Below are 72,089 nucleotides of genomic sequence, written 5' to 3'. Positions count from 1 at the left end.
CCCCAACAGACAAGAAAAAATTTTGGGGACACTAACTTGGTCGGTTGGGTGAAGATGAAGGTCTGAGATAGACGGGAAAGGTGATGCCGCTGTCACTGACGCCGATGCGGCGGTGAAGGTGGAGAGGCCAGCTGGAGTCGAAAAGCTCGAGAATGGTGGTTGCGACGATTGGAGGTTGATGGCGCTCTCTTTGGGCAGAGAGGAAAGACGAGGACGGCGGCGTGGAGCAAGTTTGTCTTTAGGGGAGCCCTGGGAATTAACGAGGTGGGGTCCGTTGGCTGTGCTCGGTGGTTGTGCTCCGTAGCTGTGCTCGGTGGCTGTGCTCACTTTCTCTTTCTGCCCATCAGCTTCAGCGGCATGTACAGCCCCTCATCCTCCGTCTCTTGCCTCGCATTTTCTGCCAAACAACCATCTTCTCGGCCTCCTTGCTCCGCTCCCTGCAAATTCCCCATCCCGTCATCCAAATTTATACAAACAAAAAATAATAAAAAAATATATATGGTGGAACACTGCACCATGATAAAAGAAAAAAATAAAATAAAATAAAATAATAAAAATGCATGGTGCGTCGGGCACCATATGAAAAAAAGGGGGAAGGGTGCATCTGGCACCATAATTAAAGGCAAAATATATATATATATATATATATATATATATAATAAAAAAATAATAATAATAAAATAAAATTAAAAAAAAATAATAATAATAATAAGTTTTTGATCTTTGGTGCGTCTGGCACCATGTGAAGAAAATGGGTGCACCATGATTAAAGAAAAAAACAATTTATATATATATACACACACATAAAAAATGAAATAAGGCTCATCTATTGATTTCTTTGAAAATTTACAAAAAAATGTACATTTTACATCAGTAAAAAAAAAAAAAAAAGTCAAATCAAATTTACAGGAGGGGATCTTCAAGGATGATCAGGTGGCGCCTTATCACTCGGCGAAACTCCAGGAAGAAGAGGAGCCGGAGGTTGATCATCTGGAGCTTCATTACGCGGTACAGCCCCAGAAGACGAAGGCAAATGCTGCTGGAACAAACCCACAAATCTCTGATAATCAAGTAAAATCTGACCATCAGATTCCTGCATCTGGTCAATCTTCCTCTTCATGTTTGTCGCATAGCTATGTGCGAGCTTATGCAACTGTTTATTCTCCTGCTTGAGCCCTCTAATCTCCTGTTTAAGACTCGTCACTTCCGCCGCCAATGATTCAACTTGACGGGTTCGAGCAAATAGGCGTTGGGCCATATTAGACACAGAACCTGCACACTGCACACTGAGAGCCAGAGAATCCTTAACAGCCAACTCATCAGACCATTTGGAAAGTAGTCTGTTATCTCTGGGAGTGACAAGGTTTCGGGCCACCACAGCAGCGGTCATATCATTCTTCACCACCGAATCCCCAACGGTAAGAGGACCAGTAGGGGATATGAAGGATGGGCGCCATATGTTGTCTGGAGAAGGCGGGATTGCCTCTTCACCAAGGTTCAAGTCAAAACGACGGTCGGAGGGTCCAGACATTTTCAAAGTGTTAAAGAAAGAAGAGATCGGACAAATCAAGATCTTAGAAGTGCAAGAAGGGAGTTTTCACAAGCGAAAATTCAAGTGTGCTTTGAAACGAACTGCATGCCTCTATAAAAAATCAGCACTTGACAAGCTCAAAATTCGAAGAGGCCATTCAAAAATCTAAGAGGCAAGCTCGGAAATCGGAGAAGCATCTTGCTTTTCCAGACCCGTCGGCACCCGTCACACGCAAACTCAGCTTTGCGGAAATCACGGGTAATTTGTCGAAGCGCCGATCCCAGATATCGAAGAGGCGCCAGTCTTTTTCAGCCGCGTTATCACCTGTCATATGCACACTCAACTTTGCGCAAATCACGGGCAATTTGTCGAAGATTTTCGGTGAAGGAGAAAGCACGTGAAAGTTTACTGTTCAATCACGCGTTAGTTGCCGACACAAGTGAAAGAATAGTACCTCTACAGGTATTAAGGGACCGCCTATAACTGTCCACCTTCACCTTCCATAGCAAGGCAGACATACAGAGCCTTTCTTCATCTCCAAAAATGCTTTCCCAACGAAACCTCTCGAGTTATTCAGTGTTCCTTATTCCTTGGGGTACCTCTGCAAGCCAATGACTCCAAAGAAAAAGTATCTCATATCACTAGGGTAGAAAGAAAGAGTATCTCATATCATGCGTTCTTCCTGTCCTTTCCTTTGTCCTTATTCATACCTGCAAAGACAAGGATAAAGAAAGCAATATGCCGGAACCTCCACTCAAACTCGGGTAAGGAACCGACTGCTTGGAACCCTTCCCTGATTGCCTACCTAGCACTGCTCTCGAGTACTCGTCTTCCACTGCTGCTGTACTTTCAAAGAAGCTGCCACATCTGCCTGGAGAACAAATAAGGCAAGTGAAAATGATACCTTGCAGCATGTGGAGACAAGGTGCAGAAGGAACAAGCAGAGAAGAATGCGGTCTGCACAGTCAACTCAGCAGAAGGAGTCCGAGCTGAAGAACTCGAGAAGCTGCCACATCTGCCTGAAGAAACAAACAGAGAAGAATGCAGTCTGCACAGTCAACTCAGCAGAAGGAGTCCGAGCTGAAGAACTCGAGAAGCTGCCACATCTGCCTGAAGAAACAAGCAGAGAAGAATGCAGCATGCACAGTCAACTCGGCAGAAAGAGTCTGAGATGAAGAACTCGATTTGACCCTCAAATTCTTGGGTCGACTTACTAGGCGTTGTGGGCTGCACGTGCCGATTCACCACCCTTGAATCAAATCCTTAAAGATCAAGTCACCAACTAGAAGAAGAGTTCATCAATCTTGAAGATCATACCGTTGACCAAACTGCTTATGTGTGAATTAGAAAGATTGAACAAAGAAATAGGTCGTCACCTTCACCTCGTGCCTGCTTGCCATATGTTCGAGTCAACCTTCAAGAATCAAGCCTCAACGGCCCTTGAAGAAGTTTCCAGCCAAATTCAAGATCAAGCCTCGACGGCCCTTGAGGAAATCACAAGTCCGATTCAAGATTAAGTGTCTACCACCCTTGAATCAAAACCTAGTTCAAGAATAAGCTGTGGAAAATCAACAATTGGAGGAAAATCCTCCAACCCAGTTCAAGATCAAAGCTGTGGAAAGTCAACAAGCGCAACAAAATACGTGCCGATTCACCCACTACCAAAGCCAAAGATCATCTACCACATGAAGCTCCTTGTGGTCCAATTTCAACCTTCGAGATCAAGCCTCAACGGCCCTTGAAGAAATTTCAAACAAAAGTTCAAAAACAAGCCTCAACGGCCCTAGAAGAAATCTCAAGCCCAATTCAAGATCAAGCCTCAACGGCCCTTGAAGAAATCTCCAGCCTAATTCAAGATCAAGCCTCGACGGCCCTTGGATCGACGTCTACAGTAAGGGACTTCAAAACGCATCTTCTACACGAGACAAGCACATGTACACGACGCGACTTGAAGTGGGGGCATTTGTAGACATCGAAATTTCGGTAAATAAATGTTGACCAATAAATCAAAGTGTCAACGCTCATGTATTACATAAATTTTACACGTAGCGTGTGACTCAACGAAAATTGAAATGAGTTGGAAAAGTCATCAAATAGGAAACGTGTCAACACCTGACAGAAACGACTTATTTCATCTGGGATATTATATTCAAAATTAGGCCTTGGAAAATTCTATAAATACAAGCCCATTTCATTCATTTGATCAACCAATTCATATTATACCTTGAAGCTCTGAAGCTCTCAAGCATCCAGGTTCCCGAAGAATCAAGAAAGTGTTCTTCGTTCTTCGTTCATCGTTCTTCCAAGATCAAGCCCCAACGGCCCTTTGGATCAACAATCATCCACCAATTCAAGATCAAGCCCCGACGACCCTTGAAGAAAGTGTTCTTCGTTCTCCGTTCTTCGTTCATCGCTCTTTCAAGATCAAGCCCCGACGGCCCTTGAAGAAAGCACCATCATTCATCATCCGTTCATCCAAGATCAAGCCCCAACGGTCCTTTGGATCAACAAACGTCGACAAATCCACACATCCAACCGTTCTTCAAGATCAAGCCCAAAAGCCCTTGAAGATCCGCTCATCACCGTTATTCAAGATCAAGCCTCAAATGGCCCTTGAAGAAACATTCATCCTCAAGATCAAGCTCCAACGGCTCCTTGAAGATCCGCTCAAATCCACCTTCAAAGATCAAGCCCACGGCCCTTTGAAGAAACTTCCAACTGTTCATCCAAGATCAAGCCTCGACGGCCCTTGGATCAACGAAACACCCACAAATCAACACCTTACGGAGATCGAATCAGATGATCAAATTAGAGAGAGATTGTAACCCAAAATCATCAAATACAAATATTTGTTTGTGCACGTTGTTCTTGTCTCTTTCGTTTCAGGAATTTTCCGTGTTCACAAAAACATTAAGAGATTAGGTAACAAAACAAAAGTTTTCAACGGTTATAAACGAAAAATCACAATTTAACGGTTACTTTAGCTCCGATTTTGATGATTTTTTACAGCTACACTCCTCGACCCTATAAGAATGCATTGAACGAATTCGATCTTCAATTTAAAATATTTACACTAGTGGATAAATCTTATTTTATACTTAATGGAAGTATAACATTAACTCTAAATGTTTGTTTAATCTACCGTTTTGATGCGATACGCATTCTACGAAGCGTTTTTCAACGATCCAACCGTCAAACTTGTTTGTACACACTCCGAGATCGTATATGTAAAAAAATCACAAAAAACAAACATTAAGAGATTAGGTAACAAAAGAAAAGTTTTCAACAGTTATAAACGAAAAATCACAATTTAACGGTTACTTTAGCTCCGATTTTGATGATTTTTTACAGCAACACTCCTCGACCCTATAAGAATGCATTGAACAAATTCGATCTTCAATTTAAAATATTTACACTAGTGGATAAATCTTATTTTATACTTAATGGAAGTATAACATTAACTCTAAGTGTTTGTTTAATCTACCGTTTTGATGCGATACGCATTCTACGAAGCGTTTTTCAACGATCCAACCATCAAACTTGTTTGTACACACTCCGAGATCGCATACGTAAAAAATCACAAAAAACAAACATTAAGAGATTAGGTAACAAAACAAAAGTTTTCAACGGTTATAAACGAAAAATCACAATTTAACGGTTACTTTAGCTCCGATTTTGATGATTTTTTACAGCCACACTCCTCGACCCTATAAGAATGCATTGAACGAATTCGATCTTCAATTTAAAATATTTACACTAGTGGATAAATCTTATTTTATACTTAATGGAAGTATAACATTAACTCTAAGTGTTTGTTTAATCTACCATTTTGACGCAATACACATTCTACGAAACTTTTTTCAATGATCTATCCATCAAACTTGTTTGTAAACACTCCAAGATCACATACGTAAAAAATCACAAAAAGCAAACGTTCAGAGATTAGGTAACAAAACAAAAGTTTTCAACAGTTATAAAGGAAATATCACAATTTAACGGTTATTTTAGCTCCGATTTTGATGATTTTTTGCAGCTACACTCCTTGATCCTTTAAGAATGCAATGAATGAATTCAATCTTCAATTTAAAATATTCACACTAGTGGATAAATCTTATTTTATAAATAATGGAAGCATAACATTAACTCTTAAATGTTTGTTAAATCTATCAATTTGATAGGATATGCATTCGTCAAATATGTTCGTATATACTATGAGATAGCATGTGTAAAAAATCGCAAAAAATATAATATTTAAAACATGTGTTTATTTATTTTTAATCAATATAACATTTTAAAATAATAAAATTTTCATCTATGTCGGTTATAACCGTCAGAATACTAAAATAATAACCGCCATAAAGTAAAATAATAAAATAATCAATTTCTGTCGGTTATAACCGCCACTATTAAGGTAAAAACCGCCAGGATATGTAAAAAATATTAAAAAAAAAAGATTCAAAAATTCCGCCAGTAAATATCCGCCAGTAAATATCCGCCAGAAATTTATGTCGGATAGAACCGACAGTATTTTTCTAATATCCGCCAGTAATTAAATGATGTGTCGGATATAATTTATCCGACAGGATTTTTTAATATCCGCCACCATCATCCGCCACCTAAAGCTAATATTGTAGTAGTGTCATACTTGAAATCTCCCCCTCGCTCCCAATTTTAATACTTCCAGTCTCCCCGCTTTTTTGTTGCATTATTACGCTCCTCTTACCTCTACTTTCCCCCGACCTCAAAGCTTTATGATTAACAAGACGAATCAGGTTGCCTTGCAAGTTGGTCACCGTATCAAGATCCTTAAAAGTATAGTTGTCTTCCCCATTCATCCTGTTGCCTACCCCTACGCCAGCCCCTTCCATGTGATCTTTGCAAACCCTAGATAGGTGCCCTAGGAGACCATAAATTAGGCAGTAGTTTCGAAGACACTCATATTTAAAGTCCAACTAGATCATCCCCTCATAGGGAAATTGTACGAACGTTCATCGCATCAGTGGTTCCTTAACGTTAAAATGGACTTTGACCCTTAGAAATCTGCCAATGCACTCCTTACTCACATTTTTGTCCACTCTCAGAATCGTACCCAACAATCCTCCAATGGCTTGTGCGAGCACCCTGGTCACACTTAGAGGATGAATGTTATAAAGTTACACCAAAAAAGAACCAAGAGTGAGAGGCTTTCATCGATTCTTACCTATCTGAGTCATATCCGCCACCATGACTAGGTATTGATTTTAATGTATATTTCATAATAAAGAACCAGCTACAAGGACAACATATATATGAAAAGAAAACGGGCAGGAGAGTGGAGCTGGAAAGGAGGAGAATAATGGCAGCAATGGCAGCATCATTGTGACCTTCCTGGCAGCTAAACAAAGCATCATTGTGTCCTCCACTCTCTCTAACTTAAACTACTAATTAGCTTTACAAAGATGGTGGAATAACAACCAGCTAACATAGCACTAGGATGAGCTGTTATCTATCAAAGAACTTAAACAAATGGTTGCATTATCATTGAACCCTACGGACCCTTTGAACCCTACGGACCCTTCTTGCATTATTCTTCCAACATTGAACCCTACTTCCAATACTAGGTCTTTCTTGAACGTCCATGGTTGGTCAGCATCTATCACACAAACCATGTCTTGTTCAGTTTCAAACTGGGCATCCTTGATTGAGACCCCGCTCTTATCTCTCCATAGGGAGGTAAATCTATCAATAAACGCATCCTTATGCACCTCATTTTTTGTGAGAACCTCAGCGACAGCACAAAAATGAAAACCAATCAGAGCCTCTTCAAAATCCTTCCTTCCAATCCCCTTCCGCTCATTCTCTGACAGCTTTAGATTGGACCCTAACTTAATCCCTAGTTCCTCCATGTTACCAATCAAGTCTGGTTCACCCATATTTTCCGAGACACCGTTAAACATTAGAAGTCCTAAAGCCAGCCAATGCACGCAGAAGCCAAACCCAAAACCCTACTCACACTTGCTTTCTACCCCGTGCAATCGTCTTCTGTGCAAACCCAAACCCTAGAAGACGAAACGATGCATTGACTTTCCAAAACCCTAATCCCTCATTTCGAGGACTGAGATCTTTTATTTTTTTTCGTGCTATAACTGAAGAATAAGTATGTGGTATTATGAGTTCAAATTTCACTGACGATAATTTTTTTATAATAGAGATAGCCGTTCTGGACATCATGACTTATTCTTATTCAATTTTGTTCTATAATAAAACTAAGAGAAAAGACAATACTAAGCTTTGGCTAGTGAATTAGAGACAGTAACGGATCTACAGAGGGACCTAGAAGGTCCTAGGACCCCTCGACGACCCTAAATCGCTGCTAGAAATTTTTCGGGGACGTTTCGTACTCGAACACGAGGTCTATGATGTGCAGGTTGCAAGTTGCAGTGGCGTCTTCTTTTCGGAGAAGACAATCGCTCGAGGAGAAGAAAGAATATATGACCCTTTTTAACAATTGGCCTAAAACAAGGTATGTCGTTTGTCCATATTGTTTTAAATCCCAACCCACACCTATCCCCACAGTCCCACCATTCCCCGCTCATATGCTTCCCCCAATGCCCAACTTTAACATATTCACCCAAATTCCAATCCCCAGCTCCCCAGATTTCAAAACCCTAAAATTCTAAATTCCATCCAATCCCATATTATAATTTTATTACTCCAAAATCATACATTCACTTGTTTCAAATATCCAGGCCACCACCATTTGGTTCAAAAGTCAAGTAAATTGTTTAGTATTATGATCTAATCTTAATTAAATTATATTAGATATTGATCGAGACGTTTAGTCTATTATTGATATGATTGTTGATATGATTGTTGATATGATTGTTGATATGTTTGTTGATATGTTTGTATACTCATTTGATATGTTTGTTAATTGGTATATGGTTTGTGTTTTTTTTTTTTTTTGTTAAATGTGTAGTTTAGAAATAAAAAATATGAAGAGATTTTTCAAGCCAAAACCAATAGCACCATCTATTTGTTCATTGAGAAAGATGGTTGAGTGACAGCTTAGTTGTTTACATTGAGAAAGATGTTTTTCATGTATTGGTAATGAAGCTATCATAGAATATTTTTAGACTATAAAACCCTGTTGGGGACGCTTGAATTAGGATTTTATAGCTTGTAATATTGTTTTGCGTATGATTTTTGAATGAAATATATTATATTTAACTTTTCAATGTTAATTTTGTCTATAAATTTTTTGACCTTTATTAATGAGACCCCTCGAGTTTAAAATCCTGAATCCGTCACTGATTAGAGAAGTCTTAATTAGTTTTAGAGATGTCTTAATTAATTAAATAAACATAGCTCGGAAACATTTCACGTCAAATAAGACTTGAGTCTCACAATATGATTCAATTTCTGTGTGTGTAATGTATATATTGTTGACAATAATAACAGCTAGCAATGCCACATCAGCTTAGCTAATAGACTATTGGTGGTTATGTTGGTTAGAGCTGTTATAACTAACTGATATACTTACTGATGTAAGTAGTGCAAACTATATAAGATGTAATGGAATTACTGTAATCTTCAAGTCAGATCAATACATAAGTTTCTCTCTCTAGAACTCTTCTTTCTTCTCATTTTCTTGTTCGAGTATTCACTACATATTCGGATTTCAGTATACGTTAACATGGTATCATCGCCGTGTACGTTCCTTGGTGGCTATCATCTTCTGCTCATGGTGGTTGTTGCCGGAGATCTTTCTTGGTGACAGTCTCGAATTCGTGAGGCTTAATCAGTGTTGTGCGTTCAGTCGGAGGCTTGGTGTTTCTTGAAAGTACAGTATGTTTTCTGCACTCTATCTGTTTGTGAAAATGTCTCAAGGTTATTTCTTCTGGGTTTGTTGAATTTTGTGCGAAAGTAAACAAGGCTGATGCCATCTTTCTGCAATCTTGATTTGAGATATAAGGCCGAAGCCATTATCTCGGTGTAAACTGTTAGTTTCCTCCATAAGGCCGATAGCCGGAGTAACTTTCTTGCGAAGTTTGTTGTTTGTTGTTATTGGGTGCAACTCCATTAAGGCCGATTACCAGAGTGTAGTTCTTGTGCAATTCTGTTCTCTTTCTTCATTAAAGGCTGATTGCCTAAGAAAGGTGTATTTCTTGATTTCTGTGGTTATACAACTTGTTGTTTGAAATCTTGGGTTGTACTTTTGATAATCTTTAGTGTGTGAAGATGGCTGAATCTAATGTTAGAATTGTGAATATGTTAGGGATGTTGACAGTAAAGTTGCAAGATGATAATTTTGTGAAATGGAGTTATCAATTTTCATCTGTGTTGAGGGGGTATGATTTGTTTGATTTCTTCACTGGAGAAGCACCATGTCCACCTAAGTATGTGATTGATACAAAATCTGGGGTCACAAATGAAATTAATGCTGCTTACAAAGATTGGGTGAAAAAAATGATCTAGCTTTGTTAAGTTTGCTAATTGCAACTCTTTCGGATGATGCTATGAAACATGTGATTGGATGTAAAACATCTTATGAAGCTTGGAAATGTTTGCAAGAAAGATTTGCCTTTGTCTCAATGGTTCGTGTGAATCAACTTAAAACTGAATTGCATACTGCTCAGAAAGGTGGTGATTCGGTTGATAAATTCTTAATGAGACTAAAAAGGATAAGGGATCAATTGGTATCTGCAGGAGAAAAGGTTACTGATAATGATTTCATCATTGCTGTTCTTTCTGGTTTGCCTGCTAACTTTGAGATGATTAAGACAGTCATATTGGCAAGAGATTCTCCTATGTCTATCAAAGATTTTCGAGCACAATTGCTTGTAGCAGAAGGCAGTATTGAATCTAGAATGCATTCTTTATCTAGTTCTATGTCTGCCATGGTTGTTCAAGGTGAAGGATTAGGTTTAAAAGGCTTTCAAGGGTATGAACATGGTGAGAGTTCCAATTCTCAGAGGTCTCAGGTTAGTCTCAGTAATGATCAATTCGGTAACAACTTTCAGAGAGGAAATGGTTTTAATGATCAGTTTGGTAGCAATTTTCAAGGAGGAAATGGTTTTTCAGGAATTGGAAATGGTAATGGTAGTAGAGGTTTTCAGTCTCCACAGAGAGGAAATTTTAATAATAGAAAATTTGGAGGTGGGAATCACAATTCCAGGTTTTCATCCGGATCTAATAACAAAAATGGGAATAATGGTTACTCTGGAAGTGGTAAGAGTGTTGCATGATATGAATCTGCAAGTAATGGTTTCACCTCAACTAATTCATCTGCTGGCCATGGCAATTATAAGTCCAATTGGAATGGGAATACCAACTTTAAGTACTCAGTATCACCTGAATGCCAAATATGTTTGAGAAGGGGACACACTGCACCACACTGCTACTATAGAGCTGAGAGTGGAGGTTCACATTATTCTAGTTCTGTAATTTGTCAGATATGTGGAAAAATGGGGCATATAGCTCTTGAATGCTTTCACAGAAACAACTTTGCATATCAGGGAAATCCTCCACCACCACCATCGATTGCAGCTATGATAGCTCAAGCCAATGTAACTCAAACTGAAGGATCTAGTGTTGGTTTTACAGCTGAAGAAAACTGGATATTGGATTCAGGTGCAACTCATCACATGACTGCAAATTTAAATCATCTTAATCATGTTATTCCTTATATTGGTGATGGAACCATTACAATTGGGAATGGTACAGGATTAGAAGTAACACATATTGGTTCCACAAGCATCCCTATTTCTAAACAGTTTTTTATGTTAAAAAATGTGCTTTGTGTACCTAAAATCACTGTGAATTTACTTTCTGTTAAGAAGTTATGCAGAGATAATGGATGTTGGTTTATATGTGATGATATTGTCTTCTTCATACAGGACAAGGCAACAAGGAAGATACTGTACACAGGGACAAGTGATGATGGGGAGCTGTTTTCAATTTCAGTCAATGTCTTTGCAAAGTCTTTTGCTGCAAAGTTGAGCGTTATGCTGGCTTTATTGGAAAGAAGATTCAAGTGTCGAGGTGGCATAAGCGGTTAGGTCATCCGTCAGAAGAGGTGCTTGCTGCAATGCTGAAGAAGTTTAATAATAGTGTCAAAGTAGATAGTTGTGAGTCCATATGTTCTTCTTGTATGAGTGGTAAAATGAGAAGACAGTCGTTTCCAGTAAGACAAAATATTACTACATGTTTGTTTGAGAAAGTTCACACTGAGGTATGAGGGCCATCTCCAAAGGTGTCTGTATAGGGTTATAGATACTATGTGAGCTTTGTAGATGAATATTCAAGATTTTTGTGGATTTTTCTAATGAATAACAAGTCTGAAGTGTTTTCCATATTTGTTAAGTTTTGTGCTTTTATACAAACTCAATTCAGTGCTTCACTTAAGTGTTTACAATCTGATGGAGGGGGAGAGTATACAAGTAGAATGTTTGTTGATTTTTTGGATACAAAGGGTATAAAACACATGATTTCATGTCCTTATACCCCTCAGCAAAATGGACTTGCTAAGAGGAAACACAGACAAGTGGTTGAGACTGCAGTAACACTCATGAAAGAAGCAAAGTTACCAGCTCAGTTTTGGTTTCATGAATGTTCACATGCTGCATTTCTAATAAACAGAATGCCATGTAGAATATTGCATATGAAATCACCATATCAGGTGTTAATTGGACAAGAACCTGATGTTCAAAATTTGAAGATTTTTGGGCCTACAGTGTATCCATTCATGAGGCATTATAATGCAAATAAACTTGAACCAAGAACAACTCAATGTGTATTTTTGGGATATATGATGGGATATAAGGGAGTAATATGTTATAACATTGGTTCAGGGAAATTAATCCTTCCTAGACATGTTGTACATGATGAAGAGATATTTCCTTATTGGAATATACACGTGTCAAAGGTACAACAGTCTAGTTCTTCATCTTTCCAACATTCAAGGCCTATTACGATTCAATTACCAAGGGATACGATTACTCCATCTTCAGTGCACCAAGATAGAGGATCTGCACAAGCTATAGAAGTCCTTTCACATTCTCAAGGCTCAGATCCAGTAGCTTCAGGAAATTCTGATATGGCAATGTCTCAACCTTCAGAGTCTGCAGTAAGTCAGCATTCTGATACTTAGGTTTCATCTCATCACCATCATTACTCAAGTCCTACAGATTCAAGGTTATCTATGTTACCAGTTCACGATTCTTCACAACTGGAGGTAATTTTACCAATTTCTCAAGCAATTGTACCACATGATATTCAAGCACAAAATGGTAATGAACATTCAATGGTGACAAGGTTGAAGTTTGGTGCCATCCAAAAGAAAAATTATACAGCCTTAATTGCAACGTTCCCAGAGTTAAACACCTTGTAGATAACAAATGATGATCCTTTTGTGGGAGGTTTCTCTTTTATTTCAGAGATTGCAGATTCATTAGAACCTACATGTTTTAGACAAGCAACATCTATTTCACATTGGTAACAAGCAATGCAAGAGGAGTATGATTCACTTCGAATTCAAGGTACTTGGAATTTAGTACCTGCACCAGATCATAGATTAATAATAGGAAGCAAATGGGTGTATAAGGTGAAAAGAAATCCTGATGGTACTGTATCAAGGTATAAAGCAAGACTAGTTGCTCAAGGGTTTTCTCAAGAGCATGGTGTAGATTATTCAGATACTTTTGGTCCAGTTGTGAGACATACAACTGTAAGACTCATTCTTGCTTTGGCTGCAATGAATAAATGGGAATTGAAACAACTTGATGTCAAGAATGCATTTCTGCATGGTGAGCTACAAGAAGAAGTTTATGTGAAACAGCCACAAGGGTTTGTTGATTCAAGTCATCCCAATTATGCATGCAAACTCCTCAAGTCACTATATGGACTCAAACAAGCCCCAAGGGCTTGGAATTCAAAATTTACAAGCTACTTGGTGATAATGGGGTTTACTACATCAGTATCTGATACTAGTTTGTTTATCAAAACTGATAACAATGATATCATCATATTATTGCTCTATGTTGATGATATAATATTGACTAGATCATGTGTGACTAAAGTACAACTCATAGTTCAAGAGCTCTCTTTTGTGTTTGACTTGAAAGATTTGGGGAAGCTGACATATTTCCTTGTTTTATAGATTCAATATAAACCAAATGGAGACATTTTTGTAAATCAGTCGAAATACATAAAGGATTTACTTCATAAGGCATGTATGGATTCTTGCAAGCCTGCCAATACACCATATAGACCACATAATCAAATGATGGTGACAGAAGGAGTGTTACTTTCAGATCCTTGTTCATACAGAAGCATTGTTGGTTCCTTGCAGTATCATACGTTTACTAGACGGGATATTGTGTTTGCTGTGAATACAGTATGTCAACACATGCATTCACTAACTGAGGTTCATTTTGGTGCTGTAAAAAGGATTCTTAGATACCTTCATGGTACGATGCAACATGGTATAGTCTATTCTTCACAATCACAGATGCATCTCACGGCTTTCTCTGATTCTGATTGGGCTGCGGATCTTAATACCATAAGATCAGTGATTGGATATATTGTTTTTCTTGGAGAAAATCCTATTTCGTGGCAATTAAATAAACAAACTTCATTATCTAGAAGTTCTACAAAAGCTGAATACAAAGCCCTTGCTCATACAGCTGCTGATATAGCTTGGGTTAGACAAATTTTGATAGATTTGAAGTGTGTTTTACTTCAACCACCTGTTATTAATTGTGATACCATGTCAGCTATTGCATTAAGTTCGAATCCAGTGTTTCACTCAAGAATAAAACATTTGGATACCGATTATCATTTTGTAAGGGAGAAGGTATAAAAAGGAGATCTTGCAGTGGCCTATGTTCCTACTGACGAGCAAACTACCGATGTTCTAACAAAGGGTCTTCACAGTCCTGCATTCATCAGACATTGTTACAATCTGAAGCTTGTCACCCCAAGCTTAGATTGAGGGGGGATGTTGACAGTAATAACAGCTGGCAATGCCACATCAGCTTAGCTAATAGACTATTGGTGGTTATGTTGGTTAAAGGTGTTATAACTAACTGATATAGTTACTGATGTAAGTAGTGCAAACTATATAAGATGTAATGGAATTACTGTAATCTTCAAGTCAGATCAATACATAAGTTTCTCTCTCTAAACATTCAGTCTCTCTCTAGAACTCTTCTTTCTTCTCCTTTTCTTGTTTGAGTATTCACTACAGATTCGGATTTCAGTATACGTTAACATATATGTGGTTAGCACACACCAACACCGTAGCTGACAACTAAAACTTCAATTAAAATAGTCAACGTTCAAACTTCAAAGGCCTTATACACGCTTTTACTTGCATGCAAAAACTCCAATTTCTGTTCAAAATTGCGATTCAAGAAAATAGTGAAAAAACTCGACAAGAGTTGGTCAAAATACCTCTATACCATTAGTAATGTTAATAAAAAAAAATTGAACCAGGACAACTTAATTACAAAATATACAGTAAAACTTCTTTATCATAATACTCTATATAGGAATAACCTCCTTAATTGTGATAAAAATTTATGGTCCCAACTTGCACTCAGTTATATATGTAAAGAATAAACTCCGCATTATAATAAGATGATTTTTATAGGTCACGTATTAAGACCTCACCCCCATGTAGTAATAATTATTAATAAGTACAAAAATATGCAACGCTACAAATACAAGTTTAAGATGAACTAAAATATTTCTCTATAATTGTTTGAGACAATGTATTATTTTTTTAAAGTTTATATCATGCTTTTGAGCTTGCAAGTACGTAATATCTCGTCAAATGGACTGTTTCTAGCTTCTCAAGCATGTTTCCGATAAGCATTAAACTTAAAGAGAGTACTACATACAACATGCACTAGATTTTAAAGATTGAGTGTCTTTCTTTTTTCAATGTTACATCTTAGAAATTGACGTACTCCACTAATAATATTTTTTAGCTACACCTCTATTAAGTAATAACGTCCCTAAAGTTATAAAATTCTCTTGGTTCTAACATGATGACTATATAGAGGTTTTACTGTCTAGATTAATTAAGTAAACAAAGCTATAGCTCGTTTCCAAAAAAAAAAAAAACAAACAAGGCTATAGCTCAACTTAAGAGTAAAAAGAACGATTGTGTTTTATTAATTAGCCTTGATTTGTTATAGGCCCACAATATGGTGAAGCCATAAAACCAAAGCCCTTGCGGGTATGACGACCCATTCAATTCAAAGTTAAAACTAAAGCCCTTGCGGGTATGACGACCCATTCAATTCAAAAGTTAAAACCAAAGCCCTTGCGGGTATGACGACCCATTCAATTCCAAGTCAAAACAAACAAATAGATTTATAAAAATCAAAGTCAAATGAAAGTTGGTCTTAATTGATGCCTATAAAAGAGGCCCCCGTATTCCCCATCTATTCATTCCTTCAATTCATTCATTACTTCAATCCTTTCTATTTTTCAGACAGACAAAAGAAGCAAAATCTAGTTTCCAACAAACCTTTATCTTTATCTTCATTCATTCATTCCTTCTTCTTCCACAGAATAAAGAAGCAAAATAATCTTTGTCTGCCCAACAAAATGAAGTTTCTAAAAATGTTTTTGGTGGCAGTGTTTTTTGTGGTTTTTCTTATGAACATGCAATCGTCCGAAGCCTGCAGAGTGTTGCATGGAGAAGAAAAGTTTATGCATCAGATGAAGAATGATGTTTTGCATCAGATGGATCGTCCCTTCTTCCCTTTGATCAGGCAAATACTTAGGGGCACTGTCCCTCCCGGAGGTCCTAATCCAACTAAACCTTGAAGTAGTACCAATTCCAAAGACTCTGCAACCATCAACGAAAAGCACTAGCAGAATTAATTTTTAACCCCTTTTAAACATTTGATATATTTTCTTAGCAGTGAATAAGTACAGGAAAATGCCTGCAGTTTAGGGTTTTTTTTTTTTTTTCTTATATAAGATGTGTAAGAATGTAAAAAAAAAAGTGTATTAGGTTCCTAATGTGTATGAAATTGACTGAATAATACGAAGTACAGAGAAAATTATATATATTTATTAATTTCTTTTTGTGCCTGTGTGCATCTGTAGCTCTAGCATGGGTTTGTTACCTTTTAATTTAACAGTGAGTTTAAAATCAAACACCATTTTGTTGACCAGAAATTAAACTATAAAATTGCGAAAATATATTACCTGGTCTACAAACACCTCTGACAGTGTTTTGCATAGAGATATACATAAGTATTATACCACAAATGTGTGTGTTTGTGTTAGAGTGAAAGCTCTACATATCTGGTTTGAAATTAAGGCACCTTTTTTAGTCTAATTTTAAAGTGAGACGGTTTCGCCATCACTTAGTGTTATTTAGCATTCCACTCATTACAACATGAATGGATAGGTAATACCATGTGACGGTGTAACTGTTACACTGATAAAATAACTCGTGCCGGAGAAAAAAACCCTTTCAACTAAACAGTGCCATTCACAATTTGAAGCCAACACCAATCCTTTCAACTAAATATTTCAGTTCACAAAAAGTGCATGGTGTATGACAGTGTCTAACATTACATGATATCTGAAATTAGTATGCATTAATAACGTGAGTCATGCAATAACATATGAACGTTTTGTTTGTTTTACAATGTCATGCAATATCATGAACTATATGCCTGTGGACTGTGGAGCATCAAATTCAAAATATATATCAAACAGTTGGCGCGCGCTAGCTGTTAGTTGGATCCATGGTTTTGGTGTTAATTCATACGCTCCTCCCCGTTGAGTTTGATTTAAACTTATTAACGTTGTTTTGCATCATTTAAAAAATAATAATCATCAAGAAAATTTACATGCAAAAGGAAAACTAATGAAAAATGCTTGAAAACTTTGAGTTTTAACGATAAGGACAAAATAAAGGGTAAAGTAAATAGTATCAGGTTTGACTTTTTAGTGTAAAAATGTGATTTTTCTTTAAAATGAACAGTACCGTGGGCTTTTTGTTAAAACTCCCAAATATATATATATGGAATGTATTAAGTGACGCACGTCTTTTTTTGGGTTATAACATTAAGTGACAAATGTGATCACTTTGTGTATGCCACGTGTCACCATCCTATGAGGTGATTAGTTGGGATGGTTAATAGCAGTTAACTATAGATAATGCTAGGGACCAAATTTATACGCCACAGCACCATATCTACCATGGCTGATTGTCCATGGACATAAGAAGTCCGTTATAAAAAGTCCAATTTAATGACAGACGTTTGAAGTTCGTGGTAAATAAATTAGTTTAACAACAGGCGTAGAGTGATCAGTGACTGAAGGTGTTGAAGCAACATGTGTTTAAAGCCCATTGTGGTTTGGCTATATATTATCACGAGGCATGTCTGTGGTTACAAAAATTTTGACAACAGCGACATTTTAAATCTACCACAAACTGTAAGTACTGTCGTTATAATTATAATTTTTCATTTTTTTAATCAACCAGTATAAGAATACACACTCAAATTTCAGATCTCAATGAAACCTATTTACCGTTTTCATATCAGACACTGCCAACCACTAGGTCTCACCCCCTATTCTTATGTCGACAATTACTCCGACCCCAAACTACTCATTTCTTTGCCTTGTTCGTATACACTATTCGAACCCTAATTTTTTTTTCTATTTCTTTGGGCATGTCAGGTATTCCCAATCTATAGGATCTTCGTCTTCGTCTCCAACTAGAGAGCACGAGATCTCGCTGGTGTATATCTCGGTGGATTTCAGAGGCGGTGGCGGAATAGGAATCGATCTCTGAGATCGATTAAATTCTGGGCGGCGAATCTCCACCATTGATGAAATTGTGATTCTTTCTTTCTATGTTATAACTTCTTCAGGTGTGCGCTCGGTATATTTCTTTAATTTTGATTTCTCAAATTGCTATTGTTTATTAGATTTTGCTTCGATCTGATTCCAGTTGAGTTCGATTTCGAACTTGAATTTAAATTTGATTTTGATTTACATATGTCCAAATTTCGTTGAAGGTATTACTTCTTCGATTTTGATTTCAAGTTCTCCATTTTGGTGATTTTGATCTCAAGTTTTAAAATCGAAAGATTAGGGATCGGGGATTGGGCTAGGGTTTCAAAACCAGAGAGATGGAGTTGGATTTATGGCTTTCTCTATGAAAATGTGTGTTTTGGGGTTTCGAATGGTGAGCATTGAAGGGGTTAAGGAGTTTGAAAACTGAGAGACTGAGGGCTGCACTAGTTTTTTAATTGCATGCTTGTTTCTGCAATCCAATCAGAGTGCTTGGTTTTTTTTTTTTTTTCGTTGTTATCTGAATTTAATGATATTATTTAGACAATTTTGACTCCCAACTCCTTAAGTGTGATTCTGATTATACTCTTTTTGGAATTGTGTTTCTTGAATTCCATCCCAAATTGTGATTCTAATTTCCCCTTCTTGGTCTTTAATCATACCAAACTCAATGCTTATTCATGCTTATAATTTTAGTTTGTGGAGTTTGATTTTATCACCAATTGTTTACTTGAAAACTTTAATTAGTGGGCAGCCTTTGGAGAAAAAGTTATGAAATTCTGGTGTTGAATATGGAAAATAAAAATCAATCGTTATCGTCAGTCCGTCTTGAATTAGTAATCTAATGAAATTAATATTTCAAGACTCTAGATTTGAGACATGCTAGCCCTCTTCTCCACAGGTAGTTTTTAACTTTTTATATGTTTTAAGTTTTTTTTAATATAAATTTTGAGTGATGTTTCATTCTTAAGCCGTGGTTTCTTTGCTTTGCAGTTTCCAGTTTCTATTTGTACAAAGAACTTGCAGACAAGGTAAGAATTTCATATTAATTTTTGGGCTAATTAATGATTTAGTTTATAGTATTGGTTTGGTTACTAATGTTTATGGTTTATTAAAAACAAAAAAGTCTCTGTTTATGGTATTGATTTGGTTAATCTTGTATAGTATATGTTTGCATAAATATATGTAGTTTTAGAGGGATGCATGAATAGAAAGGTTTAGAGGCAAAAACTGTACATGAAATTCTAGTTTTAGAGGCAGAGCAGTTGAGAGGAATACCTAGAAACCTGAGAATTGATGATTGTAAGTTAAGCTCTGTATTTACTTCATTCACTGTATATGCAATTCTAATTTTGCACTACATGCTCTTGTTAGAGTTAGGTCTGTATATCTGTTCGATTCTTTACTGGTTAATTTTTGGCTTCTTATTTGGACTATTGGAGATTCATATATCTCTACAAGCTAGTTAACTTTTGACTTTCTTTCTTTTGATCCATATGCTTATGTCCACGTAGATAGAGAGAGGCAACAATTGTTAAGGGTCAAGCATTAGGGGCAGTATTTCACTCTCAAGGCCCTTTTGTTTGGAGGTATTCAAAGAAATCTGAAGTGTTCAAGCGACAATGTCCTTGTTATGGCCTATTTGATACTTCTTGGATGGTTTGGTATTTCTTAGTATAACTCATTGGTTTGTTATTAGTTTTAGTGTACAGCTTGTAATAATTGAAATTTTAATCTATGATTTTTTATGTAATCGTTATATTGTAGTAAATATGCAATTTGTATATAAATATTTATATATATAATTTTTATTGAATTTTTTTTTTAATTTTTGGGAATTGTTTTATAACGGGCATTGTTTTTGGTCAATTTGGAATCCACAACGTCTATAGTGCACGTGGTGTTAGATTTTAATCTACCACGGGCACAATCCGTGGTTCCGTGGTTGCATCACATTAGACAACGAGCATAGCCTGTAGTTGAAACTATGACTTTTTATCACATCCAGATTACTAACGGGCACATTGTTCGTGGTGGATTGCAATCTACCATGGGCATCAACCATTATAGATGAGCTTTTTTTCTTCTAGTTGCAAACAAATGATGTGTCACCGACATGAAATAAGCACGTTAATCAACGCTTAAGTTATAATCTAATCATCCACATCCACATTCACACCATTTGGCTTAGTAATTTGCTCTCTCTAGCATTACACATATATATACAAGAAGAAAAACCCACATCTATCACGGTGAATGCCCGTGGTTGATTGCAATCTACCACGGACATTGTGCCCGTTACTATTCTGGACATGATGAAAAGTTTGAAGTTCTACCACGATCAAAGCATGTTATCAATTAAATAAAAAGTACAAGACATCATCTTATCTACCACAACAATTTTAGCGTTAAGATTATAAAATTTGTATAATGAAAATACGGTATTTGAAAAAAAGTATGGTATGTGCATTCCCTCGTGAGAGTGTTTATTACACCAAATCATAATAGAAACTAATCTAGTCATTCTTTATATCATGCATGACATTAATTTAAGGTCAAATGGGACTTCAGCGATCACGATAAAATTCAACTTTTTTATATTCATGCCGTGTAAAAGGTTAGCACACCCAATACTACAAACTTTCAAAGGTCTTTGTAAACGCTTCCCCACCATATCCTTTAGTTCTCAGTTCTCATCAGTTTGCCAAGGAAGCAAATGAATTTGATCAATTCCCAAATTTCTCACTCGGTTTACTATTCAATTTCTAACATTTTGAAACGACCGTCAATGGTCAAAACATATAAATATAGCTCGGTAAATGTTATTGAAAATTTCAAGTCGTATAATATCAGTTCTGTTAGTCCATACAATATTTCATATATATATAATAGCAGAGCTAGCAAGCCCTATAAAATATCCCCCCACTTATTATTCATTGCAACTCAATCCTTCCGATTTCCATCTTTTATTTGCATTGCATACAGCTTGAGAAGAAAAGAGAAGAAAAAAAGAGCAAATTAATAAAGTCATTGTTTGACAAACAAGGAACAACATGAAGTTTTTAAATATACTTTTGGTGGCAATGGTAGTGGTTTTTCTTGTGAACACGCAGTCGAATGAGGCCTGCAGAGTGTTGTATCATGGGAAAGACAAGTTGATGACGGTGAAGAAGGATGTTTTGCATAATCAGGACTTCCCTATTGAGGATCTGATTATCAGGCAAGTACTGCTGAAGGCTCCTGCCCCACCCGGCGGTTCGAATCCAACAGAACCTGCAAAAGTTAATTAGATTTTTATTCCACAACGTTTAATTTATATTTAATCTTCTTGACAGTGAATAAGTACAGGATGCTGCATTGTTTCCTTGGATAAGTTGTGTAAGCTGTAAAAAAAAGGTTCATTAGCTTTCCCAATTTAAATGATTATATTTGACAGAATATACATAATACAAAGTAATAAAGACGAAATTCCTTCTTTTTTATTTCTGTTTCTGGTTTATTTATATTTTGCACATGTATGTAGGAGTGAGGATCAAACTGATCGGTTCAAATTGTAAGGAGCAATTTGGTTCGGTATTGATCATCAACAATTCAAACGGTCTCAAAATCGAACCAAACGATAAAACCATGATTTTGATCCTATACAAATCACAACCGAACATCCCTTTCTTATTGTATTCGTATTTTCTTCACATGTACATGTTGGCCTATGTACTAACAACAAAATTGCAAAAGAAAAAAAGGATTGGACTTGGACACAAATATTTGGTTTGGTTTGATTTAATTTCACCCAGATTTTATTTAAAATGGAACAAAAATGATCCATCATTTAATAATTGGTTGGGTCACTAGTTTAGGTGCGAAACATGTTTAAATCAGACTGTGCCCACTGTAACGACCTGTCCCCAAATATTTCAGTTTTATAAGCGTGAAATTACGAAAATGCCCTTCAAGGCAAAACGTTGACTTTTGTTGACTACCTTGTTGTATCACGTAAGGTTCTTTTCCTTGGCATGTCCTTGTAGTACTCGTCACTACGAATACATGGGCATAAGGGAAATTGAAATTGGTGCTAAGATGGAGATTTTACGGACTCACGAACGTGAAGGGCAATTTGGTAATTTTATGTTGGGGATATTCTTGTGTATGCTTTTTGTGAGCTGTGGGGCCCACACCCCACTTTCCCTCCTTCCCCATGTTCACCCCACTTTCCCTCCTTCCCCATGTTTTCTCCCCCGATGCTCTCGAACTCTCTTGAAATCTCTCCCTCATCTCTCTATCATTCTCTCATTCTTTCCAAGCAACACACACACAACACCACCACCACATCACGTCGCCTCTTTGGCAAGCCTTTATACCACTTGAACCCTCCAGACCACCACCATCTTCTCTCCCTATTTCTCTCCCTCGAGTTTGTGATCGCTATGCAAGAACAATAAAGGTTCTTAACAACTTCGACCTAGGTAAGACTCGGGATGCCTGCGATCCTTTCTCTTTTCGATGTTCGTGAGATGCTCATGATGAATTAGGGTTGAGTTTGGGACTAATTATTCATGCATGCTTGTGTTCTTAGAATCTCTAGTTTTTGGCAATAAATCAGATAGCTTGAAAGCCAAATTCTGGCCAACTCCGGCCACTGCTGACTTAGGGTAAGTAGAACGTGGGAAATGGTTAAGATTTAACCCCAAATCAGAGCCGAGGAAGTTTCTTGGCCAAAATCCCTAGAATTCTGATTCTCCTTCGTTGGGTCCAGTGAGCCCCGAGCCCAATCGGGTCAACCCGACCCACAACCCAAAACCAGACCCAAATCCAATATGAAATCTGGTCCAAATCCTCGACCCAAAATCCAATCCATTAACTAAGGCCCAACCCTATAACTCGGCCTAACCGAGTAACCTAAGCCCAGATTCGACCTGAGCCTGAAACACAGTTTCCACGGTCAGCTCATAGGCCATGCGTGGACGCTGCTATGGCCGGCGCATGAAGCACACGCGCCTCCATCGAAGGTACTGTGCTCCGCCGTCGTCCATGGCGGCATCAATGACTTTTTTGACAAACTTTCTAGTGACCATCTATGCGCGTGCAATGGCGCGTTAGGGAACCCGATGTCCCTTCTTAGGTTTTTCGACGTGCCAAATCCAAATCCGTTGTTCGTTTCCCCAAATTCTATCGTTTTAGTAGAGTTTTATTAAACGATCTCCATTTGTGTTTAGGTGCATCAATTGGAAGTGATTCTATCATCCCTAGTTTGACCGGCTTTCCTAGAATTGAATATCTGTGAGTGGACCCCTTCTTAACTTGCATGTTTTATAAAATATTAGGCATGCATTCACGAAAAGCATGATTTCATAATCTTACGTTTTATGCGTTATTTATGATTTATCGAATTTATGTTTTACGAAAGGTTATGAATTATTGGTTTTCTGTATTTGAAATTCTCTAGATTACGAATATGATTTATATTATGAATTTATGAATATGATTTATCATGGTTTATGAATTGATGTTTTGAGCCCTTGAGCTCCGGAGATTTGTTATGAGTTTTTGAGATACGTTTTGGTACTTATGTAGTGGGTTATCATACAATATATACACACAACACGGGTATGTAGACGTCTATGGCCATAGGACACAATTGTTGATATTTATGTCATACCCCCAACTTCACTGGCGAAACCAGTGCCGGACAGCTTCACTAGCCACTGCTACTGTCGATGTGTTATGTATATTTGGGTATTTTTCTTCTCTAGCGTAACCTATAGTCGTACAGCTTCACCTTCGGGTGATAGGGCCTACCATGTTCCTTCACTGGCGTAATCGGGTGTCGTACAGCTTCACCTTCGGGTGATGGACATGTTATGCCTTCGGGCGACTATGATACCCCTAGTGGAGTACATAATTGATGTGATTTACAGATGTTTTACGAATTTACCTTCGCGCAGCTATACTACCATATCTGAGTACAGGCTTATATGTAAGTGTTTTATGAATGTTTTTCATGGCATGCTAGATTTTTCGGAAAAAAAACCTATTCTGTAGTATTATATAATGTTTCTCAAAACAAGAGCTAGTATGTTCAGAAACAAAATGATTTTCTTATTACTAGTATTATTATTATAAATTTTGGTCCACTCACTCTTTTGTTTTGCATCCCCTTCAGGAGTTAGAATTGAGGCACACAATCCTAGCGTCTGGGCATTTCCGCTTAGGTATCTTCGAGTCTTTTCAAAGTAGAACTCATTCCTTTATTCATACACTTTTATTGTAATTCTTTCACATTATTCATGATTAGTTGTATGCTCTAAACATGTTTCTGCTTTGGCATATTTCTGTCTAATTACCTATTTTATTTGTATGCATGTTTAATATGGCTTCATCACCCTCAGGTGTCGGCCAATACATGCCTATCCTAGTATTTGGGGATATCGAGGTTGAGGCGTGTCACCAACCTTTGACAAACAAATCTTATATATGAATTATTTATAAATTAATTAAAATTCTATTATGATCCTAGGTACCGTTTGGTACGTGAGATGGGACGGAATGCGCTCGTCCCACGTTTGGTGAGCCAAAGACAGTGAGACGCGTTGTCTTACAAAACGAATTTTGGTTAAATTTATGTTTCACCTCCCCTCCTGGAATGACTCGTTCCACCCCGTGGAACACAAAATTATAAAATTTTAAGACAACAATGCCCCTTATATTTTTCAATAATTACACCTTTTTTTTTCTTCTTCACAATATCTGCAGGACCTTGGCATCGAGGCCAACGACACCAAACATCAATTGAGAGTAAGTGGCGGTGACAAGAATAATGTTTCCGGCGACTGAGAGAGATGTTTTGACGACCGTGACATGGATCTTTTCGCAAATGAGATATTTTCTTCCACCATCCCTGACCCACTGTCCTCTCACTCTAATCACCCACAAGCCCTAACATCACCTCTCCGCCATTACCAAAGCTTTATTTCAAACTTCCTCAATTTCAATGGCAACATTTGAAATTAGCAACCCACCACCATATATGTGAACAAAACCCATCTGAAGACAACACGACTTCATAGTATTAGTGTGAAATTGAGAGTTCCAAATCAAGTCGTAAAGATTCTCGGATCCCGACCTGACCTTAATATCCTCCCTCAGCCACTACCATCTAATGGTTTTGTACAAACAAGTTTTTGGGTTATATAGCCTAAATCTTTGAAGATTTAAAATAGTTTCCAGGTTAGATACCAAACAAGTTTTAGGGTTGTAAAAAAAATTGTTCTTGAGAGAAGTTCATCCAAGTCGTGCAGAAAATCCTTCATATATATGGTTGTAGAAAATCCAAGTTTTGCAGGTAATCCATGAGGTTGAGTCGATGGTGTCAACAAAGAAACTTGGGTGAGTTTGTCATTTAGTCCTTCGTTCCATTCCATCCTACGCGTACCAAACACATAATAGAATGATTGTCCCATTCCATCATATGCGTACCAAACGTAGCATGAAACCTCTATTTTGTTCCATTCCATCCCGTTGGTCCTGTTCCATCCTATCTTCGTACCAAACGCTACCATAGGGAAACTTCGGAAATCTTGAAAACATGTGTATATCTTTTTCCCATTACATACTATTAATCTACATCCCATGTAAACAAAAAATTGATCATTTTGACAATTAAGAAACCTTCCACTGATTAACCCAACACGTTCAATTCCAATTTTCTCAGTCGTGTCTATGGAATATAATTGATCAACTTTTGAGTATTAATTTCTTCATGTTCACTCTTTAACCAGAACGGAGAAGGGAAGAAAAAGCGAATAAAAAGGGAATGCGATATCTAAAGAGTAAAGCATAAAACGGCGTCTAACTTACCTTTTCTCCTTGAATTCATATACTGTATATTTGTTCTCATATCTTACTATTTGTGTTCTCCCTTTCTATCTGGGATTATAGCTATACCTATATTATGGTTGGAAAAGCTTTTTTTTTTTTTCTTTTTTCTCCCTTTCTCTGTAGGATATTTTGGTCGGGCCTTTCTCTGTAATGATTTAGCCATATATCCTACTATGGTTTGGAAAGATTTTGATTTTATATTTTTTCCTAGCCTATTTAGAACTTTGTTTTCGGGAAAGGAAATAAGCCTACAACAAACTAGTATAAATAGAGGGTTTAGCATTCTCCAGTTCTCAACACACCCACCTTTAATTTTCCTCGAGTTTTCAGCTTTAGCCAGCTTCAATTGACCTTGTTTTTGTTTGTAGAGAAATAGTGTACACTTTAGTCGATTTTAGTGATCAAGATGTCTGAAATAGGTTCAACAACCCCACCAACTAAAGGAAGTAAATTAATGCAACCACAAAATATGCCATGCCTGTCAGCACCGAAGAAGTATCGAACTCCCAATAATGCGATGGGCTGTTTGATATAATCTATATATGTAAGAGAAACTCTATAGTTGATTAAAACTATTTTTGCATATATATGTTTGGAATTCAATTAGTTGTCGTGGTAGTGTGCCATGCTACTGACCGGCGGCTCCTACTTATCGACATCTAATGGCTGTTCAGACTAATTCGGTTAAGTGTTCTTCTGCATGCAGACAACTCAAAGAACTCCCCGAGCAATTTTTTCTGATATTCCAGGTTTTTTATTTTTTATTTTTACCCTGCTTAATGCAACATTATTTAACTACAGATGACACAAAACATGGTCTTGAAAGTTGAAGCGAGGTAGAGCTTAACGATCAAGGGAATAATTTGAAGCCTATATATGTAACCGGAAAAAAATAACAAATTCCTCACAAGCCTTGAGTATTTGCTCAATCATATATGGTAAATAACATGGTCTATTAATTCATGATATTTAAAATGCCTGTAACATGCATGCAGGAATTTTGCAACTAAGGCCATCTCCAATGAAGAGGGCTAAAGGTTTAAAAGCAAAAAAATTGGCCTGATTTATTCAAAAATTCATCTCCAACTGACTACTGAGCTATAATTCTATGGAGCCCATTAGGCCATTATTTGGCCTAAAGGGCATGAGATTGACCAAATGTAGCCCCCTCTTAGCCCTTTTTGGGGCCCAGCTTCTTAGTTGCAATAATTAATTCAAATTCAGTGGATTGATTTAAAAACATCCAACGGTAGTTTAGTTAAAATAACCAATAAATTTATGGGTTTTGATCACAAATGGTCCCTTAAATTGACTCTCATCATCAAGATGGTCCTTGAAATTAGAAATCAATCAATGTAGTCCTTGAAAATAGGTATTGCAAATCAATTTAGTCATTCCATCACAATTCTATTAAAAATTTCGTTAAGTACTGATGTGGCACCTAAATAGGCCCCACAACATTTACAGGTTTATATCACAAATGGTCCCTAAAATTGACCTACATCATCAAAATGGCCCCTGAAATTGACCCACACCATCAATATGGTCCCTAAAATTGAAAATCAATCAATGTAGTCCATGAAAATAGGTGTTGTAAATGAATATGATCATTCCACCACAATTCTGTAAAAAAATTTGTTATGTGCTGATGTGGGTTTAATAATTAATTAAAAAAAGTTGTCTAAATACCTTTTTGCACAATGAATTTCTCTTTTCTTCTTATAGTAGGGTCTCCTCCGAAGAGAGCTCCCTTCCATAAATTCTCAAAGCCACAATGCTTAACCAAGGCCTAAAAAGGGCGTGTGGAAAGATTTTTCAACAAACAATGGACACACCTCGGTTATAACCTCATTATCTCAAGGTAGATCTCGCATTCTTTGCATCACCAGACCACCAGGAAAGCGCCGAACAAGCTCTCCAAGATTAAGGTTGTTGTTGGAGCAATATTAGAAAATATGAAAAAATAACAATATAATTCCAATGATAATAATCATAAAGAAATTCACAACATCAATTATATTTGAGATTAATATAAACAACTAGAGTGAAAGTTAGAATAACTGACAAACTTGGAGATTGAGGCTTGCATAAATGCAATGTCCTAAAGATAGAATTTTGCCCCTACTCTTGTGCTTGTAGTTCGGTAGGCGTCCATCTCCCAGGATTCAACAATCTATAATCCGAAGTCAAAGCACTTCAATCTTTGGACTCTAGCGAACTTTATATATTTTGTACTCTCAAGACACGACTCGGAATTTGACACACGAATCATTTGAGAAACAAAGTGGGGAAACCCTATTTCTCAAGACTAAAAATTAACTCTAATTTTCTATCTTTAATACCAATGGTTTCATGTGTTTATATAGAATCCAACTTCTACTTATTAAAGAGATGTAACTTTTCATCTATAAGTATACATCACTTATCAAGTATCACCTAAACAACATAACCTTTCTAAGAAATTGGTTAACACTATTTTTCATTCAATTGTTAAAATTATATATTACAATATTTCATATCATAATATATAATTTCCAACAGTTGTGAGGATGTTGATTGCCTAGGATGAATCATGCTATGGGTTCAATTTCTCATCCACCACACTTTGATGGTGACAACTATGCTGCGTGGAAGGCAAAAATGAAATCGTTTTTGTGGGCGCAAGACGACAAGGTGTGGCTTGCTGTTGAAGAAGGTTGGGAACCTCTGATGATCAAAGAAACAAAATGTGAAGGAAAGTCCTTTGATTCTATATCTAAGCTCAAGCCTAGGAAAGAATTGAGCAATGATGAGCGTAGCTCTAGCACTTTTAACCAAAAGGCTTTGAATACTTTCTTCATAGCCGTTTCGCCAGAACAATTCGATTACATAAGCAAGTGTACAATGGCGAAAGAAGTTTGGGATATTCTTGAAGTTACTAAACTGTTAAAGAATCCAAGTTTCAACATCTCATCACAAAATTTGAAAATATCACAATGTTTGATGATGAGAGTTTCTTTGACTTATATGCTAAGCTTAGCGTAATTGTCAATGGCTGCCACAATCTTGGTGACAGCATTCCAAAATATAGAATTGTGAAAAAAGATCTTAAGATCACTTCCTATGAGGTTTCATATTAAAAGGACTGCAATTGAGGAATCAAAAGATCTAAACACCTACAAGCTCGAACAACTGATTGGCCCTCTGCAAACATGAGTTAGAGCTTCCTAATTCCAATAAGATGAAAAACATTGCTCTCAAAGATGTCAAAGAAGAAGAAAGCGATGGCTCAATTGATGACTTGTTCGAAGATGAATTGGTTGCATTAACCATGCAAATTAGAAGGTTTCTCAACTCTCAGAATTCCAAGGGTCGTGAGCAACGAACCAACTTAGGTTCAAACTCTAGAAACTTTCGTTCTCTAGATGTCTCACATGACAAAGCATCTAAATCCTCTAGAACTAGGGAGTGTAAGAGTTCTAACAATAGAGCGCAATGTCATGAATGCCAAGGGTATGGACATATTGCTTATGAGTGTGCAAATACTATCAAGAAGAAGGAGAAGAAGAATAAGGCAATGAATGTTACTTGGAGAGATAATGATTCAGGAGATGCATCTTCCTCTGAAAATGAAAAGGATACAACTACCTTTATAGGAACTATTGATGGATATGACACAGAAGGTTCATTTGTTGAGGAACCTGACTTGGAAGAAATCCTGAGAAAATATTCTAATCTTTAAGACATCAGTGTGCAAGTAAAGAAAAGAAGGATAACTCTAACTCGAAAAAGAAACTTGCATTAGCTGAAAGTGAAAAGAAGGAAGCTAAAGCTGAGCATCAATCTTAGTTAGACAATAGAGAGAAACTATGAGAGTCATTGTTAGAGAAGATACATATTCTTCAAACCACAAAAGCACTCTCACGTTTGATAAGAAAGTTCTTTAGGATGAACTAGTTGAGATAAAAAACAAAGTTCAGGAATTAAGCATGTTCGGGAAAATTTGACAAGATGCTTAGCTATGGAAAGAATTTTGGAGATAAAAAAGGTCTAGGATTTGAGTTTGAAAAGACTATTAGTTCTTCTTCCATCACAAGATTTGTCAAAGCGTTTGATATTTCCTAGCTTGAAAGTAGGTGTCAATCCAGTTTTAGGTCTTACTTCTGAAACTTCTACAATCTTTGCAAATGTGTCAAATCCTGCCAAGACTTCAGTTAATCCTAACAAACCCAAACAATCTAGGAAGTTCATTCCTATATGTCATTTTTGTGGGATTCCTGGTCACATCCGGCCTAAGTGCAATAAGCTTAGGAAGAAAAATTCTTCTCAAGAAAAAAGTTTCAATGAACTCTAAAAAAGCAAATCTTAAGAAACAATTTGTGACTTATTTGAAAGAGATTAATCGGATTGCAAGAATTATATATGTTCCGAGTACGGTTGTTCCAAAAGTGCAACAAGTTTGGAGAATAAAAGAGAATCAAAGTGGTGTATTTGTCAATTCCTCTCCACCTTCAAATTGTTTATATTGACTGAGCTCTCTCTTTGCAAATGCTTTCATTTATGTATGCTTGCATGTTCATATAGCATTGATACTGCATTTTTCTGTCTTCTTGTTAAAAAAATAAAAATAAAAAAAATATATATATATATATATGAGGTAAAATGGAAAAGTATGATTTCATATGAGTTCTAGCTTTGTTCACTTGATAGCATGACCCTAGCATGATATGTTTGACCTGTTGTGGACAATAGCCTCTTATTGATAATATATGAATGTTAATGAGTTGAACATGTTTAGCTTGAGTAAAACCCGCACCCATGTGAGCTTTTGTGCCTAAATATAGTGTATGCATTTTTATACTCTTTTTAATTCGTGTGTGTGATCTAATGTGTTTTGCATCTCTAGAATTTGACTTAAGATCTCTCAAAACTTTGTATCATATATTACTTTATTTTGGAGACGACAGTAGGTAGTAGAACTTTACCACCATTGCCATATATGTCAGGGCCTTATACATGCTTTTCCCCTAGTCAGCTCTTATGAGCCTATATGTAAGCCTTTTGTTCTTAAACCTACATTTTCCTTACCTAGCCTCTTATATTAAAAATTCCCTACCCTACTAAGAAGCTAGTAGAATACGTTTTTTTAAAAGGAGAGAGAGTTCAAGGTTATTAAAAGTTGAAGATGAAAATTTTATGAAGAAAGCCCAACTACTAATGAAGAACAAAAGAAGAAAAGAGGAAAAGAAATCATTATGAGTCACAAGTGAGCTACCATCATCAGATATTCATTGTGCAGTTATGTGTCGTTCATCAAACTGCTCAATTTATTGCCTTGGTTAATTGTCGCACGTCTCTCTCGGTTTCATTTCCAACTACTCTATTAGTTTCTTAGACTTTGTGTTTCCCATATTCTTTATTTGATTAACCAAGTCACCGAAGCCCCTTTACAACCCTTCACAAAGACCTACTTGATCCAAAGAAGGTAATTTTTGATGTGTGGAGATGAGATCAATCTGCATGCTTATGGTAGAGCATTCATATAATGATCTTTTGAGCGTATACACTTTAACCCCAAACACTTTGAATGACAATTTGAGTGTATGTCTTGTGAGCTTAAGGTTTAAATTTAAGAGTGTGTGTGTGTGTATATCTCCCCTCTTTTTTTCCCTCTCCTTCCCTTCCTTCCTATTTGAACAGTCACGGTTAAGCCACGTCAACATATATTAGATTGATTTTATATAGAAAGAGAAAGACAAAATAGAGAATATGATCCAAAGTTGTCAGCAGTGATATCATTTGATCCAAACTATTCCTCAATTCCTCTTTCAACATTTCTTTTGAGGTCAAATTAACTAATTTCTACCAAAATTTTCTTGCACGTTTAATTAAGTACAACACATTCTCTTCATTTTCCTCCAATAATATTTTAATACACTTTGTTCGCTTATTATCGTTTTGGATTAGCGGCAGGGCCGGTCCTGAGATTTTGGAGGCCTTGTGCGAGACTCAAACAGAGGCCCTTACAAGATTTAAATTTTGGTTGCTATATTTTCTTTTATATATATATATATATATATATATTTCTTGTGTATAAATTGATATAAACGCAAAAGAAAATAAATAAAAAAGAAGCATGGTTTGGTGGCTATGTATCTACATTCTTTATGTTTTTGGGTTTGAACTTACTTTTTAAATACAAAAAGCATGGTGTGGTGGATATGTACATATCATATCACCGTACATATATCATAATCAGAACAACTCATGTTCTTTATTATGAACTAGTTAAACAAATCACTGGTTATGATATTTGTAGCATCTTATAATGAGCTGTAAGTTTTTTTAATGCATTTTTTCTCACTCCCTAAAGTGAGAATGATTCTAACCCTCACTCGGTTGATTGTTGTTGGATTAGTTAGAATTTGAGATTCGTGTCTTAAATCAATTAAACCAAATTAATTTAACGGTAATCAATAGGGGGATGAGCATCACCTACTCACCTCCACTTTAGTGTTGTGAGCAAAGTTTTATTATATATGGATGACTAAATGGTTTTCAAATAGGATGAAAATTAGATGATCCTTAAAAGCTGACCAAAAGAATAAACGAACGATATGTATTTGATTAAATGATGTCATATATGAAAAGGGGGTTTTAAAGATTATATCTTCAAACTTTTTAAGGATTTTAATTAATTATGATATTCCTAATTATAGATTTATCATCAAAAGTTCTCTTTTATAATGATAGAAATTAAACTACAAATATTAAAGAGAAAAGAAAAAAAATTAATGTAGTTTAAAAAAAAGCCCAAAATGGTTCTACTGGGAGTCGAACCCGTGCAAACACAAACGCAAGTATCAGCGCTTGACGATTCCCCTAAGGAAACAATGTGAATTGTGTTCACATTGTTTTTATATGTAGTACATTACAAAGGTTATTAAAATTCAGGGGCCCCTAAAAATCGGGGGCCCTGTGCGGTCGCACGACTGGCACCCCCTCAGGGCCGGCCCTGATTAGCGGCACCTGATTTTCATTTTTCCAAAGAAGATTATAAGTTCAAATTTCACAGCGAATCATTTTAGACAACCTTTCTAGACATCATGACTTATTCTTATTCGATTTATCCTATAAAACTAAGAAAAAACAATACTAAGGTCTGGCTAGTGGATTAGAGAGGTCTTAATTAGTTTTGAGTTGTCTTAGTTAATTTAATAAACACGCTTGGGCACATTTCAAGTCAAATAAGACTTGAGTCATCACAATATGATTCAATTTTTGTGTGTGTATGTGTGTTAAAGTATTCATGTCGTGTAAAAGGTTAGCACACACCAATACTATACCTCAGCGTACTAAAACTTCAATTAAAATAGTCAACGTTCAAACTTCAAAGGCCTTATACACGCTTTTACTTGCATGCCAAACTCCAATCTCAGTTCAAAATTGCGATGCAAGAAAATAGTAACAAAAACTCTACAAGAGTTGGTCAAATTACCTCTATAGTATTAGTAATTGTTAATAAAACTAAAAGAAAACATAATTGAATCAGGACAACTTAATAAAAAAAAAGGCCTAAAAATATATAGTAAAACATCTTTATAATAATGCTCTATTTAAGAATAACCTTCTTTATAGTCATAAAAATTTATGGTCCAAACTTGGAGCTAGTTATGTATATAAATAAACTCTACATTGTAATAAGTTATAATTGTCATATGTCCCGTATTAAGGAAAATCACCTCCATATAATAATAATTGTCCATAAGTACAAAAATATGCAATGTCACAAGTAAACATTTAAGATGAACTAAAATATTTCTCTATAATTATTTGAGACAATATTTTATTTTTTAGAGTTGATATCACGCCTTTGAACTTACGAGTACGTAATACCTCGTCAATATGGACAATTTCTTGTTGAAGCCATACTATTTTTAGCTTCACAAGCATGTTTATAGATAGGCATTAACTTAAAGAAAGTACTACATACGTACATATATGCAATAGATTTTAAAGGTTGAGTGTATTTTTTTTTTTTTTTTTGCATATTTTACATCTTGGAAACCAACGTACTCCACTAATAGTTCTTCTTATCTTTTTTTTTTTTTTTGTCAATAGTTCTTTGTATCTATACAATTTTTATTGAGGATAACTAAGTAAACAATAATAATATTTTTTTAGCCGCACCTTTATTAAGTAATAACCTACTTAAAGCAGGGCCGGTTTTGAGATTTTTAAGGCCCTGGGCGACCCAAAAAAATGTGCCCTAACTTTATATAAGAAAATTATTGTTTTCACACGTAAAACTTCAATAAAGTTATTACTTACAAAAGCACTTCAAGCTCAATAATTTAAAAGCACGGAAAAATTAATTAATTTCTTTTGTACCGGAACGAAAAAACTTCGGGCTTACAAGTAGATGGATGATGAGTCTTGTTTTTCTACCTGAACTTTTAAAGTGTTTTTATATAAATCGTGATGTGTTTTTTCTTATTTACTAATCTTGTCAATATGGGTCTATAAAAATAATGATGCTTTCGAGTCTTTAATTGATATGTATAAGCAATAAATGATACTAAATTAAACTTATTGGTGACACATCATATGATTTGCAAATTTGGTCTATGCATTATTCTTTGTTGAAATTTAGACTTGAATTGACACAAATGTTTTAAAATTGCAACACACATATCTACTAGCTAATAATTAAAAAGAAATTAACAACCAAATAGAAACTCGTAAAAATTGAAAAGAACAAACATGCACACAACATTTCGAACTCAAGATCTCTCGTTAATTTTAGCAACAAAAACCATTACTTTTGATTAACCTCTAGATCATTTAGCCAATTTTCATAACTTTAAACCCATGAAAATAAATTCGTAAAAGTTGAAAAGTAAAAGAGACATATATTGTTTTGAAGTCGGGACCTCCTTGTTTATTTTAAATAATATAAACAACTACTTACCAAATTTTATAAATTTATACTCATATGAAAAGAAATTTGTAAAAATTGAAAATAAAATAAATACACACGGTGCTTTGAACCCAAGACCTCCTCATTAATTTTAACAAAAAAAAACCACCAATTATAGTTAAATTTCTTTGTCAATTAACCAAATTAAAATCTATACTCTTATAAAAAAATATATATCAATATAACATAACACTTTAATAATTTCGGTGCCCCCAATTTTTTGGGGCCTTGGACGGTTGCCCAGCCATATTCAAGTGAAAAGGAATACCACTAGACCATAGTACTGAGTGGCAGCTCAACTTAAATTATGCGTAAAATGTTTCTTGCAGGAACTTAAGAGTAGAAAAAATGTGCTATTTTTGGGCATCAAGAAAGGATTGTGTTATTATATAATTAAGGCTTAAATGTTAAAAAGATCCATGTGTTTTAGTCATTAAGTCAATTTAGTCCATGTGTTTTTAATTTGACCAATTTGGTCCTTGTGTTTATCCACTACTGGAAAATCTAATTTTGCCGATGAATTTTGAGCCAACAAAACTTATTTTGTCGGCAAAAAAGTTTTTACCCGACAATTTTTTTGGTTTGTTGGCTAAATACGAACTTCTCCCGACGACTTAAGGTTATGGCCAACAAATATTTTGTCGGCGAAGATATTGTTAGCCGACAAACTTGATTTTTATTGGGTAAGAATTTGGTGGGAGTTTTCCCGCCTTCTTGAAAATGATTTTTTTTTAAGTCGCGCGTTTTCTTTAATTAAGTGGGCAACAAAAAAATTATTTTGCCGTTTAGAATTTTTTTTGAACAATTGCCGGTTAGAATTAAAATTGGTAATCTTCAAATTCCTAAACCTAATTAATTAAAAAATTAGCGCCGGGCTTCTCCCTCGTTTCTCACATATCTGTTGCTGCCTCGTCTCTCTCGCTCTGTCGTCTTCCGTTCGTGGACTCGAATCTGCGCTCCTATTCTACAAAGTCTTCGATGCCACCTCCTACTCCAACTCTGAAATTACCTTGCAGTCATCACCCTCTAGGCTCTAGATTGGTTTCTTATCCCGATCATCTGGTTAAACACGAAAACCCCAAATCTCCACAAATACCGAATTGTTTCTCTCGCAGCCCACTCCTTTAGCCTCGATCTGCTCCGGCTCTCTCTCCTTCGGCCCGTCTATTCAATTCCCAATCACAAACCCGCAACGCGCCAAAGGTATAGCGGTTTAGTTATTTTCTTTTTATTTAATATAATTTTTAATTAACTAGATGCCATTTTGTGTGATATTGGTTTGATATTGATTTCCAATCCATTTACATTTTGGAGGTGACTTGAATGATTTCTTGTTTTATGTTTGGTTCTTGTAATGGTTTAATTTGGGTATGTTTGAAAGATTTTTATGGTGCAGGGTCAATGCTTGGTTCTTGTAATTTTTCAAAAGTACCTGTTGAAGGGAATTGAATAGGTTGTCAAACAAGGTTAGAAAATGGCTTCATATTTTTTATTTGCTCGGGTTTGTTAACTGTGATGTTAACGGTACTTTTCATTTGGTGATATGTGTGTTTTCTGAAGTGAGTTAGAGCAAAGAAACCTTCCCAAGTTGTCCAAGAAGCAAGCCTTTTTGGCGCCTTGCTTCACATTCAGCAGGTGACCATGTAAATATTACTATGCTAGTATCATTTGGTTATGAACAGTGCAGTGGTTTAAATTTATTGTATGTTGCATTTTAGGATCTTGTCCTGAAGTGCAATTGGACTTGGATTCAATGTCAACACAGAAAATGCGAGACTTGTACATGGAGTTCTTATGCTGAAAACAGTTGTTGTATGGCATCAGTCATCTCTTAATCTTAATTATGTTACATTGACACTACATGTTTTATTGAACTAATCCTCTTTGTTAGATTTTTCATGTTTGTGTAAACTCTAATAAAGCTCTGTAGTTTGTGGTTTAATCAGATGTTTGATATACCTCGATTGGATGAAAATAACTGAATGCTTTAGTCAGCTATTACATAAGAGGCTAAAGGAGAACCTCTCCTTACTTGAGGGCTGCTAATTAATCCGAGATTTGAACTGCTACTAATTATTATTGTGTAACTTATTGCACCTCCTTTCATTCATTTTGATTTGCATCTTATTAAGGGACTAAAGAAAACCTCTTAATTGGCAGGTGGTTTGAAATGTTCATTACAAGGTTGGATGAACCATTGTCCTGGCCTCTAAGAATCTATGTATGATAAATGTCCGATGCTTAATCAAACTCACTATATGCTTGACACTAATATGATGTTAAGTTTTCATTTTTTATTGTACTACTGTGGTGTTATTGCAGCTTTGCCCCATTTTCTACTATGGTGCTATATCGTCCAAGGTTTAAGGTTGCAATTGATGCTCTTCAGTAAGCCACCTCTTGCATGATGACAAATGCTCACATTTTTTATATTAGCATTAAACGAGAAATATATAATTGCACTCGTAATATAATCTTTTTAAATGTTTGAGTTTGCATATGTGGGGTTATTGAACTTTTGAAGGTAATTTGATCTAAAGCTAGGAATGCTCATTTTCTTGTGTTGTGGAAATAAAGACTCTAATTTTAGAAGTTAGACTCTGAGAAGCTTCCAGTATATTTTTTACGATCTCTATCATTATATCAATCTAGAGGAATGATATTTAGCACATTTGAGAGCTTCTAATCATTATTTCAATCTAACCGTTTACGAAAACTATGACTACCTCAACAGAATCATGGCTAGTTGATGCAGGGAGTTCAAGTTTGAGTTACATGAGAGTTTGGGTCGCCTGAGGAGCCATTAGCCAATCCTACTGCAGAGATGGACGAGAGACCAGGACAAGGGGAGCTTTTGTATGAACAGTTCAGTCCATGACTTTTGATATTTTTTATTTGGTTCATGTGTAACATTCCTTCAATTGTTTTATGATTTCACTAACGATACTTTTGTATTACACTCTAGATGTACATTCAACATTTATCAATCAGTAAAATATTGTTTCTTAACAATTGTCTATTGTATTTTGATATGCATATGTAAGAGCTGAGCATCAAAGCATTTTTTTTTATAAATTAAATGTCTTCTTGACAAAACCAATTTGTCGGCAAAGAGAAGGTTGTGCCGACGAAATATTCATGGCGACAAACACATTTTGTAGGCTAAAAAGTATTATTCGTCGGCTAAAAAGGCCTATACCGATGAATTATTTGTCGGAAAAGATGGAAATGCCGACAAATAAGATTTTGACGGGAAAAGTTGAATCTTAGCCGATGAAATACCAAAATTCGTCGGCAAAACTCTTAGGCGACATGCTGTTCGTGACAAAATTGCCGACAAATTTTTTCCTCGGGAAAGACACTTTGCCTACAAATTTTGACTTTTGCCAACAAACTACTTTTGTCGGTAAAGTCAAATTTTCTAGTAGTGATCTCCTTTAGCCAATTAAGGATATTTCCATCTAATTTCTGTATAAACTATTATAACTTAATTATTAAATTATTACAAAAAATTATAATTATTATAAAATTATTTATTTGATTTAAAATATTTAAAAATGAAATAAAAATTAATGTCCTCCCAACTCCCCCGAAGTCTCCTTCCTAACGTTACCTGCTCTATTTTCTATGACGTCACAACCTTAATCATTTTTCAGACTGTAAGTTTTATCTCTTATATGTGTTATTTCTCATTGATTTGCATTTTTCTGTAAAAAGAAAGGGTAATCATATATCTTATAATTTTTCTTATGATTTTTTTTAACAAGACTGAATGAAATGTCCTTAATTGACTAAAGGAGACAAACATAAGGACTAAATTAGCCAAATCGAAAACATGTGGACTAAATTGGCCATATAGTTATAAGACAAGGACCATTTTGACATCTAAGCCTATAATTAATTAGCTTTGATTTTTTTACAGGTCCACAATACAGTGAAACCCTAAAACCAAAACCCTTGCGGATATGACTACCCATTCAATTCTGCTAAGTCCTTAGCATATATCATTTAATAGTCAAAACAACGAAACAAATAGATTTATATTAAAAAATCAAAGTCATATGAAAGTTGGTCTTAATTGATGCATATAAAAAGCCCCATGTTCCCCATCTATTCATTCATTCCTTAATTCCTTCAATCCTTTCTGTTTTTCACAGACAGATAAAAGAAGCAAAATCTTTGTTTTCGCAACAAACCTTTAACTTTATCTTCATTCATTCCTTCATTTCTTCTTCCGCAGAAAATTAGATGCAAAATAGTCTTTGTTTGCCCAACAAAATGAAGTTTCTAAAAATATTTTTGGTGGCAGTGTTTTTAATGGTTTTTCTTATGAACATGCAATCTTCCGAGGCCTGCAGAGTGTTGCATGGGGAAGAAAAGTTTATGCATCAGATGGATCGTCCCTTCTTCCCTTTGATCAGGCAAATACTTAGGGGCACTACCCCTTCCGGAGGTCCAAATCCGACCACACCTTGAAGTAGTACCAATTCCAAAGATTCTACATCGAAGTGCAACCATCAACGAAAAGCATTAGCAGAATTAATTTTAAATCAAATTAAACATTTTATATATTTTCCTAGCAGTGAATAAGCACAGGAAAATGCCTGCAGTCTAGGTTTTTTTTTTCCTTACATGTAAAAATAAAGTGTATTAGCTTTACAATGTATATGAAGAAGTTGACTGAATATGACGAAGTATAGAATAAATTCTTTATTTAATATTTCTTTTTGGGCATGTATGCATCTTTAGCTCTAGCATGAGTTTATTTACCTTTTAATTTAGGGAGTTTTAACAAAAAACTCACAGTACTGTTCACTTTAAAGAAAAATCATATTTTTACATTAAAAAGTCAAACCTAGTACTATTTACTTTACCCTTTATTTTGTCCTTATCGTTAAAACTCAAAGTTTTCAAGCTCTTTTCATTAGTTTTCCTTCTAATTTAAGGTAGTGCTATTTACACACCTCTTTTTACCTCTAGCACATCATTGGTAATTTTGTCTATTAATTTTTTTAATTCATTCAATCTTACGGCCAAAATTAAGAAAAATGTGTGAGAGATAAAAAAATGATGTGTAGATAGCACCTTCCTTAATTTAACAGTGAGTTTAAGAGCAACTGCCATTTTATTGACAAGAAATTAAACTGCAGAATTGCGAAAATTTATTACCTGCTCCACAAAAACCTCTGACAATGTTTGCAGAGATACCTATTATACCATATATATGTGTGTGTGCATAGTGAGGACTCTACATCTGGTTTAAAAGGCACCTTTGATGCCAACCTTGGAGTGAGACGGCTCCACTGTCACTTGGTGTTAGTACTTCGCACGTTATAATTTGATGGATAAATAATATTGTGGAGCCAAAAATAATCATAAGGTGACACGTGAATTTTTTATGAAAAAGACAAAATTACCCTTGAGGCACACCGGATTTCCTACGATCGGGCAGTGGACAACCATTCTTCAATTAAGCCAAAAGTGCCCAAAATATGTAACAAATTCAAAATTATTTCATCCATCCTCATCCTATATTCTCCATAAGGTATTTGTTCCATAATCTTCAAATTCCATATAAATTGAGTTAATTGGCTAATTAATGGATTTATTACCTAATTAATTCATTAATTGCCAATTAAATCACCCATCTCACACAAAAATACCCCAAAGGGCCGGCCACCTTTTCTCCAACAGGAACCGGCCATGCCCTATATATATCACCCCATTTTCTCTAAAAACCTAGGTTCGACACTCTTGCAAAACTTCCAAAAACTCTCCAAACACTTTTCTCTCTAAATTCTAACTTTGGCATTAAAGGTTCTTTGGCCAAAGCTCCCCCATTCATTGTGGGCGCGTGAGGCTCTTGGCCTTGACCTAAGGTGTTATTTGTTTTGTAAGTGCAATTTTGTCCAAGAACAAAGAGCAAAAGAATTTGCATCTACAAACATCACATGACAATATAACTGTCACATCAAAAAAAATGACTCAATCGGTAAAGTAAAACCTTTTTAATTATACATGATATCTAAATTAATATGCATTGACGTGAGTCATGCAATAATGAACGTTTTCTTTTTACAATGGCATGCAATATCATGAACGATATGCCTGTGGACTCTGGAGCATCAAAATATATATCAAACACTTGGCGTGCACTAATTGAATTCAATTCATATACTCCTCCCCATTGAGCTAGTTTGAGTTTAAACTAATTAATGTTGTTTTGCATCGTTTTAAAATTTGGAAATCATCAAGAAAATTTACATGCAAAAGATATGATATGTAATGAAATAAAGAAAGGGGTGTGCTATCCACATACCTCATTTTACTTCTCACACATCCCTTGATAATTTATGTCTGTTGATCTTCTTCAATTCATCCGATCTGACGGCCGAAAATTAAAAAGGTGTGTGAGAAGTAAAATGGAGTGTATGGATATCACACCCCTAAAGAAAAGTTGCATTTCAGAAAGATGTCACAATGCAAGTGATGGATTTTCTTTGGTGAATAGAGTCTTTCTCTTCAATTTATTGTGTTTCGGATTAAACTCTTTCCCTTTTCCAAGTGTACGTAAACTTAGAGTAGTATATTATCATTTTCATTTAAAAAAAAGTTGTCACAATATATTACCCGAAATTATTGAGAAACTCTTTAAGTTTAAGTTGTAATATCACCACCTGATATGTATTATTAAACAACTCTTTTGTTATAATAGCAATCTCACACATGCTATGCATGTAGGAGAAACATATCGAAAGAGAAGCTGGAGAAAAATGTGGAAGAATTTTAAATAAAAGTCTATTTTAATCTTATTATATTAAGGTTATTTATTGCAACTAAGGATAAAAAAGGGGACCTGTGGGGACATAAATGGTATTTGAAGAAAAGTCAGAGAGAGTGTTCTCTAAATAATATTATAGACAACAATCGCGGTAAATGGTCTAGTAGAAATGCAGTAAATTCCAAACCATGTATGCTTTGTGGCCTTTGAGTTCGAGGTACGAAGTTGGCAAAAATACATATGATTTTTTAGTTGAAAGTTTTAAGAAGATGTTTGCTATTTGACCATAGCCAAAAGTGGGGTGTAATGCCTTAGCCTTGACCGGCCTCATTGAGAATTAATCTTATTCTTTGAGATGTGAGATACCTCCAGATTTGACAAAAAAAAAAAACAATAATAGTATATACAACACTTATATTAGTAACACCTTATGATTTTTGAAATTTTACAACGAGGATTTATTAATCATAATTTATATTCGTTAAGACACTTTATTCTCTCTCCAAATAATGCATGATAAATTATGTCAAGGTCAAATGGGACCAAGGAAGAAAATATCGGTAATATCGGAAATATCGGTAGTCCGAAAACACGGAAATATCGATGGAAATATCGGGATAATATCGATATCGATAAAAATTACATGGAAACCACGGAAATTGTAAGAAAAACTTGGAAATTTTTATTGAAACTTTGCAGGATGTTTATTTAGTCAATTATCTATTAGTTTATCACAAAAAATTGGAAGGAAATGCATTGCATGATGGATTTAACATTATCAAGTTGATTATATAGCGAGCTGACAAACATTGTGAGTGTAGAAAATATGTAGAAATTAATTAAAGAAGTCTAAACACACCATAATCATTTATATATAATGAATTAGTACAATATTTTACACTTTATACATTGTATGGTAAGATACATGAGTGACTTAGTACCACATAGAGTTTCTATGAGGTTCAAAATTGTCACTATCTTCATCATCTCTATGTGTAGAGTGAGTGTATTTTGAAGAGTAGTTAGCAACCATGACAATGGTTTTCAAGAACCAAAACCCAAAAGTCAATAGGAAACCGAATACTTCGGTATTTTTCGGGATTACCAAACAAATGGGATTTGGAAACCAATCCCATATCGAAAATTTCGGTATTTTTCGAGATGGGATTCCCGAACTTCAGGATGGTTTTGGTTTGGGATTTTTTGGTTTGGGTTTGAGACTTTTTCGGTTTGGTTTGGGATTTTCCGGAATTTTTTCCAGCCCTACCATGTAAGTGACCAAATAAAAAAATAGAAAAATTAAAAACCACATGTCATTGACTAAGTAATTAATTGACACAATTTAAAATATAATACCACAAAAAATTTGGAAAATGTGCAAATTTGTTTCTTGTAAAAAGAATTCAAAAAAAAAGAATATATATAAATATTGTAGCATATTATCACAACAACATAAGTGGTATAGTGGTTAAGGTGTTAAGGAGTTAAGTGGGAGGGTTTCGAACCCCTCTGTGCTCAAAATTGTGACTTTTCAAAATTTTCAGGAATTTTTTGACTAATATCGCGATATTAGAAGCTAATATCGCGATATTATCGATAATATTGCGATATTTTGAAGAAAATTCATTAGATACTCATTAAAATATCGGTAACTCAAAAAAACGAAAATATCGACGATATTTTGGATATTTTCTTCCATGAATGGGACTTTAGCGGCCAACGATAAAATTCAATTTTTTTTGTCCGAGTATAAGTCACGTCGTGTAAAAGGTTCGCATATTACAAACATTCAATCGTTCTATGCACGTGGGAGAAACATATTGAAAAAAGATGGAGAAAAACGTGGAAGAACTCTAATTTAATTTAATAATTTAAATCCACAAAATTCCTATTTTAATCTTATTATATAAAGGTTATTTATCGCAACAAAGGATAAAGAGATGTGGGGACATAAATGGTATTTTCACAAAAATTATGACAAAGTCTGTCCTCTTGATAGTATAAATAATAACCACTGCAAGTGGTGCAGTAGAAACACGTTAAAATTTCAAGTTCAGTATGATCTGTAGTATCTGATTCGAGGCATAAAGTTGGCAAAAATACAAGTGATTATCTTATTAAAAACCTTGGGAGGAAATGTGGTATTTAATTGTGGCTGGGGATAGGCTGGACTGTCTTTAGGCTTTCCAAGCTCCACTAAAAATTAGTCTACCTTTTGGGATGTGAGATACCTCAAGTTTTGACAAAAAAATAAAAATAAAAAAAGAAGACAACACTTGAATTGTAACTACATGTGATCATATCCAACAAATTTTCAAAATTTACGACGAGGACTTTTTAAACCATAATTTATATTCTTCAAGACACTAAGTTACTCTCCATATAATGCATAATACATAATTCAACTTTTTGAGTATAGATAAGGTCGTGTAAAGGTTTGCATACCCAAATACTACAAACATTCAAACTTTCTTGTGCTATTTGTAGCACTACTCCTCAACTCCTATTTCAAAGTTTCTTTTGGGGTCGAATTATTCTACCAAAATTTTCGTGTATGTGTTACTAAATACAGCACCTTCTCTTAATTTTCCTACAACAATATTTATTACACTTTCTTTGCTCATTATCGTTTTGTGTTGAGAATTATCTTTGTAATATATTTGCAAGATTTACCTTAATTTCCTGTTTTAGTCTAGATCAAAGGTGGATCACGGATTCCTAGCCTTAGAAATAGGCGTAATTGGATGTTGAATTTGTATGTGTGTGTGTGTGTGTGTGTGTTGTGTATATGTTATTGTTGACATAGAGTAATCAGAAAATCATTCACCCAATTATCTATTATTAAAATTCTAGCCCTTTACCACAGTAGTGGACAGTGTTGTGCCCTTACATGATGGCATAAATTCAAACCTCGTTGGTAGCTAATCTAACATTTAATTTACTAACGCTGTCGCTCGACTCATAAATAAAAAAGCAACAACTCTAGCCAATTCTCTAAACAATCTTCCCTAATTTTTTTTTTCCAAAATATAGAATTTATTATAATCGAATAGAAAGGTTAATATCTTACACTAAATATTAAACAGGAACTCAGGACCAATACAATCTCATACAAAGGAACGACCCTCTTTAAACACAAACTTAGCCACCGAGTGAGCAGCACGGTTACTCTCTCTAGACACAAAGTCAAACGTTACCGACCTCAAACTTTGCGCTAGAGTCTCAATGTCACCAAGGATCCATTCAAGGCTATAATCATGAGTCAGTCATTTGAATAATCACCTTTTCATCGGATTCAATAATCAAGTTGTCAACTCCAGCTCAATGCAAAACTCCAAAGCTTCACAGATTGTTGTAGCTTCAGCCTCTGCTGCATTATGACAATGCATAACTCCCAAGCCTCCCGCTGCTTGCAGCAAACCTGCAAAATCACGAACAACCCAGCCCACTCTCGCACGCAACGTATCCTTGCACCAAGCCGCATCGGTATTAATCTTAATTGTCCCAAACCCCAATTTCTGCCATTGTTCGTTCTGTCGTTTCAATGCCAAGGTCGTCGTCCCCGTATTTGGACTCACTCCCGCTACCCCATGTGCCTTGGCATCTCTGAATTCAGAGATGTTCCTCTTCCATACCTCCAAAACCTCTAAAGGCCATCAGTGCACTCCATTTAAAACCACCTCATTTCTGTTTTTCCATAGTCTCCATAACCCGAAGACAAATTCTTGCATGATCTCAGCTGCATTTTCCATTCCCTTAACACGGTTACAGAATTTCTCCTAGCTTTCTAAAAAGTCAGCGCATTCCAAATCAAAGGAATTAAGTTGAAGCGGCGAACATAACCAAAATAGGTGGCTGAGTTCGCAGCGGAAAAACAAATGGTTTTCCGTTTCATCACATAGGCTACACACCCCGCATACATTATCAGTCTTCATATGTCGTCTCTGCAGATTTTGTCTAACCGCCAAAGCATTTTTGCAACAACTCCATACAAAAAATTTCATTTTATTAGGGACCTCCAAACTCCATATCCTATTCCACACCTGATTGTGATTTGTTTTCTCGCCGTTCCCTGCCCTTTCCTTCACAGTGCTCCATTTTCCATAAGACCCAACGCCACCCCATAGCCGGATTTAACCGTGTACACCCCATTCGTAGTGTGGTGCCACACCAACCTGTCACTACAACATTTCCTGCTTAAACGGAATGCTTAAAATCGGTGCCACATCGTCCTGATTAAAGCCTAAAGACACACATTATCCTCAGACAACTCAACAGTGCCAACTAGAGTCCAAGGCTGGAACACAGTCAGCAATTACTTAGCTTTTAAGTTTTCTTATTGTAACTGATTTGTAACTAATCATAGATAAAGTTTAATTAGTTACATTAGTTAATAACTAAACTTTATTATCTGCTGTTAGTTGCTGTGTATAAATACCTCCAATGTCAACCATTTTAATCAATGAGAAATATATTTCTAATATGGTATCATCCCTTCTTCTGCTTAATCGCCTTTCTTCGATCCTCTTCTCCGTCGCTCTCTGCGATCTCTGATTTCTTCGAGATTTCTTCGATCTTTGATCTTCCATCTTCAATTTCTTGTGGTTCTTGATCGATCTTCTCTTCTCATCTACTATCTTTCTTGCTTACGATGACATCGTCGAGTTCCTCTCCGATGAATCATGATGTTCTTGCCCCAAATTCATCCCCGATGAACCCTATAATTTCACAACGGTTCCGTCTTCTCCCTCAATTTCTTTGATTTCAATTCAGCACATCAGTTGTATGGTTCCTACCAAGCTGAAGCGTGACAATTATCTTGTTTGGAAGGCATTGTTTGCTCCAATTTTTCGTCGTTACAAGCTTACAGGGATTCTTGATGGCTCGGAGGTTTGTCCTTCGCCATTTTTACTTGATGCATCTGGCAACACCACTAGCACTCCCAATCCGGCTTTTGATTTGTGGTATGAAAAGGATCAGAATATCCTTATCTGGCTCAACTCCACCCTTTCGGAAGATCTCATTCCGTTTACTGTTGGTGTTTATGGTTGAATCTTGAGCAACGCTTTGGTGGCGTCTCTGCTGCTCATATTCACCAGCTTCGATCTCGCCTGCACACTGTTCAGAAAGGCGATCTCACAATTTCTGACTACATTTAGCAAATCAAAACCATTTCTGATGCACTCATGGCTGTCGGTGCTCCGATTTCTGAAAGTGATTTGATTGCAGTAACTCTTAATGGTCTCTCTGAGGATTATGAGTCTTTTGTTGACTCCATTATGCTACGGATTTCCTCTACTTCATTGGACGAACTACATGGCCTGTTGATCAATAAAGAATTGTTCATGAATCGTAAGAAGAAGACTGTAGCTTCGTCCGTATCTGAACCCTTTCAAGCTTTTGCGGCTCAGTATCAACACTCTCAAGCGCCTCTTCTTCCCACACCTCAGGGTCCTCCTGGACATAACTTGTACATCTCTACTCCTAGGCCATTCAATCGTGGCAAAGGTACTTACAGGGGTAATAACTATCGAGGAAACAATAACTATCGAGGTAATAACTATCGAGGAAATTCTAGAGGCAATTTCAATCGCAACTTTGGCAGTTACACTCGTCATTCTGGAACCACTACTAGTCACCGAGATCCTTGCCAAATCTGTCATTCTCCAGATCATGAAGCATTGGATTGTTTTGAACGGATGAATCATGCCTTTGCTGGAAAAATTCCTCCTGTAAAATTGGCAGCTATGTGTGCTCACACCACCCTCAAATCCTCTTCTCCTACTTGGCTTATGGACTCCGGTGCCACGTCTCACATAACCAATGACATCTCTGCCATTCATTCTCCCACTCCTTACAATGGTCAGGACAAGGTTTATATTGGTGATGGTCAAGGTATGCCCATCCACCATACTGGTACAACCTTTCTTAATACGCCTACTGCCACTTTTCGTCTGAATAATGTTTTACATGTTCCTGCAATGAAGCATAACCTTCTTTCTGCGTATCAATTCTTACGAGACAATCACTACAAATTAACCCTTGATTCTGATGGTTCTACAATCAAGGATCGTATTTCGGGGAGGATGCTTTTCCGAGGACCAGTTAAAGATGGTTTTTATCCTTTTTAAGGCATTCCTCCAGCATCCACTTCTCCCTCGGCTCTTGTCAATAGCAAAGCTCCTTTACAAGTTTGGCATAATCGGCTCGGTCATCCATCTTCTGCTATTTTTCGGAAGACTTTAAATAGTAGCACTATAGTTTCCAATGATAAAAAGTTTACTTCTTTCTTCTGTTCAGATTGTGCCATTGGCAAAAATCACAAATTGCCCTTCACTGCAAGTATTAGCTCTGTATCTGTGCCCTTAGAACTTGTTCATTGTGATGTTTGGGGACCTGCCCCTACATTGTCTCTTAGTGGTTATAAGTACTACGTGTTATTTGTTGATGAATTCACAAAATATAGTTGGATGTTCCCATTGAAGCTCAAATCTAAGGTGTATTCCGTTTTTGTGACTTTCAAGTGTTATGTAGAAAACTTGGTTGGCAATAAAATCAAAGTTCTCCGCTCTGATTCAGGGGGTGAATTCACAAGTTCAAATTTTAATTCCTTTCTTCTGCAGCATGGTATTTTGCATCAATATTCTTGTCCTCACACACCGGAACAAAACGGTTGTGTTGAATGGAAACATCGGCACCTCACAGAAACTGCTCGGACTCTTATCACTGCATCAAAGGTTCCACATTCATTTTGGTTTGAGGCATTCTCTACTGCCTTGTATCTGATCAACAGGCTTCCAATCTCTGGTCTTGACAAATCTCCCTGGGAATTACTTTTTCACAAGCCTCCAGATTATTCAAAGCTCAAGGTTTTTGGGTGTAGCTGCTATCCCTGGCTTAAACCATATGCTGCTTCCAAGTTTAATGGGAAAAGCATTCACTGTGTTTTTCTTGGTTATAGTTTGCAACACAAGGGCTATCGTTGCTTAGATCCTCTTACATCCAGACTCTACATTTCTCGCCATGTGCTTTTCAATGAATCTAATTTCCCTTTTCATAAACCTCATGAGCTCACCGAGTCAAGTTCACAGTTGCAACCTAGTCCGCACCCTCAGTATCAACCATTCACACTTTCATTTCCCATCCCTTGCACTTCTCCTTTATCCTCTTCCATTCCCACAGTGCCAGATTCTACCCTACCCTTTACTTCACCACTGCCCAATCCTTCCGTCCCACCTCCCTCTCCAATCCCCCCTCCACCTCTCCCTTCCATAAATACTCATTCCATGACTACTAGGTCCAAGGCTGGAATCTTTAAACCTAAAGCTTTGGCTGCTACTAAACACCCTATTGATACATTGAACTTTGTTCCTACAACCTTCTTACAAGCTTCTAAGTATGATCACTGGATGAAAGCAATGGTTGAGGAGTTTCAAGCCCTGCAATCTACAGGAACCTGGTCTCTTGTTCCTTCTACACCAAATCAAAATCTTGTTGGGTGTAAATGGGTTTTTCGCATCAAACGGAAACCCGATGGCAGTGTGGACAGATACAAAGCCCACTTAGTCGCCAAAGGCTTCCATCAACAAGAAGGTATTGATTTTCAAGAGACTTTTAGTCCCGTTGCCAAACCTGTAACAATCAGAATTCTCTTGACATTAGCAGTACAATTTGATTGGTTTTTGAACCAATTGGACGTTAGCAACGCATTCTTACATGGCACACTTAAAGAGGAGGTCTTTATGCAACAACCTCCTGGTTTTATTGATCCATCGAAGCCATCCCATGTTTGCAAACTTATCAAGTCCTTGTATGGCCTCAAGCAAGCCCCAAGGGCATGGTATGATAAACTGTTTCAAGCCTTGCTCTCTCTGGGATTTCATAACTCTCAATCGGATTGTTCTTTGTTTGTTGCGTTTAAGCCAACTCTTGTCATTGTCCTAGTATATGTTGATGATATACTCGTTACTGGACCGAATGCTCAAGTTTGCACAGTCTTTATTCAGAAGCTTAGTCAACTCTTTCCAGTCAAAGATTTAGGCCCTTTGCATTACTTCTTGGGTTTGGAGATTCACAGAACCTCAAAAGGCATTTTTCTCTCTCAACACAAATATGCCATGGATCTTCTTCTCAAGACTCATATGGATGGAAGTAAACCCTGCTCTACCCCTCTCGCTACTCAGAAGTTAGATCACACTGGTACACTTCTCTCTAATCCACAGGAATATCACTCCATAGTTGGGGCATTGCAATATTTGACTTGGACTCGACCTGATCTTTCTTTTGCTGTCAATCAACTATGTCAGTTTCTCCATTGTCCTCGAGACACACATTATCAATCTGTTAAGCGTGTCTTACACTTTCTTAAAGGCACTGTTGATGATGGAATTTGGTTTAAAAAGAGTACCATCACTCTCACTGCCTTCTCGGATGCTAACTGGGCAGGATGTGTTTTTGATCGCCGATCTACAAGTGGTTATTGTGTTTATTTTGGCACCAATCTCATCAGTTGCAGTGCAAAGAAACAGCATACTGTTGCACGTTCCTCCACTGAAGCTGAATATCGTTCTTTGGCTCACACCTCTGCCGAGATCACTTGGATCTGCAAAATTTTCAGGGACATTGGCTTTCCCTTATCCCAGATTCCAACTCTTTGGTGTGATAATCTATCTGCAATTTCCCTTGCTTCAAATCTAGTTTTCCATGCTCGAACGAAACATGTTGAGATTGACTACCATTATATTCGCGAACTGGTTTTAGCTTCTCTCGTCCGAGTTCAATTTGTTCCCAGCCATAATCAAATTGCAGATATTCACACTAAGTCTCTGTCCAAAGCTCGTTTTCAGTTTCTTCGGTCCAAGCTTTCACTTGGCTCTCCTCCGTTCCGTTTGAGGTGGTGTAAAGACACACATTATCCTCAGATAACTCAACAGTGCCAGCTAGAGTCCAAGGCTAGAACACAGTCAACAATTACTTAGCTTTTAAGTTTTCTTATTGTAATTGATTTGTAACTAATCATAGATAAAGTTTAATTAGTTACATTAGTTAATAACTAAACTTTATTAGCTGCTGTGTATAAATACCTCCAATGTAAATCATTGTAATCAATGAGAAATATATTTCTAATAAAGCCTGCCAAGATCACGTCTGCATTCCAAGTCTTTGAGTTCGAATCAATCAGTTCACTCACCATTGTTGCTCGCAGGCCCTCCCAATGCCGTACTTTGAAAGTAGTGGGTTTAGGAAACCACGGATCCTCTCTAATATTGATACAAGTTCCATTACCAACCCGCCACCGAATACCATAATCTAGCACCTTACGTGCTTCAATGATACCCTTCCAACCCCAAGACGTTATCCTCCCACCACTCGCCTCCTTAAATGTCTTTCCAGGAAAATATTTGTCTCTCAACACTCTAGCTAGGAGAAACTCCGGGTTATGGATCAGTCACCACATGATCTTTGCCAGAAGGGCAAGATTAAAGCATTGAATATCTTTAAAACCCAAACCACCATATCGCTTTTGCTTCATTAACCGTTCCCAAGAAACCCAGTAAACACCCTTCCGATAATCGTTTCCCCTCCACCAATAATTCTTATTAGCTTTCTCTATGTCTCTGCATACCCCAATAGGTAACTTGAAACATCCCATGGCATGATTTGGCATAGCCATGGCCACTGCCTTTATAAGGATTTCCTTCCCCGCTTGAGATAGGAGCTGCTCTGCCTATCCCCACCACACATGTCTCAATCCTTTCATGCACCTCCTTAGAGACTGTTTTTTTTTTAATGATCAAAATCTGCTTGTAGTCCTAAATACTTCCCAAAGCCTTCATTTCTTTGAATATTCAAAGTTCGTTCAATTTTTTTCTTATTTCGTTTCGTAGCCTTGGAACCAAAGAAAATCGAGCTTTTTAACATATTAATTTCCTAATCTGACCCGGATGCATAAACCTTCAACACATCCACCACACCTTGCGCTTCCTCAACTGTCGCATTACAAAACAACATTGAGTCATCCGCCAAAAAAAAAAAAAAAAATTTATATCGGCACCCCATTAGGTGTCACCATGAATCCATGTAGAGTTTATCTCTCCATACCATTCTGAAGTCAAGAAGAGAACCCTTTGGCACAGAGAAGAAATAAGTACAGAGATAATGGGTCCCTTTGCCTCAGCCCCCTCTGCGGCAAAATATACCCCGTTAGGTTTCCATTCACTAAAATACCAAAGGAAGCAGTGGAAGTGCATTCCTTTACCCACCTACAAAACATCAACGCAAAACCCAATTTAGCCATCATAGCTAATAGGAACTCCCATTCTACAGGATCATATGCCTTCGTCATATCCAATTTTATTGCCATACCCATCTGGTCCTCCTTTGTTTGATGCATAAGGGAATGCAAGATCTCATGCACAACTAGGATATTATCCTGAATATGCTTCCCAACCACAAAAGACGATTGATTGTCACTTATCACCTTTGGCATCAACCTTTTTAATCTATTTGTAAGAAACTTAGCGAGGACCTTATAGCTTGTGTTGCATAAAGCAATAGGCCGATACCCCGTGATGTTCTTCGGACATGTAACCTTTGGAATGAGTACAAATTTGTATGATTTAGTTTCTGTAAAAGCGTATCGGAATGCTAGAAAGCCTTGACAATATTCACCATATCCTTCCCCACCACCTCCCAATGGTTCTAATAAAAGCTACCGGAGAACCCATCTAGTCCTGGAGCTATCATAAGAGGAATTTGAAATGCCGCCTCCTGTATTTCTCTATCCGTCACGGGAGCCGTCAGAAACATATTATCCTCGTGTGTCACCCGATTATCCAAACAACTCATAATCTCCTCAATTTGAATCGAACATATTCTGGTTTCACTCTCACACCACACCCCATGCAAATCCTTCAACCCCTAGATCTGGTTAAACCTCCGCCATTTCATCGTTTGCGCATGAAAAAAGCTTTGTATTATTGTCTCCCTCATTGTACCTTTGGATCCTCTGTTAGAATATGATCATGAGTATGAATTGGTAAACTTGGTTGTAGGATTAGAGATTGAATAGGAAGTCTTGTTGGGAATGGATTTGTAAATCCATGTTGTAACTGGACTGCTATTTGGGATAAGTTGGTATTCTGTATGGATTTAATAGGGGAATCCTTATAGAATTTGGCTAAGATTGTATAGTATATATATGGTGGCCTCTGCTCTCACAGTGTGTACTCAATATAAGAGTAAGACTTATTATTAGTTGAGAGTCTCGTTCACTGAAGAGAGGAGAAGATGCACCACGACTTTGCTGCAGAAATCAGACGTGGCAATAGCTTCGAACTCTTCTGCAGGTATGTTTTCTCTCTGTGCATTGCTTTATGGTTTATGGTTCTGTGTTTTGATCACGGTAACTTGCCTTGCATGATCATGGTGTTGTGTTTATGCTAACACCCTCGACTTCACTCGCCAAAAAGTCTCTTCTTCCTTGTGCGCTTTCCTAAGCTCCATCTCCTTTAGGTGCACCTCGTTCATGGCAAATCCATTTGACTTATATGCCATCCTAATCTCTCATTTCAATTGGTCAATAGCTTTCTAGTTCCTGCTTCTCCCTTTATACTAAACCTTAAGACTCCACCTAAGAGTTTTTGGTTTTTCACAAAACCGAAAACCATGTTAACCACCATAATTGTCACGTCATTCCCCAACCACCAAGTCACGACATTCAACTAGCTTTCCCCATCATGAATCATACGTGAATCTTCTCTCCCTCCAAGCCCTCATCTTCTCCGTGGAAAGAACAAGCATTGCGTGATCGGATCCTTCTAACACCACATGCAGGATTTTAGTACCCAGATAAAGATCATGCCACCCGATGCTCGCCAACCCACGATCAAGCCTTTGTTCAATTGGCTTAGACTCTCTATTATTCCTCCAAGTAAGCGGATAACCTTTGTAGCCCAGGTCTATAAGTTCGTTATGTGCCACAAACTCTCTAAAGTCCCTCATACTAGCCGTTGTTCTGTAATTACCACCTTATTTTTGTTCGTTGCTCAGTATGTCATTAAAATCCCCTATCAGGAGGTACCTATCAATTTCATTCTCTGTCTGTTTACTCAGCATCATCCATTGGTCCCGCCGTTTTTTCTCATTAGTACTAGCATAAATAGCAAATAAACGCCAATTTACTATCATTTCATATTTTAACGTCAATCACAAAGTCCGCGTATTTCACCAAAAGCACTTGTGAATCATCTCTCCAAAACAACCACAAACCACCACCAATCCCTCTAGGTTCCACCGCATACATAAACTCCCATCGTGCCAACTTTTATTCTTTGTTTCTAGCAAGATCACTATGTAGGGGTTGTGGAGCCTATTTTGCTCCAGCAAATTGTCAACTATCAGGTCACCCCCGATACCCTGACAGTTCCATGTTATTAGATTCATGGGGACTTGGGAGACCCCTCAAGGCTGGTCTCCTCCGCCTTAGTAATATCATTGGACGATCGACGTCTAATGCTTCTGGACTCCGTTGCCATTACATCTTCGAACCTTTCTACCTCCATTAATACCCGCTTCTTTGCCTTTCTCTCCCGAGAGATGGCCTCAATAATTGGCCCCAAATTAAAAGGATCAGAATTTTGGGTTCCCAACATCGAAACCAACTCGAGCCTCAGGTAGCTCCTCCCTCACTCTATTCAACTTTTCCATAGGAACATGAATAGCCCTCTTATCACCACTTATTAGATCACCTTCCATCGGCATGAGATTTAGGTCAATCACCACACCAAATTTCTCTGGCACCAACACTTCTGTAATTCCGTTCTCCACTTCCTCCAAACTAAGTAGCACCACATTTCAACCCCCAGCGCCACCGTTCCTCCCAGCCCAATCAACCTCTCATCGAAGGCTTTCTCCCTTGCCATTCTCTCATCTCCCTCTCGCTTCTTTCTTGCCCAAATCTTTTCCGTTAGTGTTAACCTTGTATTTTCTGTCTCGTTAACAAATTTCTTTTTCACTGGCAAGCTTGCTGTATCTACCATTTCACCATCCCCATCAACCTCCACCTTCCCATCACCACTTCAACTAACCCCTCGATGATATTCATGGCAATGGGCGCCACTCATACTTGAAATCTTCCCCTCGCTCCCAATTTTAATACTTCCAGTCTCCCCACTTTTTGGTCGCATTATTACGCTCCTCCTACCTCTACTTTCCCCCGACCTCAAAGCTTTATGATTAACAGGACAAAGTAGGTTGCCTCGAAAGTTGGTCACCGCATCAAGATCCTTAAAAGCATAGTTGTCTTCCCCATTCATCCTGCTGCCTACCCCTACGCCAGCCCCTTCTATGTGATCTTTGCAGACCTTAGATAGGTGCCCCAGGAGACCATAAATTAGGCAGTAGTTTGGAAGACACTCATATTTAAAGTCCACTTAGATCATCCCCTCATAGGGAAATTGTACGAACGTTCATCGCAATAGTGGTTCCTTAACGTTGAAATGGACTTTGACCCTCAGAAATCTGCCAATGCACTCCTTACTCACATTTTTGTCCACTCGGAGGATCGTACCCAACAATCCTCCAATGGCTTGTGCGACCACCCTGGTCGCACTTAGAGGATGAATGTTATGAAGTTACACCAAAAAGGAACCAAGAGTGAGAGGCTCCCATCGATTATTACCTATCTGAGTCATATCCGCCACCATGACTAGGTCTTTGTTGAACGTCCATGGTTGGTTAGCATCTATCACACAAACCATGTCTTGTTCAGTCACAAACCGGGCAAGAAAGCGACGACTGTCCAGATCCTTAATTGAGACCCCGCTCTTATCTCTCCATAGGGAGGTAAATCTATCAATAAACGCATCCCTATGCACCTCATTTTTTGTGAGAACCTCAGCGACGGCACAAAAATGAAAACCAATCAGAGCCTCTTCAAAATCCTTCCTTCCAATCCCCTTCCGCTCATTCTCTGACAGCTTTAGAATGGACCCTAACTTAAACCCTAGTTCCTCCATGTTACCAACCAAGTTTGGTTCACCCATATTTTCCGAGACACCGTCAAACATTAGAAGTCCTAAAGCCAGCCAATGCACGCAAAAGTCAAACCCAAAACCCTACTCATACTTGCTTTCTACCCCGTGTAATCGTTTTCTGTGCAAGCCCAAACCCTAGAAGACAAAACGATGCTTTGACTTTCCAAAACCCTAATCCCTCATTTCGAGGACTGAGATCTTTTTTTTTTTCGTGCTATAATTGAAGAATACGTATGTGGTATTATGAGTTCAAATTTCACAAACGATAATTTTTTTATAATAGAGATAGCCGTTCTGGACATCATGATTTATTCTTATTCAATTTTGTTATATAATAAAACTAAGAGAAAAGACAATACTAAGCTTTGGCTAGTGAATTAGAGACAGTAGCGGATCTACAGAGGGACCTGGGAGGTCCTAGGACCCTTCGACGACCCAATCACTGCTAGAAATTTTTCGAGGACCTTTCGTACTCGAACACGAGGCCTATGATGTGCAGGTTGCAAGTTGCAGTGGCGTCTTCTTTTCAGAGAAGACAATCGCTCGCAGAGAAGAAAAAATATATGACCCTTTTTAACAATTGGGCTAAAACAAGGTATGTCGTTTGTCCATATTGTTTTAAATCCCAACCCACACCTGTCCCCACAGTCCCACCATTCCCCGCTCATATGCTTCCCCCAATGCCCAACTTTAACATATTCACCCAAATTCCCCAGCTCCCCAGATTTCAAAACCCTAAAATTCTAAATCCCATCCAATCCCATATTATAATTTTATTACTCCAAAATCATACATTCACTTGTTTCAAATATCCAGGCCACCACTATTTGGTTCAAAAGTCAAGTAAATTGTTTAATATTCTGATCTAATCTTACTTAAATTATATTAGATATTGATTGAGACTTTTAGTCTATTATTGATATGATTGTTGATATGTTTGTATACTCATTTGATATGTTTGTTAATTGGTATATGGTTAGTGTTTTTTTTTTTTTTTGTTAAATGTGTAGTTTAGAAATAAAAAATATGGAGAGATTTTTCAAGCCAAAGCCAATAGCACCACCTATTTGTTCATTGAGAAAGATGGTTGAGTGACAATTTAGTTGTTTACATTGAGATAGATGTTTTTCATGTATTGGTAATGAAGCTATCATAGAATATTTTTAGACTATAAAACCCCGTTGGGGACACTTGAATTAGGATTTTATAGCTTGTAATATTGTTTTGCGTATGATTTTTGAATGAAATATATTATATTTAACTTTTCAATGTTAATTTTGATAAATTTTTTGACCTTTATTAATGAGACCCCTCGAGTTTAAAATCCTGAATCCGCTACTGATTAGAGAAGTCTTAATTAGTTTTAGAGAGGTCTTAATTAATTAAATAAACACAGCTCGGAAACATTTCACGTCAAATAAGACTTCAGTCTCACAATATGATTCAATTTTTGTGTGTGTAATGTATATATGTGGTTAGCACACACCAACACCGTAGCTGACAACTAAAACTTCAATTAAAATAGTCAACGTTCAAACTTCAAAGGCCTTATACACGCTTTTACTTGCATGCAAAAACTCCAATTTCTGTTCAAAATTGCGATTCAAGAAAATAGTAAAAAAACTCGACAAGAGTTCGTCAAAATACCTCTATACCATTAGTAATGTTAATAAAAAAATTTGAACCAGGACAACTTAATTACAAAATATAAAGTAAAACTTCTTTATTATAATACTCTATATAGGAATAACCTCCTTAATTGTGATAAAAATTTATGGTCCCAACTTGCACTCAGTTATATATGTAAAGAATAAACTCCGCATTATAATAAGATGATTTTTATAGGTCACGTATTAAGACCTCGCCCCCATGTAGTAATAATCATTAATAAGTACAAAAATATGCAACGCTACAAATAAAAGTTTAAGATGAACTAAAATATTTCTCTATAATTGTTTGAGACAATGTATTATTTTTTTTAAGTTGATATCATGCTTTTGAGCTTGCGAGTACGTAATATCTCGTCAAATGGACGGTTTCTTGTTGAAGCCCAAATGTTTCTAGCTTCTCAAGCATGTTTCCGATAAGCATTAAACTTAAAGAGAGTACTACATACAACATGCACTAGATTTTAAAGATTGAGTGTCTTTCTTTTTTCAATGTTACATCTTAGAAATTGACGTACTCCACTAATAATATTTTTTAGCTACACCTCTATTAAGTAATAACGTCCCTAAAGTTATAAAATTCTCTTGGTTCTAACATGATGACTATATAGAGGTTTTACTGTCTGGATTAATTAAGTAAACAAAGCTATAGCTCGTTTCCAAAAAAAAAAAAAAAAAAAAAAAAACAAAGCTATAGCTCAACTTAAGAGTAAAAAGAAGGATTGTGTTTTATTAATTAGCCTTGATTTGTTATAGGCCCACAATATAGTGAAGCCATAAAACCAAAGCCCTTACGGGTATGATGACCCATTCAATTCAAAAGTTAAAACCAAAGCCCTTGCGGGTATGACGACCCATTCAATTCCAAGTCAAAACAAACAAATAGATTTATAAAAATCAAAGTCAAATGAAAGTTGGTCTTAATTGATGCCTATAAAAGAGCCCCCCCGTATTCTCCATCTATTCATTCCTTCAATTCATTCATTACTTCAATCCTTCCTATTTTTCAGACAGACAAAAGAAGCAAAATCTTAGTTTCCAACAAACCTTTATCTTTATCTTCGTTCATTCATTCCTTCTTCTTCCACAGAATAAAGAAGCAAAATAATCTTTGTCTGCCCAACAAAATGAAGTTTCTAAAAATGTTTTTGGTGGCAGTGTTTTTAGTGGTTTTTCTTATGAACATGCAATCCTCCGAAGCCTGCAGAGTGTTGCATGGAGAAGAAAAGTTTATGCATCAGATGAAGAATGATGTTTTGCATCAGATGGATCGTCCCTTCTTCCCTTTGATCAGGCAAATACTTAGGGGCACTGTCCCTCCCGGAGGTCCTAATCCGACTAAACCTTGAAGTTGTACCAATTCCAAAGACTCTGCAACCATCAACGAAAAGCACTAGCAGAATTAATTTTTAACCCCTTTTAAACATTTGATATATTTTCTTAGCAGTGAATAAGTACAGGAAAATACTTGCAGTCTAGGGTTTTTTTTTTCTTATATAAGATGTGTAAGAATGTAAAAAAAAAAAGTGTATTAGGTTCCTAATGTGTATGAAATTGACTGAATAATACGAAGTACAGATAAAATTATATATATTTATTAATTTCTTTTTGTGCCTGTGTGCATCTGTAGCTCTAGCATGGGTTTGTTACCTTTTAATTTAACACTGAGTTTAAAATCAAATACCATTTTGTTGACCAGAAATTAAACTATAGAATTGCGAAAATATATTACCTGGTCTACAAACACCTCTGACAGTGTTTTGCAGAGATATACATAAGTATTATACCACAAATGTGTGTGTTTGTGTTAGAGTGAAAGCTCTACATATCTGGTTTGAAATTAAGGCACCTTTTTTAGTCTAATTTTAAAGTGAGACGGTTTAGCTATCACTTAGTGTTATTTAGCACTCCACTCATTATAACATGAATGGATAGGTAATACATGTGACGGTCACATTGATAAAATAATTCGTGCCGGAGAAAAAAACCCTTTCAACTAAATAGTGCCATTCACAATTTGAAGCCAACACCAATCCTTTCAACTAAATATTTCAGTTCACAAAAAGTGCATGGTGTATGAAAGTGTCTAACATTACATGATATCTGAAATTAGTATGCATTAATAACGTGAGTCATGCAATAACATATGAACGTTTTCTTTGTTTTACAATGTCATGCAATATCATGAACTATATGCCTGTGGACTGTGGAGCATCAAATTCAAAATATATATCAAACAGTTGGCGCGCGCTAGCTGTTAGTTGGATCCATGGTTTTGGTGTTAATTCATACGCTCCTCCCCGTTGAGTTTGATTTAAACTTATTAACGTTGTTTTGCATCATTTAAAAAATAATAATCATCAAGAAAATTTACATGCAAAAGGAAAACTAATGAAAAATGCTTGAAAACTTTGAGTTTTAACGATAAGGACAAAATAAAGGGTAAAGTGAATAGTATCAGGTTTGACTTTTTAATGTAAAAATGTGGTTTTTTTTTAAAGTGAACAGTACCGTGGGCTTTTCGTTAAAACTCCCAAATATATATATGGAATGTATTAAGTGACGCACGTCTTTTTTTGGGTTATAACATTAAGTGACAAATGTGATCACTTTGTGTATGCCACGTGTCACCATCCTATGAGGTGATTAGTTGGGATGGTTAATAGCAGTTAACTATAGATAATGCTAGGGACCAAATTTATACGCCACAGCACCATATCTACCATGGCTGATTGTCCATGGACATAAGAAGTCCGTTATAAAAAGTCCAATTTAATGACAGACGTTTGAAGTTTGTGGTAAATAAATTAGTTTAACAACAGGCGTAGAGTGTTCGGTGATTGAAGGTGTTGAAGCAACAACGTGTGTTTAAAGCCCATTGTGGTTTGGCTATATATTATCACGAGGCATGTCTGTGGTTACAAAAATTTTGACAACAGCGACATTTTAAATCTACCACAAACTATAAGTATTGTCGTTATAATTATAATTTTTCATTTTTTTAATCAACCAGTATAAGAATAAACACTCAAATTTCAGATCTCAATGAAACCTATTTACCGTTTTCATATCAGACACCGCCAACCACTAGGTCTCACCCCCTATTCTTATGTCGACAATTACTCCGACCCCAAACTACTCATTTCTTTGCCTTGTTCGTATACACTATTCGAACCCTAATTTTTTTTTTCTATTTCTTTGGGCATGTCAGGTATTCCCAATCTATAGGATCTTCGTCTTCGTCTCCAACTAGAGAGCACGAGATCTCGCTGGTGTATATCTCGGTGGATTTCAGAGGCGGTGGCGGAATAGGAATGGATCTCTAAGATCGATTAAATTTTAGGCGGCAAATCTCCACCATTGATGAAATTGTGATTCTTTCTTTCTATGTTATAACTTCTTCAGGTGTGAGCTCTATATATTTCTCTAAGTTTGATTTCTCAAATTGCTATTGTTTATTAGATTTTGCTTCGATCTAATTCTAGTTGAGTTCGATTTTGAACTTGAATTTAAATTCGATTTTGATTTACATATGTCCAAATTTCGTTGAAGGTATTACTTCTTCAATTTTGATTTCAAGTTCTCCATTTTGGTGATTTTGATCTCAAGTTTTAAAATCGAAAGATTAGGGATCGGGGATTGGGCTAGGGTTTCAAAACCAGAGAGATGGAGTTGGATTTATGGCTTTCTCTATGAAAATGTGTGTTTTGGGGTTTCGAATGGTGAGCATTGAAGGGGTTAAGGATTTTGAAAACTGAGAGACTGAGGGCTGCACTAGTTTTTTAATTGCATGCTTGTTTTTGCAATCCAATCACAGTGCTTGGTTTTTTTTTTTTTTTTTCGTTGTTATCTGAATTTAATGATATTATTTAGACAATTTTGACTCCCAACTCCTTAAGTGTGATTCTGATTATACTCTTTTTGGAATTGTGTTTCTTGAATTCCATCCCAAATTGTGATTCTAATTTCCCCTTCTTGGTCTTTAATCATACCAAACTCAATGCTTATTCATGCTTATAATTTTAGTTTGCGGAGTTTGATTTTATCACCAATTGTTTAATTGAAAACTTTAATTAGTGGGCAGCCTTTGGAGAAAAAGTTATCAAATTCTGGTGTTGAATATGGAAAATAAAAATCAATCGTTATCGTCAGTCAGTCGTGAATTAGTAATCTAATGAAATTAATATTTCAAGACTCTAGATTTGAGACATGCTAGCACTCTTCTCCACAGGTAATTTTTAACTTTTTATATGTTTTAAGTTTTTTTTAATATAAATTTTGAGTGATGTTTCATTCTTAAGCCGTGGTTTCTTTGCTTTGCAGTTTCCAGTTTCTATTTGCACAAAGAACTTGCAAACAAGGTAAAAATTTGATATTAATTTTTGGGCTAATTAATGATTTAGTTTATAGTATTGGTTTGGTTACTAATGTTTATGGTTTATTAAAAAACAAAAAAGTTTCTGATTATGGTATTGATTTGATTAATCTTGTATAGTATATGTTTGCATAAATATATGTAGTTTCAGAGGGATGCATCAATAGAAAGGTTTAGAGGCAAAAACTGTACATGAAATGCTAGTTTTAGAGGCAGAGCAGTTGAGAGGAATACCTAGAAACCTGAGAATTGATGATTGTAAGTTAAGCTCTGTATTTACTTCATTCACTGCATATGCAATTCTAATTTTGCACTACATGCTCTTGTTAGAGTTAGGTCTTTATATCTGTTCGATTCTTTACTGGTTGATTTTTGGCTTCTTATGTGGACTATTGGAGATTCGTATATCTGTACAAGTCTTTACTAGTTAACTTTTGACTTTTTTTTGACAAAAAAAAATATATATAAAACTTTTGGCTTCAAGTTTTGTATGTCTTTTCACTTTTCTTGATTGAGATCAAATTTTTATTTCTGCCTATAACAGTACAAGAATTTCTTTCTTTTGATCCATATGCTTATGTCCATGCAGATAGAGAGAGGCAACAATTGTTAAGGGTCAAGCTTTAGGGGCAGTATTTCACTCTCAAGGTTCTTTCGTTTGGAGGTATTCAAAGAAATCTGAAGTGTTCAAGCGACAATGTCCTTGTTATGGCCTATTTGATACTTCTTGGATGGTTTGGTATTTCTTAGTATAACTCATTGGTTTGTTATTAGTTTTAGTGTACATCTTGTAATATTTGAAATTTTAATCTATGATTTTTTATGTAATCGTTATATTGTAGTAAATATGCAATTTGTATATAAATATTTATATATATAATTTTTATTGAATAATTTTTTTTTAAAAAAAAATTTTGGGAATTGTTTTATAACGGGCATTGGTTTCAGTCAATTTGGAATCCACAACGTCTATAGTGCACGTGGTGTTAGATTTTAATCTACCACGGGCACAATCCGTGGTTGCTTCACATTAGGCAACGAGCATAGCCTGTAGTTGAAACTATGACTTTCTATCACATCCAGATTACTAACGGGCACATTGTTCGTGGTGGATTGCAATCTACCATGGGTATCAACCATAATAGATGAGCTTTTTTTCTTCTAGTTGCAAACAAATGATGTGTCACCGACATGAAATAAGCACGTTAATCAATGCTTAAGTTATAATCTAATCATCCACATCCACATTCATACCATTTGGCTTAGTAATTTGCTCTCTCTAGCATTACACATATATACAAGAAGAAAAACCCACATCTATCATGGTGAATGCCCGTGGTTGATTGCAATCTACCACGGACACTGTGCCCGTTACTATTCTGGACATGATGAAAAGTTTGAAGTTCTACGACAGTCAAAGCGTGTTATCACAATTAAATAAAAAGTACAAGACATCATCTTATCTACCACAACAATTTTAGCGTTAAGATTATAAAATTGTATAATGAAAATACGTTATTTGCAAACAAGTATGGTGTATGCATTCCCTCGTGAGACTGTTTATTACACCAAATCATAATAGAAACTAATCTAGTCATTCTTCATATCATGCATGACATTAATTTAAGGTCAAATGGGACTTCAGCGATCAACGATAAAATTCAACTTTTTTATATTCATGCCGTGTAAAAGGTTAGCACACCCAATACTACAAACTTTCAAAGGTCTTTGTAAACGCTTTCCCACCATATCCTTTAGTTATCAGTTCTCATCAGTTTGCCAAGGAAGCAAATGAATTTGATCAATTCCCAAATTTCTCACTCGGTTTACTATTCAATTTCTAACATTTTGAAACGACCGTCAATGGTCAAAACATATAAATATAGCTCGGTAAATGTTATTGAAAATTTCAAGTCGTATAATATCAGTTCTGTTAGTCCATACAATATTTCATATATATATATATATATATATATATATATATATATATATATATAATAGCAGAGCTAGCAAGCCCTATAAAATATCCCCCACTTATTATTCATTGCAACTCAATCCTTCCGATTTCCATCTTTTATTTGCATTGCATACAGCTTGAGAAGAAAAGAGAAGAAAAAAAGAGCAAATTAATAAAGTCGTTGTTTGCCAAACAAGGAACAACATGAAGTTTTTAAATATACTTTTGGTGGCAATGGTAGTGGTTTTTCTTGTGAACACGCAGTCGAATGGGGCCTGCAGAGTGTTGTATCATGGGAAAGACAAGTTGATGACGGTGAAGAAGGATGTTTTGCATAATCAGGACTTCCCTATTGAGGATCTGATTATCAGGCAAGTACTGCTGAAGGCTCCTGCCCCACCCGGCGGTTCGAATCCAACAGAACCTGCAACAGTTAATTAGATTTTTATTCCACAACGTTTAATTTATATTTAATCTTCTTGACAGTGAATAAGTACAGGATGCTGCATTGTTTCCTTGGATAAGTTGTGTAAGCTGTAAAAAAAAAGGTTCATTAGCTTTCCCAATTTACATGATTATATTTGACAGAATATACATAATACAAAGTAATAAAGACGAAATTCCTTCTTTTTTATTTCTGTTTCTGGTTTATTTATATTTTGCACATGTATGTAGGAGTGAGCATCAAACTGATCGGTTCAAATTGTAAGGAGTAATTTGGTTCGGTATTGATCATCAACAATTCAAACGGTCTCAAAATCGAACCAAACGATAAAACCATGATTTTGATCCTATACAAATCACAACCGAACATCCCTTTCTTATTGTATTCTTATTTTCTTCACATGTACATGTTGGCCTATGTACTAACAAAAAAATTGCAAAAGAAAAAAAGGATTGGACTTGGACACAAATATTTGGTTTGGTTTGATTTAATTTCATCCGGATTTTATTTAAAATGGAACAAAAATGATCCATCATATAATAATTGGTTTGGTCACTAGTTTAGGTGCGAAACATGTTTAAATCAAACTGTGCCAACTGTAACGACCCATCCCCAAATATTTCAGTTTTAAAGCGTGAAATTACGAAAATGCCCTTCAAGGTAAAACGTTGACTTTTTGTTGACCGCCTTGTTGTATCACGTAAGGTTCTTTTCCTTGGCATGTCCTTGTAGTACTCGTCACTATGAATACATGGGCGTAAGGAAATTTAAATTGGAGCTAAGATGGAGATTTTACGAACTCACGAACGTGAAGGGCAATTTGGTAATTTTATGTTGGGATATTCTTGTGTATGCTTTTTGTGAGTCGTGGGGCCCACACCCCACTTTCCCTCCTTCCCCATGTTTTCTCCCCCGATGCTCTCGAACTCTCTTGAAATCTCTCCCTCATCTTTCTGTCATTCTCTCATTCTTTCCAAGCAACACATACACAACACCACCACCACATCACCTCGCCTTTTTGGCAAGCCCTCATACCACCTGAACCCTCCAGACCACCACCATCTTCTCTCCCTATTTCTCTCCCTCGAGTTTGTGATCACTATTCAAAAACAGTAAAGGTTCTCGACAACTTTGACCTAGGTAAGACTCGGGATGCCTGCGATCCTTTCTTTTTTCGATGTTTGTGAGATGTTCATGATGAATTAGGGTTGAGTTTAGGACTAATTATTCATGCATGTAGTGTTCTTCAAATCTCTAGTTTTCGGCAATAAATCATATAGCTTGAAAGCCAAATTATGGCCAACTCCGGCCACTGCTGACTTAGGGTAAGTAGAACGTGGGAAATGGTTAAGATTTGACCCCAAATCAGAGCCGGGGAAGTTTCTCGGCCAAAATCCCCAGAATTTCGATTCTCCTTCGTTGGGTCTAGTGAGCCCCGAGCCCAATCGGGTCAACCTGACCCACAACCTAAAACTAGACCCAAATCCAATATGAAATCTGGTCCAAATCCTTGACCCAAAATCCAACCCATTAACTAAGGCCTAACCCTATAACTCGGCCTAACCCAGTAACCTAAGCCCAGATTCGACTTGAGCCTGAAACACAGTTTCCACGGTCAGCTCGTAGGCCATGCCTGGACTCTGCCATGGCCGGCGCATGAAGCACATGCGCCTCCATCGAAGGTACTGTGCTCCGCCGTCGTCCATGGCGGCGTTGATGACTTTTTTGACGAACTTTCTAGCGACCATCTCTACGCGTGCGATGGCGGGTTAGGAAACCCGATGTCCCTTTCTAGGTTTTTCGACGTGCCAAATCCAAATCCGCTGTTCGTTTCCCCAAATTCTATCGTTTTAGTAGATTTTTATTAAATGATCTCTATTTGTGTTTAGGTGCATCAATTGGAAGTGATTCTATCATCCCTAGTTTGAGCTACTTTCCTGTAATGGAATATCTGTGAGTGGACCCCTTCTTAAATTGCATGTTTTATAAAATATTAGGCAGGCATTCACGAAAAGCATGATTTCATAATCTTACGTTTTATGCATTATTTATGATTTATCGAATTTATGTTTTACGAAAGGTTATGAATTATTGGTTTTCTGTATTTGAAAGTCTCTAGATTACGAATATGATTTATATTACGAATTTATGAATATGATTTATCATGGTTTATGAATTGATGTTTTGAGCCCTTGAGCTCTGGAGATTTGTTATGAGTTTTTGAGATATGTTTTGGTACTTACGTAGTGGGTTATCATACAATACATACACACAACACAGGTATGTAGACGTCTATGGCCATAGGACACAATTGTTGATATTTATGTCATACCCCCAACTTCACTGGCAAAACCAATGCCGGACAACTTCATTAGCCACGGCTAGTGTCGGTGTGTTATGTATATTTGGGTATTTTTCTTCTCTGGCGTAACCTATAGTCGTACAGCCTTACCTTCGGGTGATAGGGCCTACCATGTTCCTTCACTGGCGTAACCGGGTGTCGTACAGCTTCACCTTCGGGTGATGGACAGGGTATGCCTTCGGGTGACTATGATACCCCTAGTGGAGTACATAATTGATGTGATTTACAGATGTTTTACGGATTTACCTTCGCGCAGCTATACTACCATCTCTGAGTACAGGCTTATATGTACGTGTTTTATGAACGTTTTTCATGGCATGCTAGATTTTTCAGAAGAAAAAAAACCTATTATGTAGTATTATATAATGTTTTTCAAAACAAGAGTTAGTATGTTCAGAAACAAAATGATTTTCTTATTATTAGTATTATTATTATAAATTTTGGTCCACTCACTCTTTTGTTTTGCATCCCCTTCAGGAGTTAGAATTGAGGCACACAATCCTGGTGTCTAGGCATTTCCGCTTAGGTATCTTCGAGTCTTTTCAAAGTAGAACTCATTCCTTTATTCGTACACTTTTATTGTAATTCTTTCACATTATTCCTGATTAGTTGTATGCTCTGAACATGTTTCTGCTTTGGCATATTTCTCTCTAATTACCTATTTTATTTGTATGCATGTTTAATATGGCTTCGTCACCCTCGGATGTTGGCCAACACGTGCCTATCCTGGTATTTGGGGATATCGAGTTTAGGGCGTGTCACCAACCTTTGACAAACAAATCTTATATATGAATTATTTATAAATTAATTAAAATTCTATTATGATCCTAGGTACCGTTTGGTATGTGGGATGGGACGGAATGCGCTTGTCCCACGTTTGGTGAGCCAAAGGCAGTGAGACGAGTTGTCCTACGGAACGAATTTTGGTTAAATTTCTATTTCACCTCCCCTCCTGGAACGACTCGTTCCACCCTGTGGAACACAAAATTATAAAATTTTAAGACAACAATGCCCCTTATCTTTTTCAATAATTACACTTTTTTTTTCTTCTTCGCAATATCTACAGGACCTTGGTGTCGAGGCCAACGACACCAAACATCAACTGAGAGTAAATGGCGGTGACAAGAGTAATGTTTCCGGCGACTGAGAGAGATGTTCTGATGACCGTGACATGGATCTTTTCGGCAACTGAGATATTTTCTTCCCACCATCCCTGACCCACTGTCTTCTCACTCTAATCACCCACAAGCCCCAACCTCACCTCTCCGCCATTACCAAAGCTTTATTTCAAACTTCCTCAATTTCAATGGCAACATTTGAAATTAGCAACCCACCACCATATATGTGAACAAAACCCATCTGAAGACAACACGACTTCATAGTATTAGTGTGAAATTGAGAGTTCCAAATCAAGTCGTAAAGATTCTCGGATCCCGACCCGACCTTAATATCCTCTCTCAGCCACTGCCATTTAATGGTTTTGTACAAACAAGTTTTTGGGTTATATAGCCTAAATCTTTGAAGATTTAAAATAGTTTCCAGATTAGATACCAAACAAGTTTTTGGGTTGTAAAAAAAATTGTTCTTGAGAGAAGTTCATCCAAGTCGTGCATAAAATCCTTCATATATACGGTTGTAGAAAATCCAAGTTTTGCAAAAATCCATGAGGTTGAGTTGATGGAGTTAACAAAGAAACTTGGGTGAGTTTGTCATTTAGTCCTTCGTTCCATTCCATCCTACGCGTACCAAACACATAATAGAACGATTGTCCCATTCCATCATATGCATACCAAACGTAGCATGAAACCTCTATTTTGTTCCATTCCATTCCATCCCGTCTTGTCCTGTTCCTTCCTATCTTCGTACCAAACGCTACCATAGGGAAACTTCGGAAATCTTGAAAACATGTGTATATCTTTTTTCCCATTACGTACTATTAATCTACATCCCATGTAAACAAAAAATTGATCATTTTGACAATTAAGAAACCTTCCACTGATTAACCCAACACGTTCAATGCCAATTTTCTCACTCGTGTCTACGGAATATAATTGATCAACTTTTAAGTATTAATTTCTTCATGTTCACTCTTTAACCAGAACGAAGAAGGGAAGAAAAAGAGAATAAAAAGGGAATGCGATATCTAAAGAGTAAAGCATAAAACGGCGTCTATCTTACCTTTTCTCCTTGAATTCATATACTGTATATTTGTTCTCATATCTTACTATTTGTGTTCTCCCTTTCTATCTGGGATTAAAGCTATACCTATATTATGGTTGGAAAAGCTTTTTTTTTTCTTTTTTCTCCCTTTCTCTGTAGGATTTTTTGGTTGGGCCTTTCTCTGTAATGATTTAGCCATATATCCTACTATGCTTTGGAAAGCTTTTGATTTTATATTTTTTCCTAGCCTATTTAGAACTTTGTTTTCGGGAAAGGAAATAAGCCTACAACAAACTAGTATAAATAGAGGGTTTAGCATTCTCAAGTTCTCAACACACCCACCTTTAATTTTCCTCGAGTTTTTGGCTTTAGCCAGCTTCAATTGACCTTGTTTTTGTTTGTAGAGAAATAGTGTACACTTTAGTCGATTTTAGTGATCAAGATGTCTGAAATAGGTTCAACAACCCCACCAACTAAAGGAAGTAAATTAATACAACAACAACAACAAAGCCTTTTCCCACTAAGTGGGGTCGGCTATATGAATCCTAGAACGCCATTGCGCTCGGTTTTGTGTCATGTCCTCCGTTAGATCCAAGTACTCTAAGCCTTTTCTTAGAGTCTCTTCCCAAGTTTTCCTAGGTCTTCCTCTACCCCTTCGGCCCTGAACCTCTGTCCCGTAGTCACATCTTCGAACCGGAGCGTCAGTCGGTCTTCTTTGCACATGTCCAAATCACCGGAACCGATTTTCTCTCATCTTTCCTTCAATTTCGGCTACTCCTACTTTACCTCGGATATCCTCATTCTCAATCTTATCCTTTCTCGTGTGCCCACACATCCCACGAAGCATCCTCATCTCTGCTACACCCATTTTGTGTACGTGTTGATGTTTCACCGCCCAACATTCTGTGCCATACAACATCGCTGGCCTTATTGCCGTCTTATAAAATTTTCCCTTAAGCTTCAGTGGCCTACGACGGTCACACAACATGCTGGATGCACTCTTACACTTCATCCATCCAGCTCGTATTCTATGGTTGAGATCTCCATCTAATTCTCCGTTCTCTTGTAAGATAGATCATAGGTAGCGAAAACGGTCGCTTTTTGTGATCTTCGTTAAATTGCTCCGGTCATTAGTGTGGATAAGTATATAAATGGATAGAGATAGGAAAGCAAACACAAGATGTACGTGGTTCACCCAGATTGGCTACGTCCACGGAATAGAAGAGTTCTCATTAATTGTGAAGGGTTTACACAAGTACATAGGTTCAAGCTCTCCTTTAGTGAGTACAAGTGAATGATTTAGTACAAATGACATTAGAGTACAAATGACATTAGGAAATATTGTGGGAGAATGATCTCGTAATCACGAAACTTCTAAGTATCGGAGTGTGGTATCATCTTGACTTGCCTTATCTGTCTCATAGGTAGATGTGGCAGCTTCTCTGGAAGTACTCTTCCTCCATCCAGGGGTGGTATCTTTAACTGGTGGAGATGCACAAGGTAATGTATCAATTTCACTTGAAGCTTACTTGTAGTTTCAGGCTTGGTCAAGCGCGATACAAACCATGTAGTAGGAGTCCCCCAAGTCGCCAAGCTAGGGGATTTGCTGAAAGAGGTGACAGACAAGGTAAGCAATCAGAGCTCCGGCTGATTGTTCACCTTCTCCCCATCTTGCAGCAGCATGAAGGATAAAGAGAAGAAAAATGAGAAGAGATGATATGGGATACTTTTGCTTTTGAAGAAGTAACTTTCCACAGGCTTATTCTTGAACTGAGCTGGAGGGTTTTCTGGTTTCCTCCAGAGTATAAGGCCGACTGAAGAATTTGAGGGTCAAAACAAGTCCATCAAATCTAGAGTACGTTCGACCCTGCTGATATGGGATACTTTTGCTTTTGACAGAGTAATGGATGAATCGGCACGTGTGCTGTTACGCTTGTCTCCACATGCTTCCTTGTATCCTTCGCACTTGCCCTATCTATTTCTCAAGCAGATGCGGTATCTTCCCTGGCAACATAAGATGTTGAAGATGAGTACTCGAGAGCAATGCCAGGTAAGTAATCAGGTAAGGGGTTACAGGCTGTCAGTTCCTGGCTGGGAGCTTGATTTCAAGTGCTGACTGATTGCTCTCTTTCTCCTTGTCTTGCAGGTAAAAACAAGGCCAAAGGAAAAGACAGGGAAAAAGCATGATATGGGATACTCTTGCTTTTAACTCTGATGATATGAGATATTCTTGCTCTAGTATAGCTTGTTTGCAGAGGTATTATCGGGGGGAAAGAAAGCTGAATATTTCGAAAGGCTTCGTTGGGAGTGCCCTCTCAGATATGAGGAAGGGTTGAGCATTTTTGCAGGTCTGCCTGTCCGTTGGGGATGGAGGTCGACATATATAGGAGTCTCCCTAACAACAAGTAGTAGAGTGCCCTCTCAGATATGAGGAAGGGTTGAGCATTTTTGCAGGTCTGCCTGTCCGTTGGGGATGGAGGTCGACATATATAGGAGTCTCCCTAACAACAAGTAGTAATGCTATTCCTTTACCCTGCTTGGTCATAGCACGGTAGTGGGAGCTGCCAGCTTCACATGTTTTAATTCTGTCAGAGCACTTTGAAAAAGTGGTATGTGGTATCTGGCTCTCGAGATTCGGAGAACGATGCTTCTTCGATTTTTGAGAAAGCAATCATGGTGGGGGTCTGGCTCTCGAGATTCGGGGAGCATTGTCTCTTCGATTTTTGAGAAAGTAATCATGTTGGGAGTCTGGCTCTCGAGATTTGGAAGGCGGTGCCTCTTCGATTTTGGAGTAAGCAATCTTGTTGGGAGTGATTTCTCGGATGTGAGTAAAGGTTGGGCATGTTTGCTAGTCTACCTTGCCACGAAGCACGGAGGTTGACACACAGGGACTTTCCAATTATCCAGCAGTGGTACTGTTCCTTTACCCTTGTGGGTAATAATATGGTAGCTAGACCTTCAAAATTTATGTGTCTAAACTTTGTTAGTGCTGTTTCTTTGCTATTCTTTTACCTTTCTTAGTCAGAGCGATGTAGTGGGAGCTGCAAGCTTCACGTGCTCAACTTTGGCAGAGACTTTGACAAAGTTATCTGTGGTACCCATGAGCTATTGTTGCGTGTGGGAAGTGGG

General features: G+C 36.7%; 2 protein-coding genes and 3 long non-coding RNA genes across 6 annotated transcripts in view; all 5 read left to right on the top strand.

The window, feature by feature from the left end:
• LOC126624809 (uncharacterized methyltransferase At1g78140, chloroplastic-like) overlaps positions 1 to 50 on the top strand; it is a 1,297-nt gene extending 1,247 nt beyond the window's left edge. Inside the window, exon 1 of the mRNA XM_050293918.1 lies at positions 1 to 50. This exon is cut by the window's left edge and continues 1,247 nt beyond it. Within this exon, the coding sequence (XP_050149875.1) occupies positions 1 to 35 (35 nt within the window). The 3' untranslated portion in view covers positions 36 to 50.
• A 9,711-nt stretch (positions 51 to 9,761) lies between these two features.
• LOC126622095 (uncharacterized) lies at positions 9,762 to 11,867 on the top strand. The gene is made up of 2 exons (XM_050290754.1): positions 9,762 to 11,143; positions 11,410 to 11,867. The coding sequence occupies exon 1, from the start codon at positions 10,030 to 10,032 to the stop codon at positions 10,756 to 10,758; it is 729 nt and encodes a 242-aa protein (XP_050146711.1). The 5' UTR covers positions 9,762 to 10,029; the 3' UTR covers positions 10,759 to 11,143; positions 11,410 to 11,867.
• Positions 11,868 to 15,979: 4,112 nt separating this feature from the next.
• LOC126622099 (uncharacterized) lies at positions 15,980 to 59,270 on the top strand. The gene is made up of 2 exons (XR_007623331.1): positions 15,980 to 16,532; positions 59,189 to 59,270. It is a non-coding gene; the product is annotated as an uncharacterized LOC126622099 (long non-coding RNA).
• On the top strand, positions 18,122 to 20,091 carry LOC126622098 (uncharacterized). The gene is made up of 3 exons (XR_007623330.1): positions 18,122 to 18,420; positions 19,337 to 19,374; positions 19,858 to 20,091. It is a non-coding gene; the product is annotated as an uncharacterized LOC126622098 (long non-coding RNA).
• Positions 59,271 to 60,612: 1,342 nt separating the features above from the next.
• On the top strand, positions 60,613 to 62,844 carry LOC126622097 (uncharacterized). Of its 2 annotated transcripts, XR_007623329.1 has the most exons (4): positions 60,613 to 60,752; positions 60,873 to 61,066; positions 61,985 to 62,022; positions 62,626 to 62,844. It is a non-coding gene; the product is annotated as an uncharacterized LOC126622097 (long non-coding RNA). The 2 variants fall into 2 exon arrangements; XR_007623328.1 differs by having other exon boundaries at positions 60,613 to 61,066.
• Positions 62,845 to 72,089: the final 9,245 nt, after the last annotated feature.

Source organism: Malus sylvestris, chromosome 5 (genome assembly GCF_916048215.2).
Source record: "Malus sylvestris chromosome 5, drMalSylv7.2, whole genome shotgun sequence".
Taxonomy (NCBI): domain Eukaryota; kingdom Viridiplantae; phylum Streptophyta; class Magnoliopsida; order Rosales; family Rosaceae; genus Malus; species Malus sylvestris.
This window is presented reverse-complemented; position numbering and strand designations above follow the sequence as displayed.

Bases quoted from the DNA above. Each gene is read 5' to 3' on its own strand.
- LOC126622095 (XM_050290754.1), top strand. From the start codon at position 10,030: ATGAAACATGTGATTGGATGTAAAACATCTTATGAAGCTTGGAAATGT.